The following is a 66850-nucleotide window of genomic DNA, read 5'->3' on the forward strand; positions in this document are numbered from 1 at the left end:
AAGTTACTAGCTCCGGTTCTTCTTTCCGATTAAAGCCTCTCCACCCTTGCTCAATATGTTGTGCCACGCTTTAGTATTGGATCTTTAATTGAATTCTTGCGCAGGTTTCCCTCTGAGACCTGCATATCCTCTAAGTTTATTTTCCTAATCGCCAATGCATGCTTGGTATCCCGATTAGGTATGATATCGTGGAGCGGTAGCCTAGATAAGCGTCTGCTATAACATTCTCACGACCAGATCTATATTCCACGCTGAAGTCGTAAGCGGCCATCCAGGCCCAACGTGTCAGACGATTGTTCGATATCTTTGGCAGATCCCTCCTTTCCCCGAACAACCGTTCCAAGGGTTTATGAGTTTATGGTCTGTCCGAAGTATAAATTTTCGACCGTAAATTAAGTTGTGGAATTTTTCTATTCCAAATAAAAATGCCTTTGCTTCTTTATCGATAGGCGTATAATGTTTCTCCGACTGTAACAACGTCCGAGACGGGAATGCTATGGGGTTTTCCCCGTTTTGTGAAACCTTATGAAGTAAAACAGCCCCCAGTTCTGTATCTGACTCGTCACTCAATGGTAATTTAGCATTATACGGCGTTAAGGTTTCTTCTGCTGATAACAATGTCTTAACTTTATCGAAAGCCTCCTGCTCTACATTAGTCCAACACCATGGTACTTTTACACTAGTCAATCGATGTAACACAGCTGCTTCACTATGAAGATTGGGAATGAACGGTTCATGATACGTGACAAGCCCAAGAAATGAACGTAACTGATGAACATTCTTGGGGTTAGGTGCGGCCTGAATTGCTTTAACTTTCTCTTCGCTTGGATGTACCACATTTTGGTCGATAACGATGCCTAAAAACGAAACAGATTTCCGTAGAAATTGGACTTTTTCAAATTTAGCCTTGAGGCCTGCTTCCTGCAGCCTATTGAGTACTATTTTTAAATTAGCGAGAAGTTCGGCGTCATTTTTGCCAGAGATAATTACATCGTCCAAATACACTCCAGTCATTTGGCAATCTTTCAAAACATTGTCCATGTAACGCTGGAAAATAGTTGGTGCGCACGAAAGCCCAAACGGCATCCTTCGGTATCGAAAATATCCTTTATGTGTTGAGATGACCAAATATTCTTGGGACTCTGGCTCAACGGCCATTTGTAGATACGCGTCCTTTAAATCTATCACCGTAAAACGGTCCCCCCCCTTCTTGAATCTTAACCAATAAGTCATCCAGCGTAGGAATAACGTGATGATCATATAATAGATGGGGATTTAAACTCACCTTGAAATCTGCGCAAATATAAATCTCGCCTTTGTTTTTCCTGACATTTACTGTTGGGGTTGCCCATGGCACCCTAGTTATAGAGGATATCGATGGGCTCCAAGATCGCCTTGTAACCGCTCTGCATAACGGAAATGGCACTCGACGAGCTGGAAACGATTTTGGAACAGCCGTATCTTTTAATTGGAGTCGCACCGCGAAATTACGTATCAACCCCGGTTTGCCGTCAAAAACAGCTTTAAACTGTTTAGCTAACAAATGCCCCATTGAGTCTTCCGTTAGGGATATCCTCGATCCGTGTGAGCATCTATTGTATTCGAACGGCCCTTCGGCCCACACGGGCACCGATTGTATTCGAGCCATCGGGGCATCGTTTGTTATTGTTTTTCTATTCGTTTTGAGAACCTGTTGTATGCTTACCTGTCTCGGTAACTCAAACCCAAATGCTAAAATCCATGACAACCCAAACAGAGGAATAACTGATAAATTGCGAATTTCCTCCCCCACTTGCACACGAACCATGGCTTCACCCGTAACATCTAAAGTCTTATCTCCATAGGCTGCTAATGGGTTTGTGGAAAATGTTAGTGGTTTGCCAATTTTCTCCCAAATATTCAATCCTATAATAGAGGCTTGTGCTCCTGTATCATAATCAAAAGTGACACTAAGTCCATTTATTTTGGCTGTGATCTTTGCCCTTTTATTTGATCCCCTTGTCCGGAGATTATTAATTGAATCACTTGAGTGAAAATGTGGTTTCACTGAATTTAAATTGCGGTATGCAGGCTTATTATGGCAACATGCTGCAAAATGTCCGGTTCTTAGGCACTTAAAACATGTTTTGTCTTTATCTGGGCATAAATATCTTTCATGCCAGCCGGCACAATTCTTACATTTATTATCGTAAAATTTGTTATTAGGCTTCCTATAATTATTGTCTCTCTTAACACACTCTTGTGAATTAGACATTTTATGTTTGCAATCTTGCGGTCTGACACTATTTACCAAGTCTTTCTTGATAGTCATTTCGTTTTGAGCATTTTCTGTTGCCGTGGCCATTATAGCACGAACTGGAACGTAGGGGCTTTATGTTCACATCCAATGCTAAAGGATATTTAGTCCTAAGTTCTACTTCGAGACCTGGTAGATCTATACCCGTAAATAATTGATCTCTTAACCGGCCGTCAACTTCTGACGGCGTAAAACAACACACTTTCGCAGTTATTTTGATTCTATTAGCGAACTCTCCAATTGGTTCCTTCTTATTTCTAATTAACCTTATGAAGTCTAATCTACTATCGAAATGGTTTTATTCTTCTCAAAAATATGTAGCGAGACACTCCTTATCTTATCAAATTTAGTCGTTAGAATGGTTTCAGGAAATAAATATTGTTCGAGAATGTCAATGCCCTCAGCGTCAAAACTCACCATGAACAGGTCCTTATTTTCTTGATCGGTCGGTGTGCAGTTCTTTAGTCTTAACGTTGCGTCCCAAAATTGGAACCAACGTTGTATAGACCCATTAATTTGATATTTTTCTAACTTATCAATTATACTAGTATTTTTGGACTGAGGCATAATTTATAAAATTAATAACTATTTTCTTACTTGTTTTAATTAGAATATTAGAATCCTCGTCGCCACTTTAGCGAAGGTAGAACCATTATTTACATTTATTTGTTGGGGCATATTTTTGTATTGCAATAGATGTACCCTGCACTGATTATAATAATGTGATTAAACTATAATAAATAAAATAATTATCATTGAAATAAGTACAATATTACCTTATTATGAATTTAAACATGATACATGATAATTAAGGGCTTAACCCTATTATGTTATACGCAAATACACATGAAAATGATAAAATATGAATATCCTACCAAGCAATTTTACAACCCATAAAAATATTTAATTTGGACTTGTGTCTTAAATTTGACTTTTGCCTTATTGCCCGGAAAGGCTTGCCATCTTATGTCATTAAAATAGTAAAAACACAACTTTTACTTAATCCGAAAAAACGCTCAAATTATGAAAGTTAGAAAGCATCGTTTTTTAATATTTTATAATCTAATAATCGTCAAAATTTTAAGAAACATGCTGTGCCGACGCTAATTTTTTAAAACAAACTAGGTTTACAATATATATTTTTAGCGATTTTTAATAATTTTGAAAGTACCAATAATTGTCATATTTTCTATATTATATCCTTGTTTAAATTTTGTAAAAGTTTAAAAATAATATATGACAATTGTCGGTTTTCTATGTTATATCTAAAATATTTCAAAAAAGTTATAAATAAGGATTATGATAATTGTAACTTTCCTATGGTGCATCTTTATTGAAATAATTTAACCTATTTAAAATATAAATTTTTTTTTTTAAAGTTAAAAAAATAACGATTATGACAATTGTCACTTTTCTGCACATCTTAATTCAAATTTTAATTTAACATGTTAACAATATATATATTTTTGTCAAAAATTGAAAAAAGTTAAAAAATAACAATTATGACATTTGTCTCTTTTCTGGTACATCTTCATTGAAATTTTAATTTAACATACTTACTAACCCATTTATTTCAAAAAATTATAAAATAATAATTTACTATAACATATGAAAATAGTTGATCAAAAACATTTTTAAATAAATCTTTAAAGGTCTAGATCTTAAAGATCGTTGTGCAAAATATTCTTTAAATAAAAAATCTTCAAATCTTTAAAGATCGTTGCTCAAATATTTTTAAAAATACTCAAAGATATGAAGATCGTAGCTCAAAATTTTTTAAAAATAAAAGATCTTCAAATTTCACGATCTTCAGCTGTATCATCATATCTTCAATAAACTAATTCTATCTTTATCAAATGTAATGTTCCCAAAAAATATATCAGTTTCAAAATCTCAAGTTCGAATTTAAAGAGATACTTGATTATAATATTTATTATTTTATATAATATAACTTTAAGTATCCCGTTAATAATTTAATTTGATTGTTGTATTTCATTATTAAATTATGATGATTTTATAATAGATACATAAAGTAAAAATCGAAATAATTTATTCATAAAGTTTTGAACGAACTTGAACGCTTTCGATTTTTATCAATGAACGTTGAACGCGTTCGATTTTTTTAGAAATGTTTAGAGTACTATAAATTTCACATATTTAAAAAAAATAATTTTTATAAATCTCCATTTTTTAAAAATAAGTGTGTTAAATATTTTAAAAAACAGGTCAAGATCTGAATATTTCAAAAGAAAAGGCAGGATCAAAATAGGAAAGATCAGAACCAGTAACGGATTCGGTGTTAAATATGGTGAAACATAAGACTCGCAGGTAGATATTTTAAACAGGATCCGACCTGGATAGTAAATTCTTTATCATCGGTCCTGATTTTATAAAAAAAAACTTTCGGTCCAAAAATTAAAGAAGCTCGAAAAGGTTTTTTTTAAAAAAAATTCATTAAATGCTGTTTTATAATGTCCATTTTTATCTTAAATGATAACTATTTTTAAATGATAGATAATCGCAGCTGTAAGATATATCGGATGTATATAAGATGAGTGTATACATAATTGATAGTTTCGGGAAATTGAAATAGCATTTAAAATATTGAATTGCGATAAAAAGGGTTATTTTATAAATTTTAATATATTTGATATCGTTCTTAATTATGATTGTTTATAATATAAAAGGTCTATTTTTTTATAAAAAAAATAAATACAATTATTTCTTAAGGATAACGCTTTTTATATTTAGTTTTTTAGATTTCCAAAATTATGAAAAACAAAATAATATTCAAATTTCTATTTTCATTCTAATCTTACTTAAATATATTATTGTATAAGGGCTACAAAATGATATATAATTTATACATTAGGACCAAATATTTATCGAATAAGTTAAAAATTCCTAAAACCGAGAGAGATCACATCTCTAATGGAACTTTGAGAGCCCATAACTACGAATTTAGCCAGAACTATAAAATTTTAATTAATATAAATTTTACAACATATTATTAAAACCAATGCACTAAGCTACATAAATTTAAAAAAAGTTGGCCATATATTTTTTTTAATTAAAAACAGGCTTAAACATCCTTTCAATGAAATATCGAAACACTAAAAAAATAAATTAGAGAAATGACAAATAAAGCATCAACAACGGAAAAACAATGGAATTAAAACGTATATTCTGCCTGATTTAAAAAAAATCACTTTTTACAGAATATTGTATTTAAATATTTAGCAGTTATAATTAATTTATAAAATGAGTTTTTATAAACACAATTAATATTATTAAATTACTATACCTAGTGTAGTTAATCGACTAAATTTAGTCGACTAACAGACGACTAACTAATAGTTTTAGTCGAAAAATTCGACTAAAAACTTAAGCAACTAAATTAGTCTATTAGTCGACTAAAACGACTAATATAGTGGACTAAAACGACTAATTTAGTCGACTAAAAGAACTAATTAAGTCGACTAAAAGAACTAATTAAGTCGACTAAATTAAGTCGGATTCGTTATTTTTGAACTTTTTTAAAATTTTTTAGGTAAAAATATATGTTTGTAAAGATGTAAAAATAAAATTTCAGTGAAGATGTACCATCATAGAAAAATATTAATTATCAAAATCGTTATTTTTGAAAAGTAAATAGGTAAAAATATACATTGTAAATGTGTTAAAATAAAATTTCAGTGAATATGTACCATAGAAGAGTGACAATTGTCATAATCGTTATTTTTTAACTTTTTTTTAATTTTTCAAAGCAAATAGGTAAAAATATATATTGTAAAGATGTTAAAATAAAATTTCAGTGAAGATTTACCATAGAAAAGTGACAATTGCCATAATCGTTATTTTTTAACTTTTTTGAATTTTTTTAAAGTAAATAGGTAAAAATATATATTGTAAAGATGTTAAAATAAAATTTCAGTGAATATGTACCATAGAAGAGTGACAATTGTCATAATCGTTATTTTTTAACTTTTTTTTAATTTTTCAAAGCAAATAGGTAAAAATATATATTGTAAAGATGTTAAAATAAAATTTCAGTGAAGATTTACCATAGAAAAGTGACAATTGCCATAATCGTTATTTTTTAACTTTTTTGAATTTTTTTAAAGTAAATAGGTAAAAATATATATTGTAAAGATGTTAAAATAAAATTTCAGTGTAGAAAAGTGATAATTGTCATAATCGTTATTTTTTAACTTTTTTGAATTTTTTAAAATAAATAGGTAAAAATATTTATTGTAAAGATGTTAAAATAAAATTTCAGTGAAGATGTACCATAGAAAAGTAACAATTGACATAATCGTTATTTTTTAACTTTTTTAAAGTAAATAGGTAAAATATATATTGTAAAGATGTTAAAATAAAATTTCAGTGAAGATGTACCATAGAAAAGTGACAATTGTCATAATCGTTATTTTTTAACTTTTGAATTTTTTTAAAGTAAATAGGTAAAAATATATCTTGTAAATAGGTAAAAATATATATTTGTAAAGATGTTAAAATAAAATTTCAGTGAAGATGTACCATAGAAAAGTGACAATTGTCATAATCGTTATTTTTTAACTTTTTTTAAAGTAAATAGGTAAAAATTATATATTGTAAAGATAAATAAAATTTCAGTGAAGATGTACCATAGAAAAGTGACAATTGTCATAATCGTTATTTTTTTAACTTTTTTAAATTTTTTTAAAGTAAATAGGTAAAAATTATATATTGTAAAGATGTTAAAATAAAATTTCAGTGAAGATGTACCATAGAAAAGTGACAATTGTCATAATCGTTATTTTTAACTTTTTTAAATTTTTTTAAAGTAAATAGGTAAAAATTATATATTGTAAAGATGTTAAAATAAAATTTCAGTGAAGATGTACCATTCCCCGAATACTTCGGTGCCCCCTTGGCCGATTACATAATCCATCAAAGAGAAAACAAAAAGAATGATTCAGAATTAAAATCTAAAATTATACAGCTACTATAACATAATAATGGATTGACGATAAAAAATATAGAGGAAAATTTACCAACTCATCTCAAAATGAGTGATTCGGGAATATCTAGATACCTTAAATCAATGGGATGGAGCAGGAAAAGAGTTGGAAAAGAACCCGATAGATGGAATTCCCCAGATGTTATAAATATTCGTAAAAAATATTGCCTAAATATGATGAATTTGCCATTTCAAAATATATTCTATTTAGATGAAACAGGCTTCAATTCCCACTATGGATGGGCACCTCTGGGTAAGAGGCCATCCGTCAAACTCCCTCCTTCAAAGGGGAAAAACGTATCGGTTTTATGCACCATAGGAATTAATGGTTTCAAAAAATACATGATTATAGACGGGGCATTTACATCAATAAAATTCAAAACTTACCTGGATGAATTATCATACATTTTACCGTTGAATTCGCTAATAATAATGCGCCCATTTACCGAGCTCATATAATAATAGAAAACTATCAAAATATAGTGTATTTTCCACCCTATTCCCCTCAATTAAACCCCTTGAGAATTTTTTTGGCGTTTTGAAAAATCAGTATCGTTCTATATATCCCAAACCCAATAACAGAATTCATATAATTGAGGCTATTACTAGCCTATTACTTAATTTCACTAATTTCAATTTTACAGCCTTCTATTCACATACGATACGATATATCGAAGAGGGAATCCGATCTATTCCTTTGAACAATTAATTTAATAAATTATTACACTAGATTATTATTTAATATAGATATATTTTTTCGTTATATTATGTGCAATACAAATAGAAAAATAAATATTTTTTGATCTTTTATTATGTAAATAAAATATACATTAAATAAAGATTTCATAAGTCATTTTCGAAACTTTAATAAAAATAAATAACTTAAAATATTTTTATTCTTATAATTATCGTCTAGCTGGCACCAAAGGGGAGGGGAATAATTTTATTTTTTGGATATAAAATTCATTGATTGTTTTTTAAATAATTTTTTTTTTACCAAGACGGGGGGGGGGGGGAGTATTTTTATTTTAATCATGGAAAAGATATTAATTTTTAGAATCTACTGATATAATAAAAAGATTTATTTTAAGAATAGTATTGTAATTGTAAAATTTTAAATCATGATTTAATCAGAGACCTTTAGAGGTACCATTTGCAAGGTCCTGCCGGGTTTTTTTAAAAAAAAATTGGATTTGGGCTGGGTGGGGCCGAATATATTTTAAGAAAAATCGGGCCGGGTCAAGTGGGTCTTAGAAAATTTTTTATATAAATTTATCAATTTTATGATTAATTTTTTATGTAAAATATAAATATTTTTTTTTATTTATAGAAACTAGATACCATATAATAAATATCGTTTAATTAGAGAAATTATATAAATTAATTTCTGTATTTAATTTAATTCGAGCCGGTGTAACGTTTTAAATGAACTCCCGATTTAAATAGATTCTAATTTAGTGATATTGGCATTTATGACTGACATGTTAAGATTTAACCTTATTTTTTAGTGATATTGACATATTTGATTGATGTGGGAGTTCGTTTAAATCAGAATTATGAAGAATCTATTAAGATCAATTGTAAATATTGCTGGCCTACAAATTTTGCAGAGTAGTAAATAATATATCCTTCTAATATCTTAATTTAATTAATTATAAAGTAAATTATTTTTATGTATTTGATAGCATTATAACAACGATTAACTTATAAACTGGCATAAAAACCTATTATTCTACCAATACTCACCTTTACAAAGTAAATGATTGTAAATTTTTCTAATAATAAATTTTAGCAATTTTAATAGAATATTTAGCAATTTTAATAGAATATTTATTTATTTTGATACTAATTTTTTATTTCAATTAAGCTATTTAAATTTGCTAACTTAAAAAAATATTGCAAATTTACAATAAATTAAATTTTTGGATATGATCTTGGGCCTGATAATTTTCCATTCCAATTAAGTTTATTTAAATCTTTGCTAACTTAAAAAATATTGCAAATTTTTTCTATATGATAAATTTCAGTATTGCAAACAAAATGATTCTAAATACACTGAAATATTCTTTATTTACATTGAATAATATATTTATTGTATTTAAGTTTATTTAAATCTTTGCTAACTTAAAAAAATATTGCAAATTTTTTCTATAAGATAAATTTCAGTTTGCAAACAAAATGATTGCCTAAATACACTGAAATATTCTTTATTTTCATTGAATACTATAAATTAAATTTTTGGATATGGACTTGGGCCATTTATTATATATTATTTTTTTATTCATTTCAACAGTTGTTTTTGATGCCAAAATTTTCCTTTGTTTCCCTAATCAAATAATAAAAGACGATAAATCAAGTAAATAAATTTTGTTTAGTATATTTCTATTCATTTTAATAGAATTCGATGAGATACAGGATTATATCCTTTACCAAAAATATCTATCATCTATGTCTTCCAATAAAGGCTTAAGACGCATGCGAGTTCAGGCCTCGAGATATAAAATTTGTAAGGGTAAAATGCATCACCATTCTCATAATGGTGAAGTTGTTTTGGACCTTGACCGAAGAATTCAACTTCTTCAAATGGTTCACAGTGGATGTGATTGATTCTAATGTGTCAGCAATATCTCTTGCTGCCCATTTTGGTATCACTAAGACTTACAGCAAATTGGCTGATAGGTAAAATATATAAAAATTATAATATTATATGATCAATAATATATTTTTAAATATAATACACAATAATAAATTGTTTTACCATTTTTATAATAGTGAATCAATTTTAGATTGTAACAGAAGAGTTTAACTTCTTTAAAAAGTTATAGTGGAGTGGATGTGATACTAATGAGGCAAAATCTTTAGCTAACCATTTTGGTATCACCAAGACTCACAGCAACTTGACTAGTAGGTAAAATATTTCTGCATAATAAATCTATTTATTATATCATATATTATATTTTTAGCTTCTGGTAACCAAATATGAAATTTGATGTGGTTAATTTTGTAATAGTGGAGTGGATGTGATACTAATGAGGCAAAATCTTTAGCTGACCATTTTGGTATCACCAAGACTCACAGCAACTTGACTAGTAGGTAAAATATTTCTGCATAATAAATCTATTTATTATATCATGTATTATATTTTTAGCTTCTGGTAACCAAATATGAAATTTGATGTGGTTAATTTTGTAAAATGTTGTGATATTTGCCAGCGTAGCAACACAAGATTTGACAAAACTAACAATGAGTTGCATTCAATTCCTATTCCAACAAAGGTATTAAAGTTGATTACATAAAAAATCCTTAATTTGAAAAATTTTATAGTTTGGTCATTAAAATTGTTTCTAATTTTTGTTTATGTATTTTATATTTTTCATTTGTAGCCTTATTAATAATCTGTCTATTATAGCTTATATGTATGTGGCACTTGTTTTTATTAGTTATGTTGGTTTCATATATTGAACCATTTAGATTTTATTGAATTTTTTTACAAGAAATATATCATATATTCATTTTTAGTTTCTTTAAGGTTAATATCACAGTCCAAAATAAAAATATAATTTGCATATAATCTAATAATTAAAACTTATAATCTGAAAATATAATAAATAAAATTAATATAGTCCCCTTCAATCTCAGGAAAAATTGATATATATATCATAATTTCATTTTTTAGCTAATTTAGATTTTACCTCATTCTTTATTATTATGTTTTTTTTTCAGCTGCAATCATAAATAATGGTAAGCAGCTTTACTTTATTACATGACACCTAACCTCCTAATAGAGTATATAATATAACAACAATCTTTTATTTTACAAAAGGTATGGACACAAATAGGTGTTGATTTAAGTGCTTTGCCTGAAAGTGAGGATGGCTATAAATACATTGCTGTAGCAGTTGATTATTTCAGCAAATATATTGTAGCCATGCCTTTAAAAGATAAAACAGCAAAATCGGTATCACGCTTCCTTTATTCGTTACTATGCACACATGGTAGGGCAAAAGTATAATAAATTTAGTAATAAAATATTAATATTATATATAGATTCAAATTAATGATCAAGGACGTGAGTTTGTTAATTAAATAAGCAATAATTTTCACAAACTCGTAGGGACCATGCAGAGGGACAAGTGCTTATCACCCTCAAGCAAATGGCATGGTTGAAAGAGTGAATAGGACAATCCAAAATGCACTACTAAAGTGTATTAAGGATGATCAATTAATTTGGACAGATGCCTTGCCTGGCATAATATTTGCCTATAACACTTCTCTACACGAATCTTCGAAATTTACACCATATGAGCTGATGTATGGTAGAAAAGCAAAACAAGCTTATGGGGTATGATAAATCTCATTTTATAATCATATACTATATATTATGTCTCTATTTAAGATTGACGAGGAAGAGGATATTGATCCTGACAATGTACCTGAAGGAGATTTGGAATCTTATTTTCAAGATACAGTTTCCAGGATGAATGATATTCATGAGATATGCTGACAATAAAGATCTTGCTCAGCTTAAACAGCAGAGGGATTATAGAAGTCGTAATGCTGGTAGAAATAACCATTATTTAGTCAATGATCAAATGCTTATTTGGAACAGCCATCGGGCTGACAGGAAAGGTGGTAAAATGACCAGACCTTGGATGGATCCTTATACAATAGTTAGGATTCTTAAAAGTGAAATTTATCATTATTATTAAATTATTTTTAATATTTAGGCAATGTTGAGCTCATGAATGCTAGCGTTAGCATTTTAAAGAGCAAAGCAAATATATGTAATATCGCATGTCTTAATTGTTATTTATATCGTATATCTTATTTATGTCGCATCGTTATAACGCATGTCTTTTTATATCTTTTCTAATCTTTATATATGCGTAAATTTTATATACAATTTAAATAAAGCATTTAAATTATTTAAAAAATGTTATTATCTTATATATTATTTCTAATCCTGTTTTATCTCACATCTCTATATTAAAATTTAACATTTTCGAACTTAACCTTAAATTAATATATAAAACTTTGAGAGTTAATTTTAAATACAAATTAAGCAAAATTGCCATAAATATCAATGTAATAGAAAATATAATACTTAATCTTTACACGTCAGTCATAAATGTCAGTATTATTAAAAATTATATTTAATCTTTACACGTCAGTCATAAATGTCAGTATTAATAAAAATATTATATTTAATCTTTAGATATCAGTCATAAATGTCAGTATTATTAAAAATATTATATTTAATCTTTACACGTCAGTCATAAATGTCAATATCACTAAAATATTATATTTGATCTTAACATTGTTGTATTATGTCAAGGATATATTATATTTTTATATGAAAAAGAATGATGTCAAAGATATATTATATGTTTATATGAAAAAGAAATGAGGTTAAAGATTTTTTTGTATTTTATTTAGAAAGAAATAATAATGTTTTTTTTCATGATTCGAAGATTGTAATTTATTTTTTTAATAATATATATTTTGATTTGTAGAAACCAAAAATAAAGTCTAAAAAAGCAAAGTTATTGTTAGTTATTTTTCCGTTAAGACTACAAAAGTGGTGCCACGGACAAGATATCTGGGTAATAGTGGACGCAGTGTACTAATAAAAAAATACAATCACGGTGGAAAATAAAAAATTCTTAAAAATAAAAAGGTAAGAAATTTTTGAAATATATAAAATGATGTGCATTTATATAATTTTGATATTATTAATTATATTTGGGTTAATATATTGTTTAACTTTTAGTAATGTTAAAATATTTATAATAAAAGTTTTAATAAATTTTTTATAAATTTGTGATAAAAGAAGTATAAAAACTCAAAAGTATGTGGAAATGGTTCCACAGAGAAATAATTGTATTATAGCTCTAGTAGTGATATGTTTATGGATAATTGGTATTATGATACATCGGAAAAAAATAAAAAGAGTTATAGAAAGAGATAGAATAAAAATTACGGAGGAAATTGAAATAAAAAATAATGAAATTGAAAAAGGAAAAGATGAAAGGGAAGTAAAAAACGTTAATGAAAATGAAAGAATTAGGGAAGAGATGTTAAATTTAAAGGATGAAATATGGAAAATCTTAAATGAAAATATGATAGAAGGAATGAGGAAAAGTATCAATATTATTAGATAGGGAGAGGAACGAAAAGATATTGATAATAAATTAGAAATAGAGATTAAAGATGAAAATGGAATAAGAGATAATAAACGAAATAATTATAGTCATGGAGAAAATTGTGAGAGAAGGTATAATGAAAGGGATTTCAAAAGAGATGATCGAAGAAATGATAAGGAATACGATCATTTTAAAGAGTATAATACGTCAATGAATTTGCAGAGAAATGAAAGGGAAAATTGGGAAAAAGAAAATTTTTTCCGAAATAGATTTAATCGTCCTAAGATTAATATGCAAAATGTAAAATGCTATTCATGTGGAGAATTTGGGCATATAGGTAGAAATTGTGTTCAGAACGGTGCAATGTTTAACAAGCAACCGATTAAATGTAATAGATGTGGAGGAATGGGACATAGTAGTGAAAAATGTTATGTTGCGACTTATCGTATTATGGGAAATAATCAAAGAACATTTCAATGTGAAAGATGTGGAAAAATGGGACATGCTAAAGAGAATTGTTATGTAAAAGAACCGATAAATGGGGAAGCATTTCCGGCAGTGAAATACATAGCACCGGCATCTAATGTAAGAGTGCTACAGAATAATGATATGTTGAAAGAAGATAAAGTTGAAAGAAGATAAAGTTGAAAGAAGATAAAGTTGAAAGAAGATAAAGTTGAAAGAAGATAAAGTTGAAAGAAGATAAAGTTGAAAGAAGATAAAGTTGAAAGAAGATAAAGTTGAAAGAAGATAAAGTTGAAGTTATGTGTTTTAAATGCAGAAAGGAAGAACATAGTGCAATAGAATGTCGAGAGAGGTGACTAGATGATAGTGAAAGTAATAAAATGGAGGGTATTACATTAAAGAATGAAATGGAATTTTGTGTGGATGGAGATGTAGAAATTAAGAGAGATATAGTAGGTAAAAAAAATGTAAATTTGGTAAATGGTGGTATTATAAAGGATTATAGAATCTCTGTTTTAAAATTAGAGGACAAAAGTGAGAAGGATAAATGTCCTCGTGTGGAAATAGTTGTAGGAAGTAGAAAAATATCGATGTTATTGGATACAGGTGCGGCAATATCGATCGTAGGTTATGAAAATTTTTGTAGATATTGGCCAGAGGAGAATATAATTAAAGAAGAGATGAGAGTTAAACACTTTGATGGATCGGAAATAAAGGTTGTAGGAAAAATTGAAGTGCCGTTTGTAATAAATGATATAGTTAATTATTTAAATTTGTGGATTGTAGATAAAAAGGTGGATACTATTATGGGTTGGGAATGGATTGTTAAGATAGGTCCATTAAATAATTTTTGGGGTATCTTTTCAAATGAAATTAAACGGGATGAAATGATTGAAGTTCAGAACGATGAAATAAAAAATCGAGAATTATGTCATGCAAAAAGTGAAATCATTGGAAATGGTGTGATGGGTAATCGAAAAGGTGAATTTGAAAAAAAAAAATATGCCGCAAACACGGATAGTTCCAGTTAAAAAAAGAAAGGTAAGATATACTGAGTTGTCGCAAAGTGTTAATATTATGGAAAATGACGATCCTGGAGAGGTAAAAAAGGAAATACCTTGTAGAAAATGTATTAATGAGCGAAATAATGATGAAATAAAAATAGTCACAAAAACAGAAGAAATAGAGGAGAAAATTATTAGTCAAGAAATGTATAAGGAACTGGATAATGGAAAGAAAGATATACCAGTGTTACAGAATTTCCCGGCGAAATTTGTAAGAAAAAAAGAGGAAAAGAAGATTAATGGAGGGGAAGGAAAGGAACAATTGTCGAATTTGGAAAATTGGAAACTTGCAGTGGCAGTTTTAATGAATAGTTATAGTGAAATTTTTGAGGAGAAATTAGGATGTTTAGTGGATTATGAAGTTGATATCCGTTTAAAGGAAGGTTTTGTACCGCAGTATTGTCCGGTGCGGAGAGTTCCATTTGAATGGAGGGCGGAAATGGAAAAAGAGTTGGACAACTGGGCGAGAGATGAAATTATTTGTCCTATTGGTTACAGTGAATAACTCCGTTGGTTCCTGTTAGAAAGACCAATGGAAAATTGAGGTTATGTGCAGATTTTAGAGTGACCTTGAATCCTTGGGTTGTAGAGGTGAAATATCCGTTACCGCGAATAGAAGAAATGGCCAGTTTGAAAGGGGAAAAATATTTTTCCAAGATTGATTTTTCGTGTGCATATTTGAAATTACCGATGGCGAAAACGACTAGGAAGTTGTTGACGATTACGACATTCAAGGGATTGTTTACATTTTGTCGATTACCATTTGGGTTAAGTGTATCAGCCCCTATTTTTCAGCGGACAATGGCTGCTGTTTTCCAAGGTTTAGAGGGTGTTTTTTATTATATGGATGTTTTGGTGGTAGGGATAACGATGAAACAACATGATGATAGGCTAGAAGAAGTATTTATTAGAATACGAAATAAAGGATTAAAGGCGAGTGGTGAAAAGAGTGTGTTGGGAGTAACTGAAGTGACGTATTTGGGTCATAGGATTAATGGATTGGAGGTAAACCCGTTAGATAAGAATTTGTTGAGTATTGCAAATTTGAATAGGCCGACCAGTAAAGTAGAGGTCCAGTCGTTTATGGGAATGGTAAATTATTACCATCGGTTTATATCGAGTTTTGTGGAAATAGCTGCACCTTTATATGAATTATTAAGGAAAGGGGTACATTTTGAATGGAAAGATGAACAAGAGATTGCGTTCAGAACGTTAAAAGAGAAAATTGGGAAAGAGCCCATTCTAGTATGTTTTAATAGTGATCTGGAAGTAGTTTTGGCTGTAGATGCATGTAATAGAGGAGTAGGTGGAGCGATGTTGCATTTGATAGATGGAATGGAAAGACCTGTTTTATTTTTCTCGAGAGGTAGAAAAGAGGTATTCAGTGATAGGGCAGGAGGCTTTAGCTGTGATTTTTGGATTAACGAAATGTCGGAATACCTTATAGGTAGGAAGTTTGTTGTTTTTACAGATCATAAGCGGTTGGTCCACTTATTCAAGAAAGATAACAAAGAGTTGATGTTATCGCCTCGACTTCAGCGATGGTTATTGTTAGTAGGAAGTTTTGATCTGGATTTAAAATATCGAAGGGGAAAAGAGAATTAGTTACCTGATATTTTGTCAAGGTTAGGTGCTGGCGAAAGTTTGGATGAATCGGTGATTTTGAAAATTGATAATCGGGAAGAATGTCTTGTACGTACGATAATGAGAAGTATAAAGGGTAGCCCAACGACATGGGAAGATATACAAAGGTTTACAAGGAAAGATAGAGAATTAGCGATAGTTAAATTATGTATAATGGGAAAGAGATCATGGAAAAATTATGATAAAGTTTTCAAAAATATTGAAACAGAATTAACTATAGTAGACGATTGTATTATGAGGGGACCCCGAGCTGTTATACCCCGATAATTGAGGGAAAAAATTTTGAATGTTATACATGCGGGTCATCAAGGAGTTACTCGTATGAAACAATGGGGAAGAGAGTACGTATGGTGGCCGAAAATGAAAGAGGATATTGATAAATTGGGAAAAGAATGTGAGATTTGTAATACATGGTCTGACATGCCCCGTAAGGATAAAAATAGTACATGGCTAAAAGTTGTAGAACCAGGAGAGAGGGTTCATGTTGATTTATTCGAATATGAAGGAAAAAAGTATATATTAAGTGTAGATGCGTTCTCCAAATGGATAGAGTTTAAAGAAATTCATGGGTTAACGGCGAATATTGTGATTAAACATTTTAAAAAATATGGGCGAAGTTTGGTATTCTGAAAACTGTAGTATCGGATGGTGGACCAGCTTTTATCGGGGAAGAATTCAAGAGATTCTGTGAAAAAATGGGTGTATATCATGTGTTAACGCCACCGTATCATCCCAGTTCCAATGGACAGGTGGAACGGATTGTAGCGAGGGTTAAAGGATGGTTGAAGAAAACCAAAAGTGGAAAAGGAGAAATGTGGGTGAAGCATTTGTATTATAATAATGCGATGGGTAATGATGGTTTGTCTCCGGCAGAAAAAATGATAGGCCGGAATGTCAGGATGTTTTTAGATATGTTAATACCCAGTGAAGCTGAGGTAGTTATAAAGGATATTGATAGAAGGGAATTAAAATATACTGTGGGACAGTTAGTGTGGATTAGATTATATGGAAGTACAAAAAAAATGGGAGAAAGGAGTAGTAATAGAGAATTTAGGAAACAAATTAAATAGGGTAAAATTTGATGATAATAGTGAAGGTGTCAGGCACAGGGATCAGTTGCGGAAGAGAGTGCATAGAAATGGTTGAAAGAGGAAATTGCAAAAAAAGAAAATATTTAGGATAGTTCCTGGTTAATAAAGATGTAGATAATCGTGTAATCAAGAAGCAATCACTACCCATGTACATCGTATGTCCAACGTAAAAGAGGAACGACACTATGTTAGGAGGACAAAAAGTTATGAGGATACTACTAAAATCGCCTAAAAGAAAGGAGGATGGCAATGTTAGAATCGACCTTCTAAAAGTACTGGGATAATTATCAAGATCTGATTGAGTGTAAGTGATAAAGAAGAAATGCAGACATAAAATATGGTTCAAACAAAAAATTATGGGAATCATTTATTGAATGCTTATACGCTGATTTTTTTTTGAATGATTAAAATTTTTTTTGCATAGTGATTTAAAAAAAAATATATATAATTTTGCCCAAGATTTTTGTTAAGGGGGCGTGTTGTAGTATGTCAAGGATATATTATATTTTTATATGAAAAAGAAATGATGTCAAAGATATATTATGTTTATATGAAAAAGAAATGAGGTCAAAGATATTTTTGTATTTTATTTTAAAAGAAATAATAATGTTTTTTTTTCATGATTCGAAGATTGTAATTTATTTTTTTAATATTATATATTTTGATTTGTAGAAACCAAAAATAAAGTCTAAAAAAGCAAAGTTATTGTTAGTTATTTTTCCGTTAAGACTACAAAAAACATGTCAGTCATAAATGCCAATAGACTAAATTAGAACCTATTTAAAAGAGGGATTCACTTAAATATCTATAACAATAGAAAATATAATACTTAATCTTTGCACGTCAATCATAAATGTCAGTATTAATAAAAATATTATATTTAATCTTTACACGTCAGTCATAAATGTCAATATCACTAAAATATTATATTTGATCTTAGCATGTCAGTCATAAATGCCAATATCACTAAATTACAATCTAGTTAAAACAGGGAATTACTTAAATATCTATAACAATAGAAAATATAATATTTGATCTTTACACGTCAATCATAAATGTCAGTATCATTAAAAATATTATATTTAATATATGCGCGTTAGTCATAAATGTCAATATCACTAAAAAATAATATTAAATCTTAACATGTCAGTCATAAATGTCAATATCACTAAATTGGAATTTATTTAAAACAGGAATTCATTTAGCATTTGGCCCCGGGCCGGTAAATTTTTTTAAAAAAAAATTCGTTTCGTCCGGGGTAAACTTTTTTAAAAATATTTCGGGCGGGCCTGAAAAATTAGGCCCATTGCAGATCACTAATTCAAAGCTTATTTGAATATTTTGTTGTACAATATTATAACCTTCTTATAGCAATTATATTGAAGTCAATATAATTACAAAATATTAGAAGTTAAATTACATAATTATAAAATAGTATAGGGGAGACTAGGGTTAGGTAAACCCCGGGGCTTGGAAAACTATTTAATCTCATTTTAAAATTAAATAAACCAGAAGGTTAAAATTTTATCCTAATATAGTTTTCATTAATAAATGATTGCTAAAATTTTTATTTAGAAATAAAATTTTGTGAAATTTTCAAAAGATTTTTACATGACAGAATTTTAATTTTCATTAAAATATATAATAATTTATATATTTTAAATTTTATTGAAAAGTTTATAAACTCTTCTACAAATTGAATAAGTTTTATGAGTATTTAGGAAATCTAGATATTATTTCAATCATGATTTGTCAATTTAGAGCTAGCGAGGTTAGCGAAACCATAAATGTCAATTATGGCAGTTATTAATAACGGGCGTAGGTTAAAGTCAGCTCGTTTCAGCAAAAAAGTTGAAAAATAAATATTATGACAATTGTCATTTTTCTATGGTACATATTCACTGAAATTTTATTTTAACATCTTTAAAATACATATTTTACCTATATGTTTTAAAAAAATTCAAAAAAGTTAAAAAAATAACGATTATGACAATTGTCACTTTTCTATGGTATCTTCACTAATTTTATTTTAACATCTTTATACAATATATATTTTTACATTTGCTTTGAAAAAATTCAAATAAGTTCAAAAATAACGATTATGACAATTGTCACTTTTCTATGGTAAATCTTGACATAAATTTTAACTTAATATGTTTATGATATATATTTTTACCTATATGCTGACTAAATAGATCAACTTAGTCGACTAATTTAGTTGTTTTAGTAGACTATATTAGCCTTTTTAGTCGACTATATTAGTCGTTTTAGTCGACTATATTAGTCGTTTTAGTCGACTATATTAGTCGTTTTAGTCGACTAAATTAGTCGTTTTAGTCGACTAAATTAGTCATTTTAGTCGACTATATTAGTCGTTTTAGTCGACTATATTAGTCGTTTTAGTCGACTATATTAGTCGTTTTAGTCGACTAAATTAGTCGTTTTAGTCGACTATATTAGTCGTTTTAGTCGACTAAATTAGTCGCTAGTCGTTTTAGTCGATTTCCATGACTACGACTATTAGTCGTAGTCGAAAGTACTCGACTAATTAACAACACTAACTATACCTATAAAACACTCTTAATAATATAATAAAATAAAGAAGTTGTATACTATAAAATTCCAAATAAAACTTATGATGACATGGATGTGTGATTTAAAATTAGGAATAAAAATAAAATTATATGTAATGATAATTATAATTACTACAGATAAAAAGTTATATAAAATAGTCCCAAAAACAAAAAAATTTACAAATCTTATTTTTAAAGATTTATTTATGAAAGCAAACATTAAAAGTAAAAAATATGGCTTTATGAAACGATTTAATTGATCTTAAAAAATCTATATATTTAATTTAGATATTGATTATTTATTATTGTTTTAAGATATCCATTTGACGTCTGATACTACCCGTCTGTTTAAAATTATAACGTTTTTGATCATCATATAATACTAGTAAAAATATCGTTATATTATACTGTAAAGTTACATTACATAATTAAGACTAGTTTTATTTATTTATATATCACAAATAAATATAATAACAATTTGCAACAACTTGAGCCGTTAAAATTTAAATGCTTTTAATAATAAAACTAAAACATTTTATGATAAATAATCACAGCTATCAGAAGCATTATAGCGGATCCAAAGACAACAAAAAAATTATTCGTACAATTACTTTTGAATTTATTATTATCAATAAGGATATCATCATGGCATTTGTTAAAGCTCTCTTGGATGTTTTCATTATTTTGAGCTTCATCATTTATCCCACTGCAAGATTGTACACATGATACATTATAGCCTTTGTAATTGACTTGATGACAAGATAAAAGTTTTTTAATTTTTTTGCAAGGGCAATAAACTTTAACTTTTGCCGTACATATTTTTTTAACACTATTATGCTTGTCTTGAGAATTAATAACATTATCTAAAGTGTCTGCAGCACAAGGTGGTGGGTGACATATTTGAGTACATCTATGTCCGCATTTAGTTAACTAAGTTGATATAAAAAGTTTAAAAAATATAGACTTTAAAAAAAGTGAATCTTGTTATGTATAACCTGTGTCAGGGTCACTGAAAGGGAGGAACAGGGGATCGAGCCCTCTGAATTTAAAAATGTTAACTAAAAAAATTTAAGCCCCAGGCTAGTGACGCCCCTGATCCCATATTCAAAAATAACTTATATTAGTCAGATTTGGGCCAAGTGACAGTGTTGTTAGAAGCTACTTTTAAAAGGAGCGCGCTACCGCTATTTGCCAAAAAGGTAGCACGCTAACGCTATTTGCCAAAAAGGTATCACGCTAACGCTACTTTAACCTGTCAAAACCAAGTAGCGCGCTATTAGCTACCGTTACTTATTTTAATACTAAATCTTTTTAATTTTTGGTTATATATAATGTATTTTATTTGTGAATATAAAAAAAATTAACATATTTAAAAGTTTATTAATTATAAAAGAATTTATATAAAAGGACAATAATTAATGTAATAAAAATAATTATTTATTTTTTATTTATTGTATTACATTTTAAAATAATTTCAATATTAGAAGTTTAGCCTTACTAACGCTCAACCAGGGTTGGGCAGTATCGCGGATATTTGTATCACAGGATACTTTTGTATCTTGTTTCTTTTTTAAAATTTCGGAAAGTATCTTGTATCCAGTATCTAAGATACATATTATTTAAAAGTATTTGTATCTTAACCAACTTTGTATTCAAAAAGATACAGATACTTTAAAAAAAATTTATATTGGTTAATTTAAATAGTATTAAAATTTAAAATGATATTGTTTTAAAATTTAAATGAAAAATTTAATCAAAATTTAGATATTTTAAGATAATTTTTGATATATGACGTTGGTCGTCATAGAACAATTTGTTAATAATTAGAACTACCATATTTGAATCGTTTTATATCTGTCTATTTTAAAATTACGGAAGAAGAAAATAGAATAATATGTTTATCTTCGTCTTCAGATGATTCTTACCGAAAATTATAACAATAAATTTAAACTAAGCATACTTAATGGCAAATTTTTTGAAGTATTTCAAGATGATCATGATAAAGTTACTGCAGAATGTAAAGAATGCCACAAACCTATAAATGGTTCTGCGGATTCGTCATCAAATTTTGTCAAGCATCTAAAAGTATAATATATAATTATATAATGAATCACATTTATAATCATATTCATTATCATTTCATATTCCATATCTGTTGCAAATTTAGAAGTATTTTAAAATAAATTTTCATATTATTGATAAAAATCATTTATGAAATGAATAAGAAAACTAATACTGATAAAAAAGGAGGTTGTTAATTTGAACACTAGGCCAAAATATAATCTAAATATTTGGGGCACCATTTTTATATGATAGATAGTACTTAGCAATATTTAATCCACCATGTGTTTTTTTAATTTTTACATATATGCTTAAAATATATAATTTTTTTAAAAATTATTTTTAAAAAAATTCTTACAAATGTATTTTTTTAATGATTTTACAAAAATTATTTATAAAATTTTAATGGGTATTAATTATTATTTATAAATAAGACAAAAGTTCATAAATATTTTAATATAAATATATTTCATCTAATTTTATCATTAAAAGTAGAATTTTTTACAAAAAAATTAGTAAATATCTAATATAAAATATTTTATTATTTGTTTCACTTATAGAGACGTCATCTATAATCATATAAAAATTATATGACCCATCATAAAATATCACACAAACAGAAAAAACAAAAAGAAATAGTGAAAACTATTTCATTAACTCAAAAAAAATTAGAATTTTCAAATGATAACAAGAAAAAAATATCTCAAGATAAATTTAATAATTTATTTACTTCATTTGTTGTAAAAGGAATGCATCCATTATCCATAGTTGAGCAAAAGAAATTTGTCAAAATGATGGAAGGTAAATTCAATTTTTTTTCTCTTATCCTTATTTCTTCTACTTGTCAATTTATTATAAATATTATCTTGTATTGGAAATCCAATTAAAATTTTTTCTCGAAGATCTTTGCAAAGAAAAATTGATGAAAGCTTCATACATGAAACTGATAATTTAAAACAGTTATTGAAAGCTCAGACATACATCTGCACTACTGCAGATATTTGGTCTACTAAGACTTGAAGCTTTCTTGGAATGACTTGTCACTGGGTAATGAAATAATATGCTATTTTATTTAAAAATTCAATTAAATAAATATTTAAATAAGCTCTCAAGTGATAGTTTACAAAGATAATCTCGTGCCCTTGTTGTGAGAAGATTTTCAGGAAGCCACACCTATAATAAAATAGCAGAATTAGTTGATGAAATTCATCGTGACTTTGGTATTGACGAAAAGTTATAGCAACTGTTACAGATAACGGCTCTAACTTTAAGAAAGCTTTCAAGGAGTTTGGATATTCTATGGAAGCTGTAGAGAATGACTTTGACATCAATGATGATGAATTGTATAGAATTAGAAAAAATTTATTATGATATTTTAAATTTAGTAAAAAATTTTATTCAAATAAAATTATTTATTTGTTTATTTAAGGGTCTAAAGAAGCCTCAATAACATTGCTTCAACACATTTGTTGTTTGTGCCATAGGATAAGTCTAATTGCCACAACAGATGTCGAGAGATTAAGGATTCTCCTAACATTTCTAAAATGTATCATCCTGCAATAGCTAAATGTAATAAGCTATGGAATGCAAATAATAGGCCTAAAACTGCAAAACTTATCAAAGCAGTTTTAGGAAAACAATTAGTTACACCTTGTTGCAATAGATGGAATAGTTTGTATGATAGTCTTCATAGTTTATTAAAATTTAAAGGCGAACTTCCTTAATTATGTCAAAAATTAGAATTTCCTAAATTAATAGATATTAAAATTCAATATTTAGAAGAATATTGCAATATAATGGCCCCATTGGCTATAGCGATTGACAAAATACAGAGTGAAATCAACTGCTATTATGGAGAATCAGCTCCAATTTTAAATATCGTTAAAAAAAAAATTACAAATTTAATTCAAACCAATCTACAATTTTGCAAACCATTAGCTATTGCCATAGAAAATTTTTTAAATAAAATTAAAAAATATATATGATTTGATAACAATTTTAAAAGTGCATTTTTGGCAACTATTTCTCATCCTTATTTTAAAAATCGTTGGATTGATGGTGAAAAAGAAAAATAATACCTTCAAGATTTGTTATTACATGAAGTTTTAATTGTTTTTAAAAATAATATTGAAATTAATACTTCAACAAAATCTTCAATTGATGAAGATGATGATTACTTTTGCTTTAAAAGTACCACATCCAATTCTAATAATTCAATAAAGTTATTGAAATAGAGGTCCTAAATTATATGAAAGATGACAGGCGGAGTATAAATATGTTAAATAGTTATAAATATATAAAAGAAATATTTATTAAATATAACACAATATTACCCTCCTCAGCCCCCGTTGAAAGATTATTTAGCTTTGCTAATATAGTTAATAGACCAAATTATCAAAGATTGAACGATAAATTATTTGAAATATTAATAATATTAAAAAATAATGCTGATTTATGATGCTGATTTATTATTATTTACTAATTATATAATTATTAAATGGAAATTTGTTATTTTATACAATTTATTTTAAATATTTTTTTATAAATTTATATTATAGATAAGAAAATAAAGCTTTATACATTTTGATTTTGACTATTTAAAGTTTTTTTAAAAAGTATCTTGTATCTTAGATACTTTTTAAAAAAAAATACAAGTATCTTGTTTCATAGATACTTTTTTTTAAAAAAATACAAGTATCTTGTATCTTATTGAAATTTTTCTAAAGTATTTAGTATCTTGTATCTTAAATATAAATTTTATAAAGTATCTGTATCCGAATACAATTTTCTGAAAATTTGCCCAACCCTGCGCTCAACACTACTTGAAGATAATGAGGTATTTAGTTTTACAAATAAATTTTTTAAATATAAAATACTCATTTGCATATTTAATAAATTAAAAAATGAATTTAATGGGTTTTCAATATCTGTCTCACATACACAGTTTACAAAAAAATATAAATTTCAATTTCAAAATTAAATAATAAAATAAAATTATAATTCATTATTAAATTATATTTTAATTTTCGTAGCAACTCTGGCAAGTGGAAATAGTGTTGTGCATTATCATAAAATAAAAGTAAATATTTAATTTAAGAATTATTAACCATATAATTTTATTATATTTTCATAGTTTTTGTCAAATATATCCGATGATGATCATTGAATATATACTCCAAGTGGATAATACGAATAAAATACTTTTCAAGATCTATTATTAATTCCATGCAAGACTCCAATTATTATAACCTAAATACAAGATTCAATTATATTTATTTATTAGATATAGGCAAAGGCCTGATGTTGGCTAAGGTTTTGCTTCAAGAATATAATACACACTTCAAAATTTGATTCGTTTTGATTTTACCAAAACAACGTGTTAGGGCTAATGGTTATTAAAAAAAGGAAATTATGCCTAAATAATTTTAGAGCTATAAACCGACCTGGTTGTTTGTACTATAACAAGATGCATGAAAGTGAAAATAATTTCTCAAAATGTAAGCAAATATTATTTATAAAATATCTTACCAGCTTGGGACATCTATTTTTACAAGATAATGGGTCATCCATGAAATTGTCAGTCATATCCCCGCAATCCTTCTTTCTCTCTAGATTCCCTTTCGTCTCTCTAAGGTTTCTAAAAGTTAAGCACTCTATATAAACTTTGTTTAAACTGCAATGACAATCAATTTTCACCATTTTAAAGCATTCGGGACATGGGCCAGGGTGACACCAGAGTTTATCGCAAGAGTGATTACAACATATCGGTCTAGATTTTTGACATGGATTTTCGCAAATCTCGCACTGATCTGTTAAATAAAATAAATAGCGTGTGCTAATTAGCTTCCATCCTGATCCCGAAATTATTTATCATCAGATAAAAAAAAAGGGTTTGATAATTCTATTCCAAAGTCCGGGCTACACCGGGTAAAAATATCTTATTCATGTATATAGTTTTACCACTGAAGTAAGATATTAAGTGAATAAATGCTACTACTAAAACTACACATAGTTTCTGGTTAAATGGCCTTAATCCCAGTTTAATAAATTCTTTTAGAATTTCCAGTATGTACAATATTTGCCTCCATATATCTTCCGGGGAAGGGGCTTCTAAGGGGTAGGGAATAAAGAATATTTTGAATGCCTTAAAATTATTTTCTCTCATGCAGAAAGATGCCGTTATTCACGATCCTCGGAATTTTCACATCACAATTTAATTTGTTAATATAAAAAAAATTGCTATATAAGATATAAAGATTAAGAATTATTTATATAAAAGTGTAAAATATTTAAAACAAGTTAAAATTTCCAAAATTTAGTGGTTTATCAAGTTTAAAAATCAAAATTTTTAAACCGTCTAAGTCTTTAGTGTTAGAATGACAAATTTTTGAGCAGGTATGATTGCCACATTGTAAAATGCGACCGCACTCAACGCCACAAGAAAATACGAAGCCTATACGCTCTGCCTCATTACATTCAAAATTCTTGGTCTATAAAAAAAAATATAAGCTATTTAACAGAATAATTTTAATATTTACAAAAAAATAATATATAATTGCAATCTTGAAAAGTAAACATTGAGAAAGCTTCCCTAGAAGGGTATATGTCTATATAAATTATGTGATCGGTATAAACCTCTAAGAGTTAAAAAAATAGATCTTTGGTGGGATTAAAAATAACATATTTATATAAAAAATTACCATATGATTTCCTAAACATTTCAACGCGATAAGCTGCTTGCAAGGGGGGCACTCAGAATTCGTAAGAGTTAATTTAAGCTCGATTTTGGGTTCCCAAGGAGCGTTTCGTTTTTTTGTTGTAATCTGATAGTTTGCTTCTTTCTTTAGTAATAGTCAATAATAGGAATGTATAAAAAATATTTTTAATTAGAAAAAGCACAATATTTAAACATCTTCCGCTGTCGTGAGATATGCTGGTTTGTCATGAGGAAATATCCAGTTAATCCTAAGTCGCCTCACTAATGTCTAGAAAGGATCATAAATTGGCCTTTTTTAGGATGGAATGCGCCATACGTGCCATTCTACCTGTCCTAAATTTTTGGTCGAATGGTAGACTAATTGAAGCGATAGAACGTTTCCATGATAATTTAAACAAATAATTGAAGATTAACATTAAAAGGATCGATTGTTCCGATGACTTAATAATGAATTTCTTTAATTATTACAATTAGGTTTTGTATAATTGTCGTTTTAATGTCGATGTATAATAAAATATGATAATGTGCAGAATTGTCACAAGGGGGGGGGAAGCACAAATTTCCTAAAAAAATTTAAGAGCCTTCAAAAAATTTTTTATTTTTTTAAAAAATACCTAAAAAAAATAAGGTTATTTTGAAATTAATATCTAAAAAAAGGTTATTTTCAAAAGTTTTAGCAAAAAAATTCTCAGGCCCCCTAAAATTGTAAAAGCTAATGACGCCACTGATGTGGCATTGTTGAAGGTTAGGTAGATATGATTTTTTAAATAGACAAAAACAATAAAAATATTAAGTTAACCCATTACTTATTTTTACGGTGCACCATTTACACCATTTCCTATAAACATAGGAGTTTTTTTTAAAGTATATATAGTTCCGCTAGAAATCGAAGCTTGGCCATACAGTATAAGAATTTTTGCACAAATTACCCGGCCCGTTAAAATTTAAGAGAAGTCAGATAAGGCCCGACTAATTGAAACTTTGTGAAATGCCTGCCCCTGTCAGTTAAAATTTTTTCCAGCCATCATAATTTCAACATGTCTAATTTTATTATTTTAAATTTAGGATTATAAAAACCCCATTTATGAATATTGGTAGGTCTTTCTTCTACTTCGACATTATTCACAATTCAGAAATATCTTCAACTATGTAATCAATATTTCAATAATGCAGGAAGTTATTTTAAAAATTGAATATATGAAACCAATTTCCAGTGGCGCACCGAACACCACCGCGCCACGATGGGCCTCCTATTTTTTTAAAAAGGGTTTTTTAGTTGTGGGGAGAGGCTCATAAGAATTTTCTATGCGAAGGGCCCAAAGATTTAGTTTTCTCAAATAATAAATTTCAAATGTTTATTTCGTCCGCCATTAAGGCGCTATATCCAGACGGGACGTGTCTCTTAACGCTATATTACTGACGCAAGTACTAGTGTTGTTAACGGCTCGTTTTGAGTTGATTTTTAAAAACGGCCAACTCAATATTTCATCCATAAAAATATTACGCAAGCCTGAAGATTTGTTCATAGAAGGAACAAAGGTCTAAACATATATTATCGAAATCTCGAGACTTAGGCAATATTTTTCTGCCTAAAATATTGAGTTAGCCATTTTTAAAAAGTGGCTCAAAACGAGCCGTTTAACAACACTAGCAAGTACCCAGTCTAACTAATATACATATATTTCCGAGGGCCAATTTATAACTTTTCCAAATCATTTTTATTGTAGTTTTAATTAGGCTAGGGTTATAAGAATGAATTTAGAAACGAATTCAAATAGCAAATCATTTGTATTAAAAATTATTGGTTAATTTTTCTTAAATATAAAAAATGAATTATTTTTAAAAAAATTTTAATAAATTTTATTTTACATATTTCCAAATGTTTATCAAAGAGTGGAATATTTCTTTATTTTCATAATTTCCCTTCATCATTTTGAAACATTTTATAATATATCCGCCTTTTTCAAATTTAAACACAAATTTTATGCGAAAATCGATATTTCAAGCCCTAATAAAGGTCTAAATGAAAATTTATGAATTGAATTTTTCAATAATTTTTCTTTCTTTAAAAATTTATATATATTTTTTTTGTATATATATAAATTTCTAATTGAGCACATATATTTCTTTTTAATATTTGTAGAATTTTAGTAAAATTAATTGATTTATCATCAAGTTGACAAAAAATCCTTCCAAAAAACTCTATATAGATTGTAGCAATTTAAAAGTGTAAACTTAAAGTATTTTAAATATCTTATAAATGAATTCATCAAGTTAATATACTACAACACCCTTAGATTATCGTATGTGTATAATATATTTGCATACAGTGAAGGGGGGGGGGGGAAGTGGGTGGAACCAAAAAGATAAATTTTCATCTGATATTTGGATCCAGCTTATTGATGATAAATTTAAACTAAAGAAGATAATAGGACAATAAAAGTTGCCAATTATTTTTGTATGAACAATTTTATAATATTTAAAAAAAAGAATTATTCATTGGTTAGTCATCTTGATCCTTTTTACAATGTATATTTGATAGTGCTATAAACCTTATTTAAAAAAAGAAACGCGTTACTGTTACGCTTTAAAATAAGGAACACCCGTTTCTAATTATCTTGTAAAAAAATAACCCATTACTCGCTATTCAAAAAAAAGTAACGAACTAATCGTTACTTAAAAAAATACTAAATATATATAATTATTTATTTTTAACAACAATTGGTTTTCAGAATTTTGATCAGATAGACAAGGGCGCTAGTGCTCAAAATAAAGGTGGGCGCGGGCCTAATTTTTTATTCATGACCCGCCCGCTCACGAAAGGCAGTATTTTGATTCACGCCCGAAAATTCACTAAATTTTTCAAAACTATTGCTATTATTTTACACTTTTTTGAATTTATTAATTTCCATTATTAATAAAAAATAAATACAATCTATAAATCGAAATTTATTTAGAAAAAGAAGAATGTCCATCTTTTTTTATTTCAATTGTGTAAGCCTTTCCTCTTAAAAGAGATTGGCTACAGAAAATAACCTTTCACTATAAACTTGCCGGGGCTGACAAGATTTTACTCGCTAATTTTCTCAAAAAAGGAAATGAATATTCCTGCATCTAAAACTTCAAAATATTGTCTTGTTATTTGTCTTATGAGCGAAAAATCTTTTAAGTTCATCCTCACAACTTTCATCGGTAGATGTTGATGCTTCATCAGAATCAACTAGAAATTCTCTAAATTTTTCATTTAGAATATACGGTTTTTTATGAGTGTAGGGTGAATTAGGAAAGGTATAAATGATAGTTGGCATTGACTTATGAACTAATTTTATATCATTTCGCAGGTTCATCCTTTTCTTCTTCTATTAAATAAGACTTTTGAAATTCGAATCTAGAATTAAGCCTACCTTATGTAGTAGCTACATAATAAATCTATCTTTTAAAAGAAATCTTGTTCTGTTTTTTAAGGTTTTGATAATTATTGTATCATGTTCAGAAGGTTAACAAAATTTTACTAATTTTTGTTTCCATAGATAAACTTCATTTATTGTGAGACGAAAATCTGCGCTCAGATTATCCAAGCATCTTTTAAATATCGATAAAAATTTATCTAACTCGCTTATGATGTTGATATCAATTGTGGTTAATCTAAATTCTTGCTTGCTAAACAAGTACATCTGTATTTCAGAATATGATTTTAAGAAACTCTGTATCATGATATATACAGAGTTTCATTTCGTTATTACATCTTGTTTAAGGATGTGGCTTAGTTTGCTATTAGCTGTAGATTATTTGAAATATTATTTCTATATTTAAATAAATTCGGGCCGGGCCGGGCATGAAAAATTAGGCCCGATGCAGATCACTAATAAGTACTATTAACATATATTTCTTTATAAAATAAATTATAATATTAGAAAATATAAATCAACATTTAATTAGATTATCAATATTGAGTGTAAGAAATTCAACAACAAAAATATAATCAATAAAATAAAAAGGAAGACCTTATGGGGATGATCTGAATTTAAAACTTAGCTTAAATTACTTATAAAATTCAATAATGTATAATAAAATAAAAAATATTTCTTACACATATTTTTTAAGTACCTTTTGAAACAAGTAACGAAGGTCGTTCCATTTCCTCAAAAAAAGTAACGACGTTACTTTACGACGTTACTTTACAGCACTAATATATATTTTTTTATAAACTGATATTTTTAAAAAAAATATCTCATCAATTTTTTAAACTTAAATTCAAATCATAATGGTATATTAAAAAAATGAAAATTAAAAATGGTATTTTTTCAACAGTTTTAAAATGATGCCTCAGTTTTATAAAAATATTTGAGGATAAAAAATGTTATAAACATAAATTCATAATTTTTTTACTAACATTAGCAGTTGTGGGTTCATTAAAAACGTATTGAAAATCGTGACAGGCTTGCAAACATTTATGCCCGCATAGTAATTCTTTGTTGCAAGTTAATTCGCATGGAGGACAAGGTCCAAAGTGACACAAATGCTCTTTTAATACATCATGGTGACAACGTGGTTTAGTCCTAATAACAAAATAAATGGCTTTATTTATGAATCAATTTTTTTAAAGCATTTAAATCTTGATTAGAATCATCAGGTTTAACAAAAGCAACTAAATAGAATATAATATTTTATATAAATGACTCTGCAAATAACTAAATTGTGATCATAGAATGAGACGTATAATAAACTTGCAAATTTTTTTTACTCTATATTTATAAAGTTATTTATATTTAGTACAAATTATTTGATGACAAATCAATTACCACTAAATTAATTCCTTGAACAACTTGTCAAAATTTTCGACTGATTATGATTATTCAAAATATTTATTTATTACAACAAAAGAATGCAAGTTATTTAATAGATTTAACTTGCAAATTTCTTTACAGGCCGGAGGTTTAATATGATTATCTTTACCACATGGAACGCTTTTAACCGTCTTTTCACAAGCACATGAGATTTTCATGGTCAAAGGACAGGGATAACACATACCTAAATTAATTATATTCGCATACGCTTTAATAGTAGGTAGTTTGATTAAGTTTAGTCACTGGGTGGGTAAATTTTATAATTAATAAAATATGTCTTTTTAATATATAATGGGTCATTATGTGGTTTGAAATATAGATAAATTATTGAAAAGTATTCTTTAATAATAATAATGGTAAATGATCAATATGTTATGCTTAACACAATCTATACCAACTATTAATAAAGCAGCGTTGTTAATCGCTTTTCTTATTATTTAGTAGAGCTAAATTGTCAAAATTTCTCATCTCGAAGTTCGCAAAAATGTGTTATGTTAAACTTGAAACTAATTTAAGGCATGCAGGCTTTAGCCCCTGATGAAGTAGCGATGCCAATAATAAATAAGGCGTTAATAGATAAGAGCTTATAATTTGTTTTAAGACTATTAGCAAACCTCTGTGACATGGGCTAGTACATTTATGTTTTCTGCAGTTCAAAGTTGCACCACATACCTGATCGCAATTATTACAATTCCCATTGCAACACTATAATATTAAATTTTATAAATAATATTAAAATTATACAATAAAAGTTCAAAAAAAATATATTCCATATACTAAAATAAAAACTTGATGTTAATATTAAAATCACTTTCAATAAGAATTTGATCCAAATACAAACCGAAAAATCTCTATTTTAAAAGGGATCCGGCTAATAAGCGTATATGAGAATGTCTGACCGAGTCCGAACGATTCTATTTCGGTCAGATTGCAGATTCGGCTCAGGGCTCAGTTAGAAATGTTATAAGCAATAGCTATTATTGTTTATGGATAGTTTTGTTAAATGGTATATAAACGGCTAGCTCTTTAGCTAGAAAAATATTGCCTAAGCCAGGAGATTTCGCGAATATATGCCCAATCCTATGTGCCAACTATGAGCAAAATATTCAGGTTTGCATAATATTTTCCTAAATAAAATATTGATTTTGCCGTTTTTAAAAATCGGCTCAAATCGAGCTATTTAAAAACACTAATCCTGACAGGGATCCAAACCGAACCTGAACCGAACTATTACACCGCTAAAAAGCCGTATTTTTAAAAAAACTAAACCGAACCTAAACCGTTAAAAAAATTTCTAGCCGAACCTGAACCGAACCGCTAAAATGCTTCTGAACCGGTTAGAGCCTCATGATTTTATGCTTATAAAATAATGTGTAAGTTATTACTAGTATATTGCAAAAATTTTAATTATATTCGAATTGTTTTAAAGATTATTATCAATCCACATTTGATTGATAAGTGCCAGTCATAATTTTTATAAACTTTAGTATATTGCCATTGTATCAAATCCAATATAAATTATTTACATATAGTAATATAAATGACACATCAAAATGTAATATACTGATTGTTAAATAAATATGAAAGGCCATCAGGAGCAAATCTTGAGCGTTACATAAAAAGAAACCACCCTCTAGAATTCGATAAAATTAACAAAATATTACAAGAGCCTAATAAAATAAATTTAAAATGTCATCAAGCCAACAGACGATAGAAAAAGCATTAAAAGAACAAACTATATCAGTAAAACTAAATTAAAAAAATAATAATCGATGCTTGTACTGAGTTGGTACTTTTAATAACAGACCATTCAAATTAATCGATGATAGCGGTTTAAAAAAATTCTTGATCCTATATTAGAAAACGTGGGTAATATTAAAATTTTGAGTATTCGGTAAAATATAATCAAAGAAATAAATGGTAAGTTATTATCTCTAAAAATTGATTGTTAATCGTTATAGACAGGTCCATTATTGGGATTAATCTTCAGTATATTCAAAAAGCACAAATTGTTTTGAGAACAGTAGCAATGAAAGAAATTCTTGAACGGCTCACTGCAGAAAATTTAAAACTTCTTTTAATAAAAGTAATAAATGATTATGAAAACAAAACATCACAAATATACACTATAACAACTGACAATGGGGCAAATTTATTAAGATGGTAAAATTATTTATGGAGGATAATGAAGATGACAATCAAAAAATACAAATTGTCTGATATCATACTGGCAGTGCGGCTACCCAAGTTAGTGTGGAAAGATGTTTTCACCAATCAAATTTATACCTCCTTATAAATGTAATTTGAGTGAGACGAATCTTGAAATTATATTCATTGTGCGGTTTAATAAAAAAATTTAAGTAAATAAAGCTAATATTGTTCATAAAATAAATCATTGATTTATTTGTTACATTTATAAATTAAATATTATTTTATAATGTGCAATTAATAAAAATAATGAAAGTTTTATGTATGTGTTTTTTATTATATTCTTCTCTATATATAATTCGAATGTAGGTTTGAATACAAAAGTGTTCGAACCGAACAGATATTTTTATTTTTTACGATCGGTTTGGATCCCTGAGCCTTATTTCCAAAATATTATCGCAATCAAAGGTAAAAATATCTGATGACTCCTGGACAATAATAATTATCTTTATCGTATTTTTAGTAAAATTTCGATTTCCTATTTATCTTACTAAAGATCTTTTAGAAGCGTCGAAATCAGGATCTATGCCATTAGTTTCAGCTGGTTCCCTTTTAAAATTAGAAGTAAACAGTTGAACATGAAATTTGTAATATTATAAAATTAAGAAAAAAATAGAAAAACCTTTCTTTTACACAAATGTACACCACAATTCCTATATTTTTCGCATTTGTTATCACAGATGTAATCTTTGTGACAAAGTAATGTTCTTTTAGCTGACCCACAACGACAAGTTTTTAACACCGAGTAAGTACACTTATAATATATAATTATTGTAGAAATGGTAAGATAATTTGCAAAAGGTTTTTTATTATTTTTTATTTTGATATATTAAATCATAATAATAAGAGCGAATAAATTTCTATAATTCTTTGCTCTATATAACAAAAATAAAGAATAATAAAATATAACAAAAATAAAATGAAAAGTTAAGCGGTCTATAAAATAGGAAATTCGGTATGGTTAAAAAAGTATATTACATTATTTGAATGATAATATTCAGGTTATGCCAAAATCTCAAAATAAAATATAAACAAATTTATTTAAATAGTAATCAATCTAAATATATAAAAAAAAAGTTTAGGTTAAGAAATAAAAATAAGAAATAAGTTAATTTATGATCTTCAACGATTATACAAATTTTATTTTATTTTAAAGTAATTTGGTTAAAATTGTCCTGAAGATGAAAAATGTGGGATACAATAAGTAAATAATATATTAATATGCTAAGGAATATTCATTCTTAGATATAATCATTAGCTTCCAGAAAATCCAATCGAATAATGAGATATTTGTATTCTAATATACAACTAATTCGAGGATTAAAAATGAGACTCAATATATTTTTTTAGGATAGATTTTATCTTTTATTAAGTGCAGTTATAGTTTAATAACAAAAAGTATTGATAAAATTCAAAATAAGAGAAATAAATTATATTTTTTTTTTATAAATGATTAAATTTGATTAAAATCAAAAATTTAGTAAATATTTATAGTTTTCCTAATGTATATTAGATGTTTACATTAACCACTACAAGACCTAGTAAGTATCTTCCTTTTTTAAATGTTTAAGAGAGATAAAGAAAAAAACATTTTTAATAAATCCTATTTTAAAAAATCTTGATAATAATTTGATTAAAAAAAATGTTTCCAATAATCATTATAAAGTTTCATATGATCAAATAATATTTTTTCCCAAATAATATATTATTAAATATGCACATTTTTGGAGATGGTCCTATGTATACAATGTGATAAAAATCATTCTAATTAGTAAGAATCAATCTTTTAGGTGTTGATAGAGGACCTATAAATATAGATCTTTCTGCAAAAAAAATGTTTACGAGTTCCTGCAGTGAGGACAAACTGTTCTATTTTATTTTTTTTATAATTTATAAAGATTAAAATCTGCTATAAAAGTGTAAAGGGTGTTAGAGAATAGGATTAGGGAACAAACGAAAATTGATGAAATTCAATTTGGTTTTACATCGGGGAAAGGTTCAACAGATGCAATTTTTGTGGTGAGACAAATACAGGAAAAATATCTTGCAAAGGAAAATTATATTATATGTTTGCTGACCTTGAGAAGGCATGGTACCGCGTGAGGTTACTAGATGGGCCTTGAGAAAATCAGGCGTGAAAGAATGGCTGGTTATGGCAGTAGCTAATGTATGTGGGTGCACAAATTACGGTCGTGACGGATGAGATAGTAAAAGCTTTGAAGCCATAGGACTTTACCATGGTCCGTGCTAAGTCAATTATTATTTATTTTACTAACGGATGTTGTGGCTTGAGAGATGCATGAAGGAGTTCCTAAAAAGTATGCGGGTGACCTTGTAAACGCAAACAGCGAGGAAGAATTGGGGGATAAAATTATTATACGGAAGATGGATATGGAAGAAGGGTCTGAAAATGAATGCATACAGAAGATACAAAGGTGATGATGATGGGGACAATCTGCAGGTAGAGAAATCCAACAAATGGCCTTGAGTGTATGTTAAAATGGAGTTGTTAGAAATTCAATTCAATGAATCAGATGCCAGAAATATGTGCTCAAAAGATTTAGTGGGGAAAATGGAAGCCTGATGATAGAAAGTGTATGTAGAACATATAGTGAAAGGGTATAATAATGATAAGGTGGAAAATAATGGCAGGATATTAGAAATCGATCAACTCTGAAAAGATGTTTTATTATTTCTGCTGCTGTAAGGGTCAAAGGGTGGAAGGGTGGAAGAGGTTCAGAGATGTCGCCTATTCAAACATATAAAAACGTCCCACTGAAGTTAAAGGGGAGAGTTTACATAACCCTGCGTTCAGTTAGTGCGAATTTTTGTTGAAGTATACAAAAATGAATGTAAAATGATAATATTTTTATATACTTCGCCGCGAATTCGCACTAACTGTGAATGCAGTGTAAGCTGTGTGAGGAGTTGTATAGTTTATGGCGAAGAAACATGGAGAATGAAAGTGACTCATTAAGGTAAATTGAAATGAGAATAATTAAATAGATGTTTAGGGTATATCTGAGGGAGTGAAAAACTAGCAAGGAATTGCGAGTAATGTGGGAATAAAAGTGATTAGAGTAGTAATGAGAAGAACTGAGATGGTTTTGTCATATAGAACGAAAGAAGCCTCGATGGAAGCAAAAGAATTAAGACCTCATGGAAGGCCCAAGATGATGTGGATAAAGGTGATAGCGGCAGATATGAGAAAAATGAATCTTAAAAATATTTATGTTAAGGACCGTCAAAAATAGAGAAAGAAAATTAGAGGGGAAACTGGCTTACCTGAATAAACCTGGCATTCACTATGAAACCGAGAAGCAAATATTTGTAAAGAAAATAAAATAAATTTTTTAAAATAAAATTCAGATCTTACTAATCCGCATGTACCAATATGACATCTTTCGGGGCATTTATGAAGACGGCAAGGCATAGGTTTATCACAAGTTTGACCGCAACAAGGAACGTCTTTAAAACAGGGTATACCTTTGTGTTCTTTAATTTCATTTAAAAATTGTGGTTTGAGCAATAATTTTATTTTATATTTTATAAACTAAACTACAAAATCGACTAAAAGATGAGATCCTGCGACTTTCTTTTTCATTTTTATTAAAATAGCAATTTATAAATTAATCGATCATACCTCTCATTAAACTAACCTATTTACCTGTATCATTCAAAAGTACCCTCAATCCTGATTTTCAAATATATGATTCAAAATTTGAACAATGAATATTATAAAATGAAAGACAATAAAAAAATAATTCAATCCCCTTCTTTATTTTATGCGTAAGAAATGAAGATGTAATATATATTTTAATTACTATAAAATTTTCATATTAAAATTATTTGGGAGAATTATTTTTTTAAAAATCATTTCAAATAGATAACTCGAAATCTTGACGAATATATTTAACCCTGCTAACTTTATTATAATTACAATATAATTATAAATTTCAAATAATAAACTAAACTGATTTTTCCGCAAGGACAACTTCTTTCTCCCGACTTGGGACAATATATTGAACATGGGCCGGCATGGCATACCTTCTCGCATTCGTGATAACCACAGGAAAAAGGTTTGTCACATATCTTTATTATTAATAAAGGATTTGAGATAATTAGATGGCAGTATCATTATTCTACACGTGTAAAATGAGAATTTTTTTTTATCATTGATTCTTTGGAGGAACCTCTAAATCAATCATAAAAAATCTAAATTAATATAAGGAATAATAGAACTAGAGAGATATCATTTTTTTACCGATACCAATTCCGTCACTGTCGAATACCACTACTTATATATAAAATTTACCGAAAAAAACATATGCAATATAACTTAATTATTTTATTTAAATTCATCCATTTTTATTTTTTAAATATTATAATTTATATAATAATTATTATAAATTCGAGATTTTTTTTGCTATTTCTTAGAATAAATAAAATTTTCGTTTTTTTTAAATGGAAGTAATATTACAAGAATTTTTCTTTAAATAATAAAATATGAGCAAAAATAGTAATAAGAGAGCGGGCAACTTTTAAAATTAATTTTATTAAATCAAAAAAATTAAAATGGTCTAAAAAGCTAAATTTTTACAATAAATTATAAAAATATTTAGTGCAAAAAAATAAGTATTTTAGTATAAAAATTTTATCTAGATATTATTCCGATACCTTTATAGGGGTCAATAATTTGGTATTGGCCCATGGTACCGAAAAAAAGTAGTGGCATATATAGATACAGGCATCTGCCGATAATTGATATAGGCATCTCTGACTAAAACAAAAAATTATATTTTTTTTAAGAAAAACTTTTTCACATTGCCATAATGAGTCTTGGCACGATCTCTTTTCCAAGCCCCGACCGCATAGGCAAGTCTGTAAACTCTCTTTTTTACAAGTCGGGCAAGGACCTATATAATAAAAATTTGTGTTTTTTTTAATAGACGAGTTTAAAAAACATATATATCTATGACAAAAATTAGTTACGAAATATTTATTTTTCAAACAAAAAAAAACTCAACTACAAGTACAACCATGTAATCATAGACAAATTTATATAATTAACGATCTGTAGAAATAGTTTATCAAGTAGTTATGCATTGACGCAAAACGGTAAAATAGGATTATATTAATATTAAGGAAGGAATTGGTCAGAATTTTTTAAGCCCAATATAAATGATGAATTTATGGATGCACTTACAAAATCCTAACTCATTTTATAGTTTTATCGACCATAAACATCAATTTAAATATTAAAGATACCAGAATGGCAATTTAGCGCACACGTGTGATGGCCACAATTCAATTTTCTTCTACATTTTTGACTGCAGGACCAAGCAGAGGCTGCACATCGTCTGATGTGGGGAGCCGAGGAGCCACAGTGGCAACTAAGGTTGATAGTTTTGGGACAAGGCGGGCAAGGACCTTCGATAAATATGAATTTAAATAATATAATTTCAGATAGTAGAATATGGTTGATTTTTAAATATCTCAGGAGGTAATATCTAAAATATTTATTAGATATTCTAGCTTTGATAGCTCACTAGAATGATATATACCTATGGGCTCGAGGGTTCATGGTGTTCGCTCAAAGCTTTAAATATTGTATTGTTAATTTTGTAATTGTAAAAAGACGAATAGATAATCTGTAGAATTCATACTATAAACGAGGGCTATTTTATCCTAAATTTAGGAGTATCGCCGCTGATGGCGATATCTTTAAATAATTTACTATACTCTTTTTATTATTTTTAAAATAAATTCAAATATAAAAAATTCATGAAAAGTGATCTTACAATTTTTTTTTTTTTGTAATAAATCCGCTATCTCGAAATTAATACAACTGTTAAAATAAATTACTTTATCAAATAAAATATATATCAAAAAATGCAAACTACAACAGTTAATTGTGCTATGTCTAGGGTGGCAACTTTTAGAGAATCAGCAGTGCAATAGATGGTGTTATATTTGATTGTTTATATATTAAAAGGTTATGCTATTTGAATTATATTTAATATTATCTTGGAGGTCAATGTAATTGCATATTAGTAGAAGTTAAATGACATAATTATAAAAGACTATATATAGGAAACAATTTTATAATAAAGAATCTATTGTTTTGACTATAAAAGATGGTGCTCATTTTCTTAAACTCTGATGTTGCAAAAAGAGCAAGGGGCATCTATATCGCTTAGGATTACACTTGTGTAGACATATTCGCTAAATCTAACGCCCATAAAAATTCTCAGGCGGCTGAAATAAAAAAATATAATGGAAACTTCGGCCACAAGTCACTTTCCTTCTTGAAGGTGATAGGAAAAAATGTTAACCATCTCACGGTCCAACAGAATATTTCTATATTCGCCAATACATTGGTTTAGAAATTTGAGTTCAAATTTCTTGTCAATTGAGGGCTTCATGTAGTCTATTAATTATCTACCGATCATCGTTTATATTTTTATTAGTCTTTTTTTAAATGTATATCTATTTTTGTTTTAACATATATTTAATGCATATTTATTGATATATTCATCATATAAATTTAAATATATTATCAATAAAATCATTTAAATTCATTAATAAAAAAAATTTAAATAGGTGAGCAAAAATTAAATATTAAAACTGGAAGTAATGTAGAATAAAATAGATACTTTTTCACAATTGCAAATTATAATTTATATTCAGGAGTTCATAAAATGTAACTAATTATATTATGCAAAAATTATTATTTTCAAACAATTCACACATTTAAAATGTATATATATAGGGAGAATCATTTTTAAGCATTTTTATATAACTTAGTTTAAAAGAATATTTATATTATTTCACACCCTTTAATTTAATTTTTTAAATATTTTTATTCTTTCAATAATTAATAATTTAGTTTAACTAGTTGTATTTGAGTATGCCATATATTCGAAACAGTGCCCAACTTATATTTTTTATTGAAAAAAAATCAAGGAGAAAAGTATATCAATTTTATTTTAGCCACACCAGGTTTTTATCCTTATTTTTTTTTACATATTATTTTTAAGAAATAATATCAGGCTCCCCGAATTTTTTAAAATAAATACTTCAGCTTAATTTAAAGATATCTAATAAAAAAATTAACTGCGCTTTTAGCACTCATCTCATATCTCTTGGAGGTTGGGAGCTAAAATTTATATTTCTTTACCATATATAATATCAACACATAAATTTTTTTTAAAATCTGAAGACAGGGCAATTATTGATTTGGAATGAAATTCACCAATAGTTAAAGTAAGCTGAAAAATAAATTCTTAATAAAACTTTACAAATTTAACCCATAAAAAATTAATTGATAACGAAAATATTACCGGGATGGCAAAGTAAGAGGCAAGTGTGGACGCAAGATTTTAATGTTTTACCGCATGTGTTGCCGCACGAATGAGGCAGAACCCAATTATCAATGCTAAGATTATACGAAGGGTTTTCGACTTTTCCACAAAAACAAGTGTAAACCTTGGGGATTTGATTTTTTTCGTAGTCCTGGCGACATTTTGGGCTACAATTATAATTTGATTTAATGAAGGAATCAAAAAAATTATCAAACAAATATAGTTAGTTGCTTTGTCTGAAAGAATTACAATTAATTTGAGGTGTGCCAATAGCAGTAGATATCAGCCGATTCAATATTTAATAATAACATTATGTGAAAAATGTTTATAAGGAATAAAATAAACCAAAATTTAATAATAAAATAAATATATAAACATATAAAGTAAATACACATTTCCAATTTAAAAAAATAGTTGAGCCATATACTTTTTTTAACATTTATTGGATATTAACAATGTCTCATAAAAAAATTTTATCTGACATTTTGATATCTCGAATAGGCCAATTCGATATTGGCAGATAACCCGACTAAAAATACGAATGATAGGGGTGATTCGATAAGATATTAAGGAAAATTGGTACATTTTTTAAATTCACAAATCGTTCAGATGTTTTATTAATTGATTGTTTTCTTTATAATTCTTGCCTGTTTTTTGATAATAACCAGAGACGAGAACATATGAGAATTTCATGACAAAATTGTTTAAAATTAATGGTATATAATAGAGCTTTGCATCGGACTTATTTTCAGGTCTAGGAGAAGATATTTGTACAATCAATCCAATAATTTTTCTCAAAGATTCGAGTTTCAGAACTGATTAGTTATGAAAAAATTTATATATATACTGAAATATAACCGCAAAACAAGTCCTCATTGAAAAAAGAACTTTCTACAAATCATTAAATTAAAAATATACCACCCTACCCTGAATTTCCCTAAACCATATGTATTATAAAAAAATTTTAATATTTGCATTCAAATATTATAGAAAAATGATTATTTCATGAATTTTATTATGATTATTTTATTTCACATTTTCTTTTTACTCTTAAATTTACCATCTTCCATAACCAGAACTTTTAAATTAGATAAGAGAACTAAGAAGTATATTTCGAAGCCCTATTGTGTATAATGTACATATGAGATGTATATATAAATACATTATGATTGATTTTAAAAAGATTTTAAACCAGGTCCATTTGATATCCAAATCGAATTCTGATCTGATTATAGGGTTTATGGCGGTTTTGTAAGCACCGTCGTTGATCCACGTTTGAAGACATTGCAAATGAAATAAAGCATAACAAGAGGAACAACTCCAAATCTTGAGTATACAAATAATTGTTAAAAAAATCTCTTGAATTAAAAACTCTGAAATATATTCTGGTTTCTTTAGAAATGCTGTGAACTAAATAATATGTTTAAATCACTTATCTCATGTATGGGTAATAATGTTGGTAGTCTGGGTTGTTGTTTAACAAATTAGTCAATTTTAATTTATTTATTAATCCTACCTCATATCTAGTAAAAAAAATTTAACCTTACCAATCCCTGACTTCGTCAGTTAGTTTAAACTGCTCACGTCGGGGATCGAACCAGGGTCCTATTGCGCTTTAACTCAGATCTCTAATCCTCTGGTCGGAGTCATAGCTGCCATTAAAACTAATCATTTTTATTAAAACGTGGTTTTCTTTTAATTTCCCAGACTACCTATTAATTACATTTTTTTTAGAGAGATAGTTTGACATTTCGTTAGTATTATTTAAGGAGAGTCTGATGATTAAATTGCCTATAGTTTTATATTTATTTTTTAAAAACGGGATGCTTTCTCTTGATAGTACCGATACAAATAAGGCAGGTGTTGTCGGAGGATTGATCAAGCGTCTCTTTTACCAATTGTAATACTTTGGCGTTTTCTAATTTTTCATCTAGGGTTAAAAAAAATACATAATTAGAGTGGCAAATTAAATTATTAATAATTTTATAATGTAATAATCATAATTTAAAAAAAAACACTTGTTACGTGAAGCAGTGGAAAATAACCAATAATTATATGTATTGAAGGAATAAATTTCTTAAAATAGAAATGGATGAATATATTAGGCCGCGAAAATTTTATATTAATATAAAATGCCCATTGATTTATAAAATTCATTATTTTGATTAACAATATTTTGTTTAGTATTTTATTAATAACTTATTCAATAGTGTTATATATATATTTATTATCCCAAAGTTCTTTAAATTGATTTAATTTATAATCGAAAATGCATATATAAAACATGCTTTGATTTTATCCAAAAAATAATATTTTAACACTAATTATATTATACCAATATCAAATAAATGAAAAACATTAAACAACCTGGAATAGAGGCCTGCAATGGACGTATTTAAAACTAGAATGTAAGCTCAGTAATTGTTTTATAAATATTTTTAACCCGCAAATTCGTCCGACCAATGTTATTAATTTCCCACCCCTCTAATCTGGCATTCTTATAAAATATCACATACTATAAATAAATCCATAGTGTTCCAATTCCAACATATATCATATCAAAATAAAAATATGAATTAAATCCATAACTAAGGCTGTGTCCTAAATCTAAAAAATATAAATAAATATATTTAATTTTGAAGAAAAAAAATAACATAAGCTATTTTTAATGTAATAATAAATTATTAGTGTTCCAAACAGGGCTTTGACCCGAACCGTGAAACCGGAACGAACCGTTATAATTTTCTGAACCGTAATCGTTATAAAGAAAATATGAAAGGAGGGAACCGAACTGTTATAAATATTTTGAGTGGGTTTAAACTGGTTCATAACGCTTTTAAAAATAATTAATATTAAACTTCCTTGGGGGGAATTTAATTTCGTGATTTTTTATCAAATTAATTTTTTTTTACAATTAAATCGCCTTCATATAATTCAATACCAAGTTTATTGTTTTTACTTTATATTCTCAACCTAATGGAGGTTAGGCAAATTACTAGTTAATAAGATAAGAAATAATCTTCATAGTTAAATTAAATAAGGAATTATAAAAATATAATTTAAAAAATTTTTCTTTAAGATTAATATATATGGTTTAGGTAGTGTTTTTAAAAAGCCCAATTAGGGTAGATTTCTCAAAATGTCCAAATTAAGATTTTAGCTAAAATAATATAATATTATATTTGTCGAGATTTAGAAATAGATGTCCAAGCTTTTCTGCCAGCTATGAGCAAAATTTTTAGGCTTAAATAATGCTATTTTGGTTATAATCTTTATCGGGACCTTTTTTAAGTTGGCCCAAATAGGGTTTTTTAACAAAACTAGGTTTAGGTTTGTGATTAATTTTTTTAAAAATCAAATTTATAAAAACCAGAACGAGCCGAAAAGAACCATTAAAAATTCCAAACCGAACCGATGTGAATTTCTTCAAAAAAAACGAAATGGAACAAAACCTTTATAAAATTTCAAACTAAAAACGAAACGAACAGAACTGTTATACTTAACAGTTGAAAGCCCTGGTTCTAAATCTTCGTCATTTACTAAAAGAATTTTTTTTTAAATAATAAAAATTAAGAATAAAAATTTTTCAAAATTTATTTATTTGGGTAATTTTTACGTAAAAACTAGTAAGTAATATTAAATTATTTGGTGGCATTGTTATTTTTCGTATTTTATTCTTGTTTTTTTTAAACTTTTACAAAACCTTAAAAAAGAATAATGGCAGATTTCAGACATGTTTCATAATTTTATTGATTTGCTAAAATTTATAAATTTTGAGGTTTTAATATATTTAGGACAAAGCCTAATTTATAAAATGTATGCAAATAAATGGTAAGAAAATATTTTTTTTATAATAACTAACTATTTTATTAATTATATGTATATTTATATTTTATGAAGTAATTGTCATATTGCAACATTGGGATTTTGTCATGCATTTTATTCATAATAATTATTGCATAAATATATAAAAATATTGAAAATATTATGCCTTAAACATTGCATAAATATCAGAGACCTGCAGAGATACCATAGGCATGGCCTGGCCCGAATTTTTTTTAAAATAATTTTGGCCAAGCCCCCAGCTTGGCCCAGGTTTTATTTTTTCAGGCCCAGCCCAGATTTTCCTTAAATAAATTATGTTTAGCTAATAATGGCGATTTAAAACTGACGGCCTGGCCCAATTGTTTTTTAGCCGGGTCTGAGATCTCTGATAAATATAAATAAAATTAATAAATTTTTCCAATTTTTTTATTTCCTTTAGATATCAAACTATTATATTACTAAAAGGGGGTATTTCAGATGCATACTTTGAAAATAATGAGGATTTTGAGAAGCTATCTTGCCAAAAAGATTTTTTTATATATTTTACCAGAAATTTTCTTGAAATGGAAGAAAATGGTATACTCATGGTAATGATATAACAGAAATTCCCAAGAAAATGTTAACATGGAGAAGTAAAGATAATCCATAATTTAAAAGATTTTTTGAAGATTTTTTTGGCCAGAATTTTCAGCAAAAAATCTCTGAAGATTCACAAAATTGAAGTTATTTTTTAAAAAATTTGTGATTTCATCAATTTGTTTTATAAATTATTAATATTAACATTTTCTGAATCCCCTTGAAGAGATAAACCATTTATATAATATATATTACTTTAATATTGATTCTTAAGAATTCTTAAGGGGATTCTCTTTTGTTATTTTTAAATATTATATAATTGTGATATGCAATGAAGAAAAGAAATGGAAAAATAGTAAGGAAATAAAACATAAATATATTTGGGGTAATGGGCTGGGTTTATTTTTTTTATAGATGATGTTAGTGTTGGCCTAATTTGATTACAGACTGGGATAACAGGTAGCTCTATAAGACTAATAAAAATAATATTAATTGCATAGTATTGGACAAGATGCTTATTGATTTTTTTATTAAAAATTCAGTATTATTTTATTTTTTTAAATGACTAGTATAGTTTTGATATGATGATCTTGTTTTATTTATAGCACTTGAATATAGTAAATTATATTATAAAATATACAATAAGAAATAATAAATAATAAATGGAGAACTAAAAATGTAATGATATAATTTTTAGTTTTTAAATAAAATTAGTTGACAATCTTATAATAAATATTGTTCTAATTGATAAATTAAACTTACCATAAGATTTGAAAAGGTTTGAAATAATTTTTGAGTTGCAATTTTGACTATTTCCCTCATCTTCATCATTACTGTCAGAATAATAATTAACAAAGTTCTTTGTGGTTGAGGGTTTAAGTCCTAAACTAAGTTTATTGCTTTGAACATTATTATTGATGTGATTTGAAATGTTATTGCTGAGATTTTGATTTCCCGCATAAAAGAAAGAACGCTGCAGTGTATCAGATTTAAATAAACATTTAGCTATATTTTAATGAATTACAATAATGTAAAATATATTACTATTTGAATTATTATCAATTGATTTCATAGAGCCGGTAGAGTTAGCATCTTCTTCTCTAGGTATTTTATTTTTAATTTGCCACGGCTTATTAAGATCGTTATTACTATTCTGTTTCATTTTATAGAATGCGTCAAATTTTTAAAATTAAAAGGAACTGAATTCACAGTAAAAAGGATAAATATCATTATCAGCCAGCTGTAATGTATGCTGTCAAATTTGATATAACATATGATAGTATTTTTTATTAATATCTGAATATTTATATTTAAAAAAAATGATAAAACACTAAAATATTAAAACAGTATATAAAAATATATAAGATTTGGACCAATAGTTTCCCACTAGCTTGGGACTATACTTGTGTCAGTTCTTCCGCCAAGTCCAACCTCTCATTTTCTGCCATCGAAAAGGCCGAAATCCTAAAAAAAAACAAATATGCTTGCCTCACCAATACCGTGTTTATCCCAATCGTTACCAATACCCTAGGCATGTTCGGAAGTGATGCTCTCAATTTCATCAAAACTATAGGAGAAAAAATGAGGCAGATCTCAGGGTACTCCAATGAAGGATTTTACCTTCGTAAGCAGATTTCCCTGGAAATCTGCCGGTCCAATTTTTTAAGCATTCACACTTCTCTAGGGTGATTTGTACCCTATTTTTAAATTTTATTTTAGTCATTTCAACTAATGGCAATTTCTCACAATCAACATATTTTTTTAAAAAAATTTTACCACATAAAATTTTTAACATTACAAACGAAAAACGCGAATCAATTTTTCTTAAACAAAAACTCCAATTAGAAATTTTTAAACATAATTATACCTGTTTTTTAGGAACATTTTTACTATAAGCTCTTTTTAGAGCCATCGATATTTTTAAAATATACATTCACTTTTAATATATATATATATTCATTTTTTATTTTTATATTTTGTTTATGTTTTATAGATAAATGAATAATAAAAAATTTATTGAGGAAAAAAAAAATTTATACATATATATTTTTTAATTTATTTTTAATATATTATTTGTTTTTTAATATATATTTTTAATTATAATTTGTAAATGAAAAATTTGTGAAAATTTGTTTTTTTTTAAATAAAATACTACCCTCTTTTTAGATTACTAAATAAAAATAAATAGATATACATCATAAGTATCGGGGGCTCTAAAAAAAGCTTAATTTAATAATGAATATGTACCTAAAAAACAAGTATAATTGTGTTTAAAAATTTTTAGTTGGAGTTTTTGTTTAAGTAATACAGATATTTTAGTTTTTTATATTAAAAATTTTCCGCGATTAAGTTTTTAAAAAAATATGTTGTATTCTGTTATATTTTATACGGGTAAATTTCTACAGGGGGCCAGGTAAGGCTTCCATACAGGGTTGTCATGTCGTCTCCCCCATCAGCGGGAGACTTTCGCAATTTTTTAGTTTACACGCAGACATCTCACTCCCGCAAAACTACCGCAATTGGAAATCTCCCGCAAAAATATATCGCAATCTTTTAAGTTCTCCTGCAAATTTTTTTTAGCATTTAAACTTTTTTATATATAAATAATAATTTTGAGAGACAGTAATTTAATATTTATGCTAAAAACATGTATAGTTTGTAAATTTCTTTCTATCCTGTTTTATTTTTATCCAATAATAAATCAAGATCATTTCATTCATATAAATCAGTACAGGGGAGTATATCAACAGATTGCAATACAAAAATATTCTCCAAAAATAATAAACAATACAGATGCAACTACAATTGTGGAAATCGTATACCCCTATCATCTAGTTCAACATTCATAGAGCTATCTATCATCACAATGTGGGTCGAATCTTTTACCCATAATATTTAACGACTCCAATATAAGTGCAAACTTTACTTTTGATAGAACAAAAATGAGCAAGGCCATCACAAATGTTTTAGGCCTTGAATCCAAGAGGTCAATTCTAGACGATTTGAAAAATAGGCACCCATATGCAATTCTAACAGATGCATCTAATAAGGGAAATATTAAAACATTTCCGTTGATCCTTCGCTATTTCAACAAGAATAAAGTTATTTCAATAAAACTGTTAAAAATATTTTCTCTGATAGAGAAAAATTCAACGATATAGCTAACCACATAATGGTAAATATAGCTGATTCAGGGTTATCAATGAGTTGCATGTCAGCTTTCTGCGCTGATAATTCCTCTGTAAATTTTGGCAAAAACCAAAGTGTATTTACCGAATTGAGGCAGCAAAATAATGAATTAATACCATTTGACTGTATATGCCATATATTACATAATTCTTGCAAGAAGGCAATGAATGTACTATCCGGGGATGTAGAAATAATTGTGATAAATGTTTTAACGATTTAGTTCATCAACTAAATGAGTTAATGAATTAAAAGAGTTGGTGGAGTGGTCTGACTTGGAATGGTGTGAGTTGTTCCGACATGTACATATCAGGTGGCTATCATTAATACCTGCCATAGATAGAATTTTAAAATTTTACGAACCCTTAAGAAAATAGTTCTTAAATAAACATTTTAAAAGCTGTCCTAAAATTTTGAAAAATTTCGAAGATGAAATGGCAGAAGCATATTTGAGATTAGTTTCACATGTAGGAAATCTGTATGCAGTTAATATTCAGTTGCAATCAGAAGATTCTCCACAAAATCGTGCTATAGCACTGTTCATCTCTACAGTTAAAAATTGATAATAAATTTTATGGCGCTATTGCTAAAAATATTATATTAAAATGTTCAAATAATGCTCTAATTAATATATTTTTAAATGACGCAGATATTTTTATTAAGAAAATTTTAGAATATTTACAATCAAAATTTTTAATAACTCTATTTACAAATGCATTAATATTATGACCTTGGAACAGAATCCATCCTTGAGGGTTTTGTAATTTAATAAATATATTAAAAATACCGATAGACATTGATGTCTTGTTTGAGGAGATAGTAATTCTCTCTATTTGCCAGAATACTTAAAGTTAGATGGTCTAAAAGCACAGGAGAAATGGGTGGAATTTGTCCCCGTGCTTGGAAAAAATAGGCGAGTATGTTTTCTCCTTACCGCATTCTAAAGGAACGCATTTTTAACCTGATGAGGACTGCCTGGAGAAAGGGGAGAAATCGGATTGCTTTAACAACATTAGAGGCCGAACTAAAGGTTAAACAAAATTATAATATGTCAAAGGAATTTTATAAATATCTCAATAACCGTTTAGTTCTATTATTTAAATCTCAAATAAAATATAATTAACTTGACATTATAACTATTTAATTTTCCATACATTTTTTATATTTTATAAAATCTTATTTATACATTCTCATGAAATAAATATATTTTTTACATTATAAAATTAATATTTTGAATATTCTGGAAAATCAAAAATAGAGAGCAATCTCCCCAAACAAGATATCAATGTCTAGGTATTTTTAAAATATTTGAACATTTTAATAAATTTTTAGAAATGGCGTCTTAAAATTTATTGTCAATTTTTAACTGTAAATTATGAACATATCTGCAGCATAATTTTGTTGTTCTTTATTAAAAAAGATTATTCTGATTTCAACTTCATATTAACAGCATGTAGTAGATTTTCTACTTTCAAAATAAGACAGCTTTTATAATTTATTTAAGAAATATTTTTTTGAAGGTTTGTAAAATTTTAAAATTCTATCAATAGCGGGTATTAGGAACATGTTGCAACCAACATTTTGCTAACTCAATTAGGTAAATACACTTTGGTTTTTGTCAAAATTCACAGAGGAATTATCAGCGCAGAAAGCTGATGTGCAACTCATTAATAACCCTGAATCAGCTATATTTACCATTAAGTGGTTAGCTATATCGAATTTTTCTGAAGGAAACAAGTTATTTTTTGAGTTTTAAATTAATTTTATTTCTTCTTTTAAAAAATCAAATAATAATAATAACTAGTAGAAAGCCCGTCAAAAATGACGGGGAATGAGAATTTTATTCATTTTTTTACGATAGATGTCAGGCCATGTCCAAGCTCACAATATTAGGAAGCATATAATTATTAAAGTTTATCAAGCCCAGCTCAACCCTTAAATTTGTAAAAGATATAACCATGTCAGGTGCAAGGTAATATTAATTTTGAGGTTCCAAGCCCAGTCGTATTCAATATAATTTTGAAAATTATTTCCCACCTCGGAGATAGTAAAATTTTTAATTGATTTATCATCACATGAAGGGGAATTATCTGATTTACCAATTAGTTTAAGATGTAAAAAAAACATGTGAATTCAGTATTAAGGGAAACTGGGAAGGCCTGGGCAAACCACTTATTAGAGAATCATGACAAATAAAATAAAATAACCGATTTGGTAATATGATCAATTAAAATTATATATAAAAAATAAATTGTTGTTTATTATATAGGGTTATTGTAGCTTTTCGGATAAATTTAATGTATGTCTTGCATTTCCCAAATTATTTGTCTATAATTTTATGTTAAGTAAAAAAAAATGCTATCTATTTAAATTACAAAAATGCCATTAAACACTAATGAAACTTATATGCAAATTATATATATATATTTTTTAAGAAAATATTTTTTATTTACATAAAAATTTAGGCTAATTTTTTTAAAAAATAATGAGGAATAATTATTATGTTGTGTATTTGATAAAATTAAAAGCAAATCCTTGTTGACATTTTTATTTTTGATGGAAAAAGCGACAAAATAAATCTGGAAGGTCGTCTGGAGAGGAAATAATTAATGTACAGTTTCATATCATTTAGGGTTGTAGATGAAAGTAATGACGGATTAGCAAAGCAGTGTACAAATCTTGATAAAGATGAGGCATATGCCTATGCCTTGGGATACTGGTAAAAGAAGAACGCAAAATGATATTTCTGTCAATGTCAGCATTGGTAGCCCCCTCTAAATAGAATCATGAACGACAATGTTAACTCAACCATAAAAAGGTAGTAAGAGATATAAAGGCCATGACAGAACTACTGCATATTTTTCCATTAATAAAGTTGATGAAAATGGCCGTACTGCACATTCAAGTTTGAACATTCCTCTAAATAATCATGAAAGTTTATCAGAGAATCGGATAAAGTAATATTTATAATAACTCCTAGTGAAGTGAATGATAGTAAATGCTTATATTTTTTAAAAGAGGTGGCATAGGGATTTTGGTAGTGGTGATATTTGGAGGCAACTGAGTGAAAATAAAATAAACATATAAATATAAATATAAAACATAAGATAAAAAAAAACAAAATAAACCTCCAGGGAGTTAATTTCAAGCGTAGTTCTTTATTATTTTGGCTACCAGTAACTCTAGAACGGGCAAGGCGTTTGTTTATTCGTCATTATTTTCTTTGCTTATCTTTAATAGATTCATCATGTTTTGTAGCAATGTGAGGGATTAAGGTTGGGTTAGCCTAGACAAATAAAGAAATCAGGCAAAAATATAAATAAACATTATTATTGAAGTAAAACGAACATTAAAACCTGTAAACCAGTAGGTCAATAATAGATGCATATATCTAGTAGTTGTAGGAATATCATCAAAAAAATTGGGGGGGGGGGCTTATCGAGCCTATTATGATATTCTAAAGGTTTATTTTGCATTTGTTCATTATTAATGGCTGATATATCAATATTTGAACAATTATAAAAAGGAAATAAGATGGGGATAGTTTTCTAAAGTTAAAAAAAATAATCTCAAGTTAATTTTATAAGGTAGGAATAAAATAAAATACCATTCGGAGAGATCAATTGGCAAGCTTAAAAAAAAATAGGAACCTTGTGAATAAGTATAGAATAATTTATATAATATATAAATATCGTAATATGTATTTTTTTTGGAATAAATATAAAATCATAAAAATAGAAAACCCCGTTTAGTATTTTTTATTGAAGGAAAAGGAGAATTGTTAAAATAGGTAGGAACCTTAAGAATAAATATATAATTTTAATTGTATAAAAATAAATATTGTAATATATAATGTATTTAGAATAGATATAAAATCATATATAAAAATAATAATAATAAAAATAATGTATGTATATTTTTTGAGCATTATACAAAATAATCAGCAGAAATAATAGAGCAATGGTGGATCCAACAAAATGGTAAGCTTTTAAAAAAATAGGATACTTAAAAATTGTTATATTAATTTAGTTAAATTTTAAAAATGTACTTTGTATAATTTTCAGTTAGACAAAATATTCATCAGAGATAAAAGCGCTTTATGTGAGGCCCGACAAAATGGATATCCTTAAAAATACGAAAAAATTTCCAAGCATCCAAGATTTTAATAATTTAAAAAGATTTTCTCAAGCCCATTTCAATCCCTAATAATTTTGAAAACCAAGCAAATATTAATTTTCAGAAATATTTTTTAAGCCCAGTCCAACCCATAATAATTTTGGAAAAATTTTCCCAATTTATAATTAATGAAGGGGAAATCTCTGATTTACCAATTAGTCTACAGGAAAAATACATTTCTTTATAAAAATATTAACATAAGACTAACATTTAACATTAAAAAATCCCAATATAGGTTCAAGCCTACAATATTTGGGAAAAATTTCCAAGCATCCAAGATCTTAATAATTTAAAAAGATTTTCTCAAGCCCATCTCAATCCCTAATAATTTTGAAAACCAAGCCAATATTAATTTTGAAAAATATTTTTTAAGCCCAATCTAACCCATAATAATTTTGAAACCAAGCCCAGAGATATTAAATTTATAATTAATGAAGGGGAAATCTCTGATTTACCAATTAGTCTACGGGTAAAATATAATACTTTATAAAAATATTAACATAAGACTAACATTTAACATTAAAAAATCCCAATATAGGTTCAAGCCTACAATATTTGTAAAAAATTTCCAAGCATCCAAGATTTTAATAATTTAAAACAAGCACATTTCAATCCCTAATAATTTTTAAAAACCAAGGCAATATTAATTTTGAGAAATATTTTTTAAGCCCAGTCCAACCCATAATAATTTTGAAAAAATTTTCCCAAGCCTAGAGATATTAAATTTATAATTAATGAATGAGAAATCCCTGATTTACCAATTAATCTACAAGTTAACTCAGTTAAATTGAATTTCTATATAAAATATTAATAATTTGTAATATTTATTAAATAATGTATTACTTTGACAATAGGTTTTAGTATGGCCTCCTACAGTTGCATTAATTTTGAAAAAAATTTCCCAAGCCTAGAGATATTAAATTTATAATTAATGAATGAGAAATCTCTGATTTACCAATTAATCTATGAGTTAACTCCTATGAATTTCTATATAAAATATTAATAATTTGTAATATTTAGTAATTAATGTATTACTTTAACAATTGGTTTTAATATGGCCTCCTACAGTTGCATAGAAAACTTAACTTATAGAATCATCTGTTTGTATAAAATAAATAAATAAAATCAAGAAATAAAAATACGTACCAATGACATGACGTAACAATGACATGACGTAACAATGACATGACGTAACAATGACATGACATAACAATGACATGACGTAGCGATGACATGACGTCACGATGACGTAGTGAGGACATCGGAAAATTATAATATAGATATGTATAACAATTAACTGGTATAGATATTCAACTTAATACTCAATCATTAAAATAAATTATTTCAACTGATCACAAATTTAAATTAACATTACAATCAATTATGTTAATTGAGCACAATTAACATTCCCCTCTTCGACAAAGTATCAAGTTGCTGCTCGGTGAGCGCATAAGTCTATGTTTGAGTCGCGTGAGTCCATAAGTTTTCGTAGGTTTGATAAAATTGTTGTACGTTATCATTATCATAAGGAATAATTGATCAAATTTGAATATATGGAATACGGAATAAAATTTTAAATTTGGAAAAAAGAATTTGGAATAAAAATTTTGGAATATGGATTGATAAATATGTAGAATTCCGTAAGAATGATAAATCAAAAAGATTATTATATAATATTTTGCGATTTGGAATAAAAATTGGAATATGGAATGGTAAATATGTAGAATTCCGTAAGAATGATAAATCAGAAAAGATTATTATATAATATTTCGTGTTTTTTCAAATTTTGCGTTTTATATATTTTATTTTAATAATTTAAGTTGCGTTTTAATATTTTATTTTAATAATTTAAGTTGCGTTTTAATATTTTATTTTAATAATTTAAGTTGCGTTTTAATATTTTATTTTAATAATTTAAGTTATAAAATCTTTTAAATAAGAAGGTTTTTGTTTAATTCTTGATGGTCTGAAAAGTATTTTACTATTTTTACTTATGTCTACACTTCCCTCTTTACAAGAATTCTTAGGGTCACTTTCATAATATTTAAATCTATTATAACATTCCCTTTTTTGTAAATGGTCTATATGTCTCCTTACTACACCTTTATCCGTATTAACTTGGAACATGGTGTCACTCTCTTTGTGCGTGATATTGCCTTTGCACCACGTGTCATCACTCTGTTTCTTGTACCAAACGAAGTCTCCTATATTAAAAGTTCGATTTCTTGGTAGCGATATGTTGACTTTATCAATTTTATCCTCCAATGGTTTCAATAAGTCCCACTTTATTCTAATATCGCGGTTAAACACTCTTTTGGATGGTGTGACACCTGTAGTATCATTCGGTGTGTTTCTGTAGTTAAACATCTATCCAGTGCAGTTTCTAAGTCAATTTTTATGTTTCTTTTCATGTGAGCTTTGAATGTTCTCACCATACGTTCATCTTGTCCATTAGATTGATGATGGTAGGCGGATGTTAGTACATGTTTTATTCCATAGTTATTACAAAATATCTCAAAGTCTTTGCTTGTAAAGTTGGTACCGTTATCTATAACAATGGTTTCAGGTATGCCAAAAAGCGAAATAGTTTTATAAATTTCTTTCAACGTGAATTCAGTCGTTATGTTTTTTACAGGAACTATAATCGGAAATTTACTATAGGCATCGACGATTATTAACCAATTTTTTGTAAAAAATGGACCCGCATAGTCTACGTGAATCCTTTCAAAAGGTTTAGTCGCCAATACCCATGGATTTTGTATTTTCTTTGGATTGTCGTTAAAAATATTACAATCGTCGCAACTTCTAACTTCCAAATCATCGTCATTGACCATACCAGACCACCACATGCGATCTTTGGCTAAGGATTTAATTTTACTTGCTCCCATATGACCTTCATGTAATGCCTTTAATATGTTCTTTCTCAGACTTGTTGGAATTATTATTTTGTTGCTTTTGTACAGACAATTTTTAATAATACTAAGTTCATATTCAATATTTTCATAAGTTTTGTTTTTAATAGGCACATTATTTCTTATATCATTAATAACTTGAGATAATTCAAAATTTGGACGTTTCATCACGTATTCGGTCAAAACTAAGAGGTATATCGCCAAAGTCATTTATAATTGCGATATCATCAATAACTTCATCATCAATTACTTGTGGTAATCTTGAGAGGCAATCAGAAACAACATTGTATTTACCAGCTTTATATCTGATGTTAAAGTCGCCCCCCAAAATTATTTCCACTTCTGTAATCTTAAGGACATGGTACTATTATCTTTGAGCCCTTTGGTGAAAATATGAATTAACGGCTTGTGGTCCGTTACAATAGTGAACTTAGTCCCTATCAAGTATTCTTGAAATCTCTTGATAGCAAACATAATGGCCAGAGCTTCACGCTCAATATTGGTATAATTTATCTCGGACTTTGCTAAAGTTCTCGACGCAAAAGCTATTGGTTTTTCTTTGCCATCTTTTTCGGTGTGAAACAAAACAGCTCCTAAACCTCTTTTAGATGCATCAGTCGCAATTCCGATAGGTAATTCAGGATTAAAGTACGTCAAAGCTGGAGGAAGACTAATCAACGTTTTAAGATCATCAAAACTTTTGGAGTGTTCTAAATTCCACTCCCATTTTTCCTTGTTGACAATCTTGTATAAAGGATCAGCTATTTCAGCAAAGTTGTTCAAAAATTTTCTGTAGTAGCCCGCCATACCCAGAAACGTGGACAATTCAGCAGCTGATTTTGGTTCCGGCATTCTAACGATCGCCTCGATATTGTTATGGATGGCGTGGATCCCATTGGCGTCGATATCGTGTCCTAAGAACCTCAGACTTTTTTTGAAGAATAAGCTTTTTGCAAAATTAGGCATTAAGCCATAAGATAATATTCTTTCAAAAACTCTTTTTATGTTGTTGAAATGAGCTTCGTCACTACTTCCTGTTATTAATAGGTCATCAATATAAAAGATGACATATTTCATGTCACCGAAAATTTGATCCATAATCTGTTGAAAAACTGCAGAAGAAGTCTTTAACCCAAAAGGAAGTCTATTAAACCGGTAGTATCCCCTGTGTGTAGATATGGTCAATATGTTTCTGCTATGTCGATGGGGATTTGTAAGAACGCGTCTTTGAAATCGATCTTGCTGAATTTCTTCCCCTCCTTGAGCTTAGCTATAAGATCGTTTATTCTTGGAAGTGGGTATCTGAAATCTTCAAGAGCAGGATTAACAGTGTCTTTGAAATCGGCACAATGTAGACAGCGGTTATAGGACTTGCCCATCGAACATCCGTCACCGGCTCAATGACTCCCTCGTCTATCCATCTCATAAGTTCTTTAGTTACAGCATCTATTTTTGAATAAGGTATACGCCTTGGTGGTATTATCTTAGGTTTGGCATCGTTTCATAAATGTATCTTGACGTTAACTTTGTTGATTGGTTTGGTAGTCAGTTTAAATTCACAATCTTTTATTAATTTATTTATTCCATCTTCATAATTGATATCGATATTTGCTATAAACTTGTTTAAAATATTACTAAAGGCATTGATCCACATTCGTCCCAATAATGCATTTTTATTAGACTTTACGATCACTGCTTGCAAGTGTTTGGCGGTACCATCGTAGCTTACTTTAACTTAAGTTACGCCGATAATTTCAATTAAGTTTCCATCATAAGCTGAGAGTTGTAGAGTGGACTTTTTAAGATCTTTAATGCCTATTTGTTTAGCCATTTCATGAGGTATAATCGTAAATTTAGATCCCGTATCGACTTGAATATTAACGGTAACATCATTTACTTTTAAAGAAGTAATAAATGCATTGTCATTAAGTTTATGCTCGGTTAAATTGTTGACATTAAAATCACTATCATTATTATTTTGTATAGCGTCATTTTTATTTTCCACAATCTCTTCAATGTTCATATTGCAATTGTTGCTATTACTTTGGCTCTGATCATGATATTGTATTTGTTTTCTTAGATTATAGTTTTTCCATGTATTGTTTCCTCCATCACTATTATTGTTATAATTGTAGGATTCATATCGGTTACCATTTCGATCATCATATTGATTCTAATTTCTTTGGTTGTTGTAAGACCAGGAGATGTTTCTCCCAAAGTTATTATTGTTTTGCCATGCATTATTTCTACCATAATTGTTTGAATTGCTATTATCGTGCCACCTGGAGTTTCTTCCGTTATAGTTTGAATTGTTGTTGTTTTGCCTGGCATTGTTTCTATCATAATTGTTTGCATTATTGTTATTGTGCCACATGGAGTTTCTTCCGTTAGAGTTTGAATTGTTGTTCGAAGATTGGTTATTACGAAAATTTCTAGAGTACCCCCACTGTCTCGAAAATTATTGTTTTGATAGTTTCGGCTAGCATTATCATTAGGCCTAAAATCATTATAATTCCTCTTCTTAAAATCAAAATTTTCCCTACGAGTGTTATGTCCATTACAATTAAAATTATTTTCTCTAAAATTATTACGTTCATTATCATTAGAATTATTCTCATAATTACTAAAAGTACTTTTGTATGGTATTTTATCAATATTTGAATTAGAAATTTTTTTATTTTTATCCAATTTTTTATCATTGTCTACATAATTTGTATCACTAACGTCTGGTTTAATATTGCTACCATCTAACTCAACTCCTAATTTCATCATCTCATCTACAGTCCAGTCCTTATGCTTATTCAACTTCCTTCTGATATGATCGTTTAAAGTAGACGTTTAAAATTTTTTATACTTAAATTTATATCTTCCCTCGGAATTAATAACTTGAGTTTATTAAAAACAACCTTATAATCTTTTAATTGTGCCTTTGAACACACGGTGTAATTTTGTCATAAATGTCAATTGATAAGTTACCTAATTAGGTCCTAGCCTTAGATGCGTCAGACGCAATGTAACCCTCAAAGTATGTCTCAACCATATCAAGGTATGTGTCCGTCATCTCTCCAATAAATTTTGGAAATCTGAGATACGGATCGCATATAGCAGTAAGTTTATTGTCCACAATTAGCATTAAGTTTATTGTCCATAATTAGCATTAAGTTTATTGTCCATAAAAATTTTACTTTAAGAAAATACTATATGTTTTAAGTTATGAATTTCATATCGAACAAAAAAATTATGTTCATCGTCAAACGGAATTAAATAATTCTATGTCTTTAAATTTTATATCGTGAAAGCAAATCAAAAAAAATCCTATGCTTTAATTTTGAGTCGTAAAAGGAAATTAGATAATTCTTTAAATTTAAGTTTTTAAAGAAAACTAGATTATTCTAAATCTCTAATTTTAAGTTATAAAAGAAAATCAGATAATATTATGTCTTTATATTTAAATTATCAAAATAGATCAGAAAATACTATAACATGAAAAAATGTGTAATTCGTATTCAATTTATATACTATAATTTGTAGCATAATAAGCGTATCAAAATATAAATTGGCGTAAAATTGTAAGTTTTAACATTTTGTGATCACGCAATCTATGAACATAAAGTTCTTATCTTGAATAATATGTGGTCTCCCATTCATTAACATATAATTGCGTAGCATCACAACCACACATATCACGAGCATATGTGCGATGAAAATAGTGTCGGCAAATTAATCGCCTTAAATTCAAACATTAAAAAAAAAATTTTTATACCTTTTGTATATGTATATATCAGAATAATATTTGTCTATTTTTTTTTAAAAAAAAAAGAAAAAAAGACAAGTCATGTCCTTCGAATTTAATTTTCTTTTTACTTTTTTTTAACTTTTTTTTTAATTTAAGGCAAATTTTATATATTTTATTTTTATTTTTACAAAAACGTTCCGGGACACCATGAAGGAAACAAGTTATTTTTTGAGTTTTAAATTAATTTTATTTCTTCTTTTAAAAAATCAAATAATAATAATAATAATATGTATAACAATCAACTGGTATATATAATAAAACATTTTTAATAGATATTCAACTTAATACTCAATTAACATTAAAATAAATTATTTCAACTGATCACAAATTTAAATTAACATTACAATAAATTATGTTAATTGAACACAATTAACATTTTCACTATCCGAGGAAATAATTTTTAACAGTTTTATTGAAATGACTTTATTCTTGTTAAAATAGGATCAAGGGAAATGTTTTAATATGAAACAGGATCAAGGGAAATGTTTTAATATTTTCCCTTATTAGATGCATCTGTTAGAATTGCATATGAGTGCCCATTTTTCAAATCGTCTAGAGTTGACCTCTTGGATTCAGGTCCTAAAACATTTGTGATAGCCTTGCTCAGTTTTGTTCTACCACAAGTAAAGTTTGCACCTATATTGGAGTCGTTAAATATTATGAGAAAAGATTCTAGCCATATTGTGATGATAAATAGCTCTGTGAATGTTGTACTACATGATAAGTGTATACCATTGCCGCAACTGTAGTTGCATCCAGTGGTGTCACTGGGGAGAAGGGCGCAGATGCTCGAGCCCCCTGAAAAATTTGAATAGCCCCCTGAAGCAAAAAAAATTTTTTAAATAGAATCTTAACATCTTGAACTAAAAATAAATTTTTTTGATTACCTCCTGAACGATTTCTTTTATAATTTTATTAAGTAATATATATTAATTTTATTATTTAAAAATTAATAAGACTGGCTAAATATTTATTAAATGAATACTATTTTAAATATTTGATTAGATTAATACATACAAATTATATTTTCACTATGTCAGCTTGCAATCAAATTTTGTGTTAAAAATAGAATATCAATATTACTCACTAAATATTAATTTAGCATTAACAGTTGAAGCTTAATTGACTATTATTATTTAAAATATTATATAACCCTAATTAAATAAATATAATCATTTATTAATTGAAAACTAAACAATTTAATAATGTAATTAGCCGAGTTCAAAATGAGTAATCAACTGTATATTTATTTTTAAATTTTATTATCATACCTATTCCTAAAAATATTTTCAAGGTCCAAATAAATATAAGAGATTTCTTTATAAAAAGTAAGTAATTAGACATATTATAATACTCTATTTATATACAGTTGTTTATAAAATATTAGATAAAATGCCACTTTTATAGACGTATTTGAGAGTTATATAATATATTACACTTAATATTATAATGAATTTTATATAAGTGTTTTTATAATAAATATATTAACAATTTACATTTAAGTATTTAACGCCATCTATTTAGTTATAAATAATTTTAAAAATTAAACATTTTATTATTCATTCTACAATAGATATAATAAATTTGATATTTTTCTTCGCTTTATTACGTGTTTTTAGGAAAGCTATTTTTTCTTTTTCGAAAAACAGTTTTGAGTTAAATTTTTAATACAAGTATATTTTTTATATTTTTACAAACTACTATTATTTTAAGATATAACATACCAACTAGAGGTGGTGCGACAATATATAAAATCTTAATTGTTTCATCATATCATTCTGGTCCTTATTTTATAGTTCCAAAATGTTTCATTTCTAATATGGCATCCTCATTGCCGTGTAAATAACTCAAGTTTCAATATATTTGCACAATTATTTCTTCCAAAGATTTTTAGTGTTTTTATTTTATCCCAACATAATAAATTCTGTTACTAGTTTACATCGTGAGTGCCATGACTATTACTGCAAATTAACCATGTGTTGCTATGTAATTTAAGATTATTACTACAACGGCTGAGAGCATATAATTGCATATTTTAGATAAACAATAATGGTCAACTGTGTAATGGTTTATATATTATATATCATTTAAAATGTATGATAATCTTTTAGAAATTTAATATCTCACAATAATTTTCTTACTTATCTAGCTACCATCATGTGATCTAAAAGGAAGCTCTAACCACTTAATAGTTTTATGATTTGGATTGGTCGTTTATACTTTCTTCTTCAAGAATTGTTGATTTGGTTTAGGCCTATAAATTTTTCCTTATTAGTCCATTCTATAAATGTGTAAAATATTAACAGAGAGTTATATTAGTTTGATAAAACAGAGAATTATTATATTAGTTTGATAACGTTTTGTCAATGTAAGTTGCTAAGAATTATATTATTGAATTATGTGGTTTTTAAAAACTATTATCAATTGAGGCATATGTATGAATTAATTAATCTTTTTTATCACTTGTAATTCTTTAGACGCAAATTTTTTTTTATCAGAAATCGAAAATATTATATACTGTAATAAATAGAATTTGTATTAAAAAAATTTATTTTTAGAAATGTCTTGTATTGTGTTAATTATTTATATGCCAGTTTATTTTAAATGTATAATATAATAAATGAGAAAATAAAATTCAGAATAATTGTTCAGAGTTAACAAATTTAAAAAAAGTGTAATATATTAATATAAAACCCAGCCGAAGGCCGGGCAAAAGCGGCAAATTAGGGGGCATAGGAGGCGAAGCCCCCCCCATAAAAATTTTATTAGTTGAGCCCCCTTTTTAAAGGTTAGCGACGCCCCTGGTGGATAGTAGATTCAGGGCTATGCGCCGTAATGTGTTCGCTATAATAAATTCGCGGTAATGCATTCGCTATAATATCTTATATAGAAACCTTCAATTGACGGTTTTGGTTTTTAGGTAGGACAAAATTATGGTGCCCAAAAATATTGGTTTCTCTATAAATATGTGTAACCCCAAATAGAGATCAGCACTTTTCGACACTCAATATATTAAAGCCATCGCATACATCTAAATGTGTATCATTAGAGATTAATGAATTCTTAGTTATCTATATTAAAAAGATTTATGAATAATTTTCGTATAATAAAATAGAAAGAAAATTATATTTAGAAACGTGTTCTGAAACGCAGAACGAACGGGAATGTGACATATTTTTTACCCAAACAACTGGTTAAAACCTTTTCTTAATTAAAATTAGAATGATTCTCGTCCGTCATATTATATCCATAAGGGTAAAGTTAAGAACCCTTCTATAGGCTAATTTAGGTAGCTGACATATAAATGCAATATATAAAAATTTTAAAAATGGTTGGTTCAGTTTAGATTCTCTTTATTAACGGTTAATACATATTTAACAAATCGTTTCAGGGTTGGTTTAGCTGAGTTAATAATCAAGTTAAACCTTGATATGAACTAGAAAGATTTTACAAAAAAACCATTGTTGAAACAAATAAAGTCATCGAAAAAATATAACAAATAAACTCAATTGTATTATTAAAATGTTAATTTTGATATATTTTTCAAATCCCGCATAAATTTTTTGAACTCTATAATTGTCCCATATATAATATTTCTCTATAAAATCAAGATCTAAAAAATAATTCTCTACAAAATAATTCTCTACAATGTAATTCTCTACAAAATAATTCTATACAATGTAATTCTCTACAAAATAATTCTCTATAAAAGTAATTCTCTTTAAAATCATTCTCTATAAACAACATTCTCTATTAAGGACCTTCTCTATAAAATAATTCTTTTTAAAATCATTCTCTATAATCGACATTCTCTATAAAACCATTCTCTATAAACGGCATTCTCTATAAAATCATTCTCTATAAATTATATCTCTATAAAAATTATTCTCTATATAAAACATTCTCTATAAACTAATTCTCTATAAAACAATTCTCTATAAATGCATTCTCTATAATTGTTTTCTCTATAAATGTTTCTCTATAAATGTTTCACTATAAATGTTTCTCTATAAAATACATTCTCTATAATGGTTTCTCTATAAAGACGTGGAACCATAAAATACATTCTTTATAAAATAATTCTATAAAATACATTCATTATAAAATAATTATCTATAAAATCATTCTCTGTAAAATCATTCTCTATAAAAATTTCGGTTCCACGTCATTACAGAGAAACCATTACAGAGAATGTAATTTACAGAGAAACTTTTATAGAGAAAACAAAAATAGAGAACAATTATAGAGAATGTCGTTTATAGAGAAAATTTTATAGAGAAAGTTTTATATAGAGAATGACGTTTATAGAGAATGCACTTATAGAGAAAACAATTATAGAGAATGTCGTTTATAGAGAATAGTTTTATAGAGAATAATTTTACAGAGAATGATTTTACAGAGAATGATTTTATAGAGAATGATTTTATAAATGATTTTAGAGAGAATTATTATTTTATTTATTTATATTTTGTTAATATTTTTTTATTAAAAAATAATAAATATGCGATCGTGTTCCAATATGTGTATTTTATTATATATTAATTTAAAGTATAATATTTTTTTAAATTTAACAATATTTTTTTCTTTTTTTTTATGGATTACATAAATTTTATCGAGATCATAATTTCATATACAAGAAAAATGGCTTTTTTAAAAGATCATGAATTTCTTATTAATTACACGTGTTGTTATAATAGCATAAGAAAATAATTATTAATTATATATTTTTTAATTTGTAAGATGATTAAAACTCATGGAGTGAAGAAGGTAGTGAAAGGAAATTTATGCAAATAAGTTCCCATGAATCAAATCCCAATCTTAAAATTTTATAGGAAATTTTTTTTAAATAATTCATGTCAAAAGACAATCAATGTACAGGCTGAGTATCAAACCTGTAAAATCAAAAAAATGATAAAGGGTTCAACAAACTCCTCTACAAATTATGTTAAACGTATATATGACAATTTATAATATAATTATACATTTTTTTTAAAGTTGGAAATTCCATTCAGGCATTATATAAACCAACTACCACAATAAAAATTAATAATTCAACCCCGTATATAATAAAATAAAACCAATAATTACATAAAATTGAAATGAAGTAGTAAAAAAAACAAAATTATGGAATGCAAGTGGAAGGCCCAAATCTGCTGAAAAGACAAGGGAGATGACAAGAGGCGCTAAAATTTTCATGCAGATGGAATAGCCCATATGATATTTCATTGTTAAATATAAATCACATTTTAATTTATTATTTGAAACAATTGATTGTCCTATTATTAAAGAAGCAGATATTATTTATATTGAGGAATATTGTTAAGACAAACTACAAGAGCAGAGTAGTACAGAATTAGTGCTCATACTATTTATGGTTAAAAGGGACTTAGGTAAACTTAAAAATTTAAGTTGAAATATTGTCTCTCTTTATTAAAAGTTGTCCAAGATGGTATTGGCAAAAGATTTGGGGAAATTATTTTTCTTATGATAATGAATTATAACGAGGCTTTTTTGGCATTATTATCACATCTATATTTTAAAAACTTTGAATTGTCGGATGATAATTAAAATACTTTTATATTAATAGAAGAATTGGTACAAGTAGTTTATAATCAAGCTCAAACCATTGGCTCAAATTATAATATCAAGATTTAATATATAATGCAGAAAATGATGACAAATGTTGCCAGTGGCGTAGACAGGGGGGGGGGGGGTTGGGTTTGAAACCCCCACTAATTTTTTTTTCTTATTGCGAATAATTTTATTTAAAATTTATAAATAAAATTATATAAGATATGAAAATGAAATATATTTAAAAAACAACTAAGAATTTTCAATTTTAAATGATATCATGGTTTAAATTAAAAATTATATGTAAAATATTAAATAACAATAAAAATATATTGTAAATTTTTTCTAGCATAGTTAAATTAGATATTTATAAATTTAATAATAAAATTTATATTGTTAAACTAATTAGATTTTAAAAATTTTAATTAATTTTTTATAATTTTTAAATAAAAGAAAAATCATTTAATTTGGTAAATATAATGAGAAAGTAAAGGTGATAACTCGTTTCCCTAACTTTCATATAAAAACCTTTCATATAAAAAATCGCGAATGATAATAATTGCGACTTTTTTTATGATTGGTTGTGATAATTGCGACTTTATACCCATTGGTTATAAAAAATTAAACGTATTTATAATATATATTTGAAAAATCCTATAATTTTGGAAAGCCTCTATGGCCTAGTAGACAAGAGCTTGGCTTACTTATCCCATAATCCCGGGTTCGAATCCCGGGAATGGTCATGTTTTTTTTCTTATTCTAACTTGGTGGTTCCATCCTTGGGGGGATAATATATAGGAGGCCGGACTCGACCACGTGATTCCATATTAATATATTAAATAATAAGAGTTTTATTACATTTTAATATTTTGGTCGGTATTTAGCAAATTAGGTTGGTATTTAGAATATTTCCATACATTCACTCATTAACCATATAAAGTCGCAATTATTTATATGAAAGGTTTTTATATGAAAGTTATACCAACCGTGATAACTAATATGTTTGGGATTAAAAATTTTAAACCTAGAGTAGTTTCTAGATAGTCCAATAGCTTAAATATTAATGCATCTAAGATTGAGGATTTTTATAAAATAAATATTTTTACTCCCCTTATTGATACATTTTTATTTCAATTAAAGGAAAGATTTATTAGTCACAATTTTATTTTAAACAGCTTTCATTTTCTTTTGCCGGTTGAGTCTGAATACACTTAAAACGCGAGAGAAGTCTCAGAGTTTTATCCTGATGAATTATTAGGATCATATAATAAGTTACTTTGTGATGTCGAATTTTGGTATAAAAATTTTGACAGAATAGAGTGATCTTTGAGAC

The 66850-nt window shown here is 27.3% G+C and overlaps 2 protein-coding genes across 2 annotated transcripts; one reads left to right on the forward strand and one right to left on the reverse strand.

The window, feature by feature from the left end:
• The first annotated feature begins 13156 nt into the window (after nt 1-13156).
• LOC135929628 (uncharacterized) lies at nt 13157-14083 on the forward strand. The gene is made up of 2 exons (XM_065466296.1): nt 13157-13439; nt 13494-14083. The coding sequence occupies exons 1-2, from the start codon at nt 13157-13159 to the stop codon at nt 14081-14083; spliced, it is 873 nt and encodes a 290-aa protein (XP_065322368.1).
• Nucleotides 14084-20803: 6720 nt separating this feature from the next.
• On the reverse strand, nt 20804-47057 carry LOC135929668 (NF-X1-type zinc finger protein NFXL1-like). Its single transcript, XM_065466358.1, has 17 exons — nt 46921-47057; nt 46639-46881; nt 43296-43405; nt 42668-42801; nt 41455-41642; nt 39380-39541; nt 38927-39027; nt 38086-38203; nt 37488-37606; nt 34734-34865; nt 32518-32608; nt 31967-32087; nt 31450-31615; nt 27040-27180; nt 26694-26829; nt 25868-26148; nt 20804-21208 (listed from the first exon to the last, which is right to left on the reverse strand). The coding sequence occupies exons 1-17, from the start codon at nt 47036-47038 to the stop codon at nt 20804-20806; spliced, it is 2766 nt and encodes a 921-aa protein (XP_065322430.1). The 5' UTR covers nt 47039-47057.
• Nucleotides 47058-66850: the final 19793 nt, after the last annotated feature.

This window comes from Gordionus sp. m RMFG-2023, chromosome 1, assembly GCF_954871325.1.
Source record: "Gordionus sp. m RMFG-2023 chromosome 1, tfGorSpeb1-WG-v2, whole genome shotgun sequence".
NCBI lineage: Eukaryota > Metazoa > Nematomorpha > Gordioida > Chordodea > Parachordodidae > Gordionus > Gordionus sp. m RMFG-2023.

Coding starts and splice junctions, on each gene's coding strand:
- LOC135929628 (XM_065466296.1), top strand. CDS start 13,157: ATGGTTCCACAGAGAAATAATTGTATTATAGCTCTAGTAGTGATATGT. Junction 13,440..13,493: donor GATAGAAGGAATGAGGAAAA/GTATCAATATTA, acceptor ATAATAAATTAG/AAATAGAGATTAAAGATGAA.
- LOC135929668 (XM_065466358.1), bottom strand. CDS start 47,038: ATGAAACAGAATAGTAATAACGATCTTAATAAGCCGTGGCAAATTAAA. Junction 37,607..38,085: donor TTGTCCTTGCGGAAAAATCA/GTTTAGTTTATT, acceptor ATGAAATTAAAG/AACACAAAGGTATACCCTGT. Junction 32,609..34,733: donor TACATTTGTGTAAAAGAAAG/GTTTTTCTATTT, acceptor TTAATATTATAG/TGTTGCAATGGGAATTGTAA.